Genomic DNA, 71,351 nt, shown 5'->3' on the forward strand with positions numbered 1-71,351 from the left:
TGAGCAGACACAAAGATGAGATCCCTGCATTCAAAAACGGCTAGAGTCCGTTGGGTTTTCTCAAAGGAAAACTATGAAAATGTTTGGATCTTGGTTTTCCAAGTGTCCAGAACAGGGTTTGTGTGTACAATGCGTTGATTAATGTAGGAGCACGCTTTTTTTTGGGAACCATGATACCATGTATGATAAGATGGAGCCGGGTGGTGGTGGCAGCACACGCCTTTAATCCCAGCACTCGGGAGGCAGAGGCAGGTGGATCGCTGTGAGTTCGAGGCCAGCCTGGTCTACAGAGTGGGTTCCTGGACAGCCAGGGCTACACAGAGAGACCCTGTCTCGGAAAACAATAAAGAAACAAGTAAATAAAAGAGTGAAGGATTGAGCTGGGACTGGAGAGGTGAGGATAGAGAGTGCTGGAGGGGAGAGACTGAGAGGGGGAAACTGCAGCTGAGATACAGTATATGAACGAAGAATAAATAAAAACAAAACAAACAAGCAACCACAAAAAGAGGGTACTGTTTTTTGCATAGAACCAGAGTTGGTTCCCAATACCCACGTGGGGCATCTCCATGGCCTTTCACTCCAGTTCCAGGGCATCTAATGTTCTGTCTAGCCTTGGTAGGCACTGCACTCTTGTCCACGTATTCCTCCACCCCTGCAACAGACATAAATAAAAATAAAATAAACATGAGAGATAGAACTATGAGAGGAGAGGAGAGAGAGGGAAAGAGAAACAGAGAGGTATAATTGTATATTCAGCCAGAATAAGATTCTAGAAAAGGAACAGAAAAAAAAAAAAAAAAAAAAAAGAAAGAAAGAAAAAGAAAAAGAAAAAAAAAGTTGAATAGGGTAGAATAAACCAAGGGAGATGCAAAGACTGGGTAAGTCTGAGGTCAAGAGAGAGGAAGCTGAGGAAGGGATGGGAATATGGTGGCAGGAGGCCAGCAGACATCTGAAAGAAAGGACCGCAACAGAGAAATACTAGGCGAGATAAGACAGAGACCCAGAGATAAGAGAGGAGAGCAATTCGAGTGTTGTGGAGAGGGAGGAGACCTCCTGAGGGTTAGGTTGAGAGATGCTTACAGAGTTACAAAGACACAGGAGACAAGAGGCAGGAGCAGCAGGTGCCTCTGCTGACCAGAGTTCCATTCCCAGGTTCCATACCATGGAAGGAAAGACTTGACTCTTAAAAAAGTGTCCTCTGGCCCCTATACCTCTCAACAGACATGTCAACAACAACAACAACAACAACAACAACAAAATAAGTAATGTAAAAAGAAGAAAGAGAAAGCAAAGGAAAGATGGAGATAGTGATAGAACACAGAGAAACTATCCTAGCCTTCATGTCAGGGCGACTTCCACCTCATATCTAGAAAAGCCGGATGGGGACCCATGGGGAAACGGGGCGAAGAGCAATCCACTGAAGCATCATTACTGATGGCCAATAATGGGTCCTTGTGGGAGCCAAGAGTGGTCCCAGTGTCCTGACCCGGAGAGAGCTCAAAGTGGGGAGTCTTGTAATTGCTCCCCGAGTCCCTCTGTGTCAGAGCTCTCTACGGATCTGGCTAGACGGCTTTAACTCATCCCACACAGAACAAAGTCTGGATGATTTGCTGTCTCCCCCCTGTTTCTCATCTCAGGAGCCGCATGCATACTGTGTGCCCTCAGTCGTGGGAAGGATCCGCCCACTCTATGATGGGGACGTGTAGCCATGGAGTTGCTATGTGGTAAAGGAGGAGGTGAGTCTCTCTTTCTCTGAGGTGAGTCTGTTGAGGTTTCAGATTCTTGAGAGGGACCCACAGGGAGTCAATGAGATGTTCTGTGACTCAGAATACCTTGCTGTACAAAGCCATTTGTGTGTGTGTGTGTGTGTGTGTGTGTGTGTGTGTGTGTGTAGGGCAGAAATGTTTATGGGTGGTCCCGTCTCTCCCCATCTCTTTTCTATCACAGTCCTGACTCAGTATTCACAAGATTTGTCTGCAGGCAGCTCTCACAACTGGCTTCCATGTACCTGTGGGTTTTAATGGTTTTGTATTATATTGAGACCCAAGACTCAGATATTTGTGAATCTTGGGTCTTGCCATGGCCTTTCTTGTAAGTCTTGGGATCATCTCCCCAAGTGCTTCTTAAATCCCACAACGGCCTAATAAATGTAATACTCAGGATGAGTATGGTGTTGCATGCCTCTATTCCTTGTGCTTGGCAGGCTGGTGCCGTAGGAAAACAAATTTGAGTCTAGCCTGAGATAAATAGCAAGTTCCAGGCTAGCCTCCCTCAACTATAGAGCAAGACCCAGTCTCCAAAAGTCAAAGAGAAGAAACAGGAATGTGTGGCAGAAACTGAATTCCCTTCTGTAAAGTGAATGTGAGTTTGTGGTCAGCTCAGGAATAGCTGATGGTTGCTTATCCAACTGTGCATATGGTACTTCCTTAGAACCAAGGTCCACACTCCTACTAAGAATAGAAACTAGAAGTCTTCTCAGATGTCCCAGCCAATCAGAACATGACACCAGGTGATTGACACATATAATGGCCTTCCCATCCCTCTTGGCAGGGCCTTGGGTAGAAGTACATGTTCATGTTTTCTTTCACTTGTCACACCACAACCGTTGGCTTCCTTAGCCCAGTTATGCCCGCTCAGCCTGTATGACCCAGAATCTTACTTCTTTTGGGTGTCTTTGGGCTCCTGCCTCCAACACCATCTCCCTAGTCTCTCTAATGGCTCTACGTGTATCAACACACTCTTTAAAACAAGCTTGTGAATAATGTGCAGAGATTGCATCTTACAAATGAGAAAATAGACAAAAGAGATGGACACAGGCATGGTCAGTATAGATTGCCCAACTTGGCTGCTCTTCTCCCATCCTTTCAACAAATGGCCTTCGGCTACGTCATCATGAGACACTGAGATCAGCCTTGGTTGCTTCTGTGAAGGAGGTTTGGAGGGTGGGAGACAGTTAAGGGTTAAGGTGGTCCTCTCTGGAGGGAAACACGCTAGATTTTCCCATGAGCACTTTGCTCTCTTATTGTTTGTTTAATCTGGACCGTGTGCGTGTGTGTGTGTGTGTGTGTGTGTGTGTGTGTGTGTGTGTGTGTGTGTATGTGAGAAAGAGAGAGAGAGAGAAAGAGAGAGAGGAAGAGAGAGAGAGAGAGAAGAGAGAAAGAGAGAGAGAGAGAGAGCGAGAGAGAGAGAGAGAGAGAGAGAGAGAGAGGGCTGACCCAGACGTTTTATGAGCAGCTGTCTCTTACAGTGAATTGACCCTGCATGCTGGTACTGAAGAGACAGAATGAGGATTAAGAAAAGCAGAGAGAGGGAATGGAGGATGGTGAAAGATGAAGGGGAGAGGAGGGCAGGAAGAAGAGGGGAGGAGTGGAGGACCAGATGAGGGGAGACAGAAGAAGAGACTTTGGTGGGGGCAGTGAGACACTGAGACCTGTAAGTAGGTGTAAGAGTAGAAGAGAGAGAAGGACAGAGTAAGAACACACACACACACACACACACACACACACACACACACACACACACACACAAACACACACACACACACACACAGAGAGAGAGAGAGAGAGAGAGAGAGAGAGAGAGAGAGAGAGAGAGAACAGAGGGCACAAAAGGTGGCTAGATAGAGAGATAAGAAAAAGGCAGAGAGAGACAGAGAAAATTAGAAAATGGAGGAAAATTAAAGGGAGAAGGAGGGAAGGAGGGAGGGAGGAAGGGAGGAAGGAGGGAGGGACATGAACGATAGGAATTGGGGATGGGCAGTGTATAGACAGAGAGGAATGAAGATGTGAGGGAGAGAAGTAAACACTGTGAGAAGCCAGGAGGAAACGTTGGTGGGAGGAGGGAAGAGGGGAGGGATGGGGAGGAGGCAAGCCTCTGACTTGCCTGTGTTATTGGAATCTTTGTAGCAAATAGTCTTTTTTTTTTTTTTTTTTTTTTTTTTTTTTTTTAAATTCAAAACAGAGAAAGGCCTTTTGTTACTGGAAACCTTGGAGGATTTAATCTTGGAAGCCAAGTGCAGCCTTAGAAGGAGAGGTGGAGGTGGGCGATTTCAGAAGCAGGCCAAAGGAAAAAGGGAGAGGGGCAGCAGAAAATGGTGTCAAAAGGCTTGGTGTGTGGTTCACTCTGGGGTTATGCGTAGGTGTGGGTGTCACTTGTCTCCAGAGCTGGCTGAGTCTTACAGCCCCAAACGCAACCAACCACCCCACACCTGCCAGGTGGCACTCCCTACTATGTAAGTCTGATATACAATTTATTTATTTATTTATTTTATCTTCTGTTCATTGGTGTTTTGCCTGCATGTGCCTGTGTGAGGGAGTCAGATCCCCTAGAACCGTAGTTCCTGACAGGTGTGAGCTGCCACGTGGGTGCTGGGAATCGAACCCAGGTCCTCTAGAAGAGCAGCCAGTGCTCTTGACCCCTGAGCCATCATCACTCCAGCCCCAAGTTCAATATATTTTGAGCTGAAGGACTGGATGGCAAATGGTGAGGAGTTAGGGTTAGGGTTGGGTCGGAGTTAGATTAGGCTTAGAGTTGAGGTCCCCGGGGTCTTATAAGGACTTAGACAGAGCCAACCTGCATGACCCTGGATGTGGATCTTGGTGTCAAATGCTGATGTAGTGCTTACGGGGGGGGGGGAATGGAAGGGAATGGGCGGGGAAATAGAAAGGGAGACAGTGGGGAGAGGAGAGGAAGGGGGAGGATGAAGAAGATGAAGCAAGAGGAGAGAAGAGAGGAGGATAAAGAAGGAGAAATGGAGGGCGGGGATTGGAAGGAGTGGGAGGTAGGAGAGAGGGGAGGATGAAGGGTGGAGTGAGGGAAGGGGGGAGAGAGAGAGGGGTGAGGAAGAGCGAGAAGGAAGAGAGAGGTAGGCAGAGGAGAGGGGAGGGGTGTGAAAGAAGGGAGGAAGAGGAGGGAGGGGGAGAGACAGAAGAGGAAGGAGAAAAGGAGCCGAGAAAGACTCTTTTACAAAATGATATGGAAACATTTATTTTAATCAATTAATTTGTCGTTGTCATCATTATCTTCAGAGAGAGAGAGAGAGAGAGAGAGAGAGAGGTATCATTATCATCTTCAGTGTGTGTGTGTGTGTGTGTGTCTGTGTGTGTGTGTGTGTGTGTGTGTGTGCGTGTGTGTGTGCGTAATGTGGAGGTAGGGGTTGGTTCTCATCTTCCATCTTGTTTGTTTCAAGAATTATATTCAGGTCCTTAAGCTTTTGCCTAAAACCCTTATTTTAAGAGAAAAAAAACCCCTCAGATTAAAAAAACTGCCTTCACCAGCTGAGGACAATACAGGCCGTAAACTTCAAATCCCTACCCAGATCTAGCCAATGGACAGGACATTTTCCACAGTTGAGTGGAGAGTGGGGTCTGACTTTCACAGGTAATCTGGTGCCTCATATTTGACCATGTCCCCTGAATGGGGAGACCTGGTGGCACTCAGAGGAAGGATAGCAGACTACCAAGAAGGGACTTGATACCCTATGAGCATATACAGGGGGAGGAAGTCCCGCCCCAGTCACAGTCATAGGGGAAGGGAGTAAGGGGAAAATGGAAGGGAGGGAGGAATGGGAGGATACAAGGGAGGGGATAACCATTGAGATGTAATATGAATAAATTAATAAAATAAAATAAAAAAAAAACCAAGACATTTTTTCAGTTTATGTAGTATTAGAATGTGGCTAACATTTTCAACATATTTTTAATAAAAGAAAACGTCTGAGGAAAAAAAACTGCCTTCAATATAATAGAGTCTGTGAGTGGCAGATATAGAAACAGTAAGCAAGTGATTGTAAACAGAAAGGAGTGGTGGGGGGTAAGCAAGGCATAATTCAGAGTTGGGGAGGACAAAGGAGGAGTGAGGACGGAGAGTGCTGGGGAGAGAGACTAAGGAAGGGAGGAGCTGGGTCCTCCATCGCTTCACCCCAGCCCAGAGGGGCTGTAGAGACCCTGCCATTGTCTTTGTCTCCAGGATGGACCCCGGAACCCTCAATGATTCAAGAACCTCAGAGTTCCTGCTGCTGGGGCTGTGGGCCCCACCTTCCTTGCGTCCCCTGCTATGGGCCTCACTCCTCTTGGCCTACCTAGCCACGGTGTTGGGCAATGGTGCCCTAGTAGGACTGATAACCCTGGACAGACGACTGCATCGGCCCATGTACCGTCTGCTTACCCACCTGGCCCTGTTGGACACAGCCTATGTGAGCACCACGCTGCCGCAGGCACTGGTACACATGGCTGTACGCCGTGCTCGCCTCTCCCTGGCGCGCTGTGGCGCGCAGCTGTACGTGGGCATCTCCCTGGGCAGCTGCGAGGCCATCCTCTTGGCTGCGATGGCTCTGGACCGCTGCCTGGCTGTGTGCAGACCCCTGCATTATGCGACCCTGGTGACTGCACCCCGCTGTGCAGCGCTGGCTGGAGCATCCTGGACACTGGGCTTTGTGTTGTCTGTGCCTAACGCGGTGGCTGCACTGCGGCTTCCCTTCTGTCCCGGGAGGCCAGCGGTGGACCACTTCTTCTGCGAGCTGCCTGCGGTGCTGAGGACAGCGTGTGCGGATACCACAGCCAACTTCCGGCTGATCTATGGCCTGGGCGTGCCCATCCTCCTGGTACCCTTGGTCCTTATCCTAGCCTCCTACGCTTGGATTCTGGCTACGGTGCGCAAGTTGCCTTCGGCTGGGAGTCGTAGCAAGGCCCTGTCTACCTGCAGCTCACACTTGGCGGTGGTGGGGCTCTTCTATGGCACAGTGAGTGCCATGTACCTCCGGCCCCAAGCCTCTCGTGCTCTCCCCTCTAGACACCATAAACTGGTGGCGGTTTTCTACCTGGTGGTCACACCTGTTCTCAATCCACTCATCTATAGCCTTCGAAACCGCGAGGTCCACATGGCAGCCCGCTATGCTCTGGCCCGGCTGCGGGGGACGCGCACTGTGTTGCGCTAAGCCACTTGTGAGGGGGCACAGAACTTTCTGTCAGTTCTGGTCCATTCAAAATATGTGGGGGCATCTTTTTACTTAATTTAGTTTTTGAGTGAGAGTCTCAGTAGGTAGCCCTAGCTAACTTGGAACTCATTATATAGACTAGTCTGGACTCGAACTCACAGAGATCCATTTGCCTCTGTCTCCCGAGTGCTGGAATTAAATGGGTATGCCACTATGCAGGGATTTCTTTGAAAAAAAAATTTTTTTTTTATTAATTTATTCTTGTTACATCTCAATGTTTATCCCATCCCTTGTATCCTCCCATTCCCCCCCCCCATTTTCCCATTATCCCCCTCCCCTATGACTGTTCCTGAGGGGGATTACCTCCCCCTATATATTCTCATAGGGTATCAAGTCTCTTCTTGGCTACCTGCTGTCCTTCCTCTGAGTGCCACCAGGTCTCCCCCTCCAGGGGACATGGTCAAATGTGAGGCACCAGAGTACATGAGAAAGTCATATCACACTCTCCACTCAACTGTGGAGAATATTCTGACCATTGGCTAGATCTGGGAAGGGGTTTAAAGTTTACCTCCTGTGTTGTCCTTGGCTGGTGCCTTAGTTTGAGTGGGACCCCTGGGCCCAAATCTGCCTATCATATTGTTCTACTTGTAGATTTCTAGGACCCTCTGTATCCTTTTATTTTGCTATTCTCCCATGCGTCTCTCATTTAGAGTCCCAATAGGATGCCTTCCCCTCTGTCCCAGTTTCCTGGTAAGTGAAGGCTTTCATGGGACATGCCCCTTGGGCTAGTATGCAGATATAAGTGAGTATATACCATTTGATTCTTTCTGCTTCTGGGTTAACTCACTCATTATGATCATTTCTAGCTCAATCCATTTATCCACAAATTTTGGGAATTCCTTGTTTTTAATAGCTGAGTAGTATTCCATAGTGTATATGTACCACAGTTTCTTTATCCATTCTTCTACTGAGGGACACTTAGGCTGTTTCCATGTTCTGGCTATTATGAATAAGGCTGCTATGAACATGGTTGAGCAAAGTTTCTTGTTGTGTGCTGGAGCATCTTCTGGGTATATTCCAAGGAGTGGAATAGCTGGGTCTTGAGGAAGTCCTATTCCCATTTTTCTGAGATAGCACCAGATAGATTTCCAAACCGAATAACCCAATTGAGAAATGGGGCTTGGAACTAAACAGAGAATTCTCAACAGAGGAGTATCAAATGGCTGAGAAACACTTAAAGAAATGCTCAACCTCCTTAGTCATCAGGGAAATGCAAATCAAAACAACACTGAGATTCCATCTTACACCCATCAGAATGGCTAAGATCAAAAACTCAAGTGACACCACATGCTGGCGAGGATGTGGGGAGAGAGGAACACTCCTTCATTGCTGGTGGGAATGCAAACTAGTACAGCCACTTTGGAAATCTATCTGGTGCTATCTCAGAAAAAAATTTTTTTTAATTGACCTTTTGATAATGATCACATTCCATGCCCCACTTTTCCCAGATGCACCCCAACCACTCTTTAACTTAAAAAACCAAAACCAAAACCAAACACCTCTTGGAGTTTAGTTTGTGTTTCCCAGATACTCATGGGTATGGGCCCGTTTAACAGAGCATGGTTTACCTACCAGTGCATGCCAGGCAAGCACTCTACCGGCTGAGCCACATTCTCAGTTCCCGCCGGAACTTTTAAATAAAGAATTAGATGATAAATACTTTCAGGGTTGCCATGGCAACTTTAGTTCTGTCACTGTGGAGAGAGAGGGAGAGAGAGAGAGAGAGAGAGAGAGAGAGAGAGAGAGAGAGAGAGAGAGAGGGGAGAAGCTTGATGCTGCACCCAGAAAACTATTTAGTGGACACTGGTATCTGGGTATTACATAACATCTGAGTATCACAACGTCTGTAGGGAGGATACTCAGAGGGGCAGGAGGGAGGAAAGGGAAGAGGGCAAGCAATGTAAGCAATGTAATTCTATTTTAAGTAAAAATGTACGAAAATTGAAAAATAAAGGTATTTATTTTATACATGTGTGTGTGTGTGTGTGTGTGTGTGTGTGTGCGTGTGCCCGAATGCATGGATGTGTACCATGTGCATGCAGTGTCCATGGAAGCCCAGATGATTGTGAGCACCACGTGGGTGATAGGGATTCCAACCTGGGTCCCTCTGCAAGAACAGTCAGTGCCCTTAACTACTGAGCCATCTCAGAGTCCAGCAGGAGGCATATCTCCTGGAACTGGAGGTGCAGACTGCTGTGAGCTGCTAGACGTGGGTGCTGAGAACTGGGCTCGGTGTATGCTCAATTTTCTCAACCAATATATTTTATTAACAACTTAGTGACTGAGCACACGCCACTTATAACCCGACTAACCAAAACAATAGGAAATGAGGATTAATGGACACAATAACAAAGCTGTAAGGATATCAGTTCCAAGGAACGATTCTCCTGGCACAATCAGCAAAATTTCTTCTGCTGGAACCTGGGGTAACCAGAACCCAGAACCTCAGCAGGAGCCGGAGCCCCAAAGCCTTCCCTCGAGCGGTTCTCTCTAAGAGTGTCTCAAAGTGCAGCAATGAACAGCCAAAACTATCCCAAGTCTCCAAAAGCCCCGCCTCCAGTTCTGGACTCATTTATATATCTCCTCCCAGAGTTTGCTCATGGGATCTTTTCAGCTGGCAACAATTAAGTTCCCATAGTGGTTGGTCTTCTAGTGGATTAACCTCACCTGTTCTCTCACAAGACCGGTCCAATCTCGCACTTGGGGTCCCAAAAAAACAGGTTTATCTCTCCTTCAACTCAGATCCTCTGGAAGAGCACCACACTTAACCTGCTATTAACTGCTGAGCCACTTCTCCAGATACCACTTTGACTTTTGTAAAAGAAAAACAAATATACTTCTTGTGCCTGTTACGGCCTCAGTTTTTGATCTTGTGCTCCACTTTCTCCAGATCTAAAGTCCACACCACTGTTGCAAAAACCATTTACTGGTGTAAGCCAGTAGAAATGGATTAACTCAAAGGGGTCAATAAACTTTGGTATGTATTCTCTGTTTTCATCAACTTTCCACTGCTACGACAAATACGTAAGACAATCCAATTATAACGAGAAAAGGCTGTTTTGTTTTGGCTCAACGCTTTAGAGGCTCCATTACTTTGGGTGAGGAAGCAAATGACGGGATGCAGAAATATATCCGGCATTCTACGGGTACACTGGGAGTGCTCGCCGGTACACTGGGAGTGCTCGCGAGTACATTGGGAGTGCTCGCAAAATGAGGCGTAGTAGGTCCTGGGACTCATCTCTTTCAATAGGAAGTACTAGGGGGTGTTTTTTTTAGGTGATGTATAGAGAACTAGGGATGTGCTAATCACTTACAAGCGTGGCTTATTTTGTTCATCACACACAGGACACAGAAGTAGGGAATATTTTTTTTTTTGTGCTCAGTTTAGAGAGGAAAGCATGTGTTGGGTAGTTTTGAGGGTTTGATTTGAATCTCTTTTTTTAAAACAACATGTATATATGTGTGTCTGTAAGTGTATGTGCATATGCATTCAGGTAGCTGAGGAGGCTGAAAGAGGGCGTCAGATCTCCTGGAGCTGGAGTTGCAGGCATTTGTGGGATGCCAGATGCTGGTGTGGGGAACTGAGTCAGGTCTTCTGCAAGAATAACATTCTCTCTTAACTACTGAGCCATCTTTTTGACCCATTATTCTTTTAAAGATGTTTGCATTAGATATTGATTCGTAATTAGCTAAGTAATTAACAAACCAACATTAATTAGCTAATTAACAAACCAATATTAATTAGCTAATTAATTAATTATTCTGTGTGGAGTTCAGAGAGCATCTTGCGGGAGTGGTTTTTCTCCTTCTACCTCATGAAGATTATACTGTGTCATCAGGCGTGGCTGCTGGTGTCTTTACTCAAGGGACATGTCACGGGTTCCCTATATTCTTCATGCAAACAAGCATCTGTGGATATTTAAAAATGACTCTATTTTAGAATTTTAGTTTGAGTGTTATATCTGAAAATGGTAGGCCAGTTCTCTCTCTCTCTCTCTCTCTCTCTCTCTCTCTCTCTCTCTCTCTGTGTGTATGTGTGTGCAGTTTTTGGGTTCTTTCACCAAAAAGATATGAAAGCTTTGAGAGGATGAAATGGTTGAAAAGAGAGTGACATGATGGCAGCCAAGCACATAGGTCTTAGAACCCTGTCTGTAGTGCGTGTAGCTTTCTATTTTTTCATCTTTCATTAAACAGGGATGTAAGAACACAAGGAATAACACATGAGACAGATACGACATTACATTTACATATATAACTTGTCACAGTACCATTCTACAAGTATTTAAAGTTTATTCTTTGATAATTTCATGCGTGTATATAAAATACCTTGATCATACTCACCTTCGACTCCCCACTTCCTCTAGATATGTCCCAACACATCCATCTCCCACCTGCATGTGTTCTCCTTTGAAGTTTTTTTTTTTTTTTTTTTTTTTTTGTAATCCATGGAGTCTGGTTAGTGCTGCTTGATGGAACGTCAGGTGGTCTTCTGCGTGTGACCACAGTTGCAATGAGTTCATGAGTGCAATGGCCATGCCACGTCCAGAAGAGAGTGTTTCACTACATTGCTCCAAGGCCTCAACATCTGCCTCTTAAATTCTTTCAGGCTTTTCTTTTCTGTTTCTTTTTTACTTTGCTTTATTTTTATTTATTTACTTATTTTTTTGAGACAGGGTTTCTCTGTGTAGCCCTGGCTATCCTGGACTCCCTTTGTAGACCAGGCTGGCCTTGAACTCAGGTCGATCCACCTGCCTCTGCCTCCTGAGTGCTGGGATTAAAGGAGTGTGCCATCACACCCGGCACATTGCTTTATTTTTAACCATAATACAAAGTGGCAGGTTACCTTATTGCATTCTCATATATACTTAGATTGGTTTGTAGTGGATGTAAACATGTGTTTTGTTTTGATCCCAAGTGTGAGCTGTGAAACAGACTTGTGTGAGGGTGTAAGATGTTTGTCCACTAGCAGGGGAGCTGCCTCATCCCGGAGCATGGTCTTTGCCAACTGACAAGCATCCTTTATGGACTATGGGAGAGTATAAGTGGTCCAAATAACAAACATCAATCAATTTTGCATTGCTTCCCTGTTGAAGGCTCCACTTTCAGATGCTCCTATAGAGAAACACTCCAGAAAAACACTTTGAGGTTCCAGCTGCTGTGGTTGCAGCAACTTTGGTTTCTGGTTTGTTGTTTAACAGGTCTTCTGGAATCCTAACGACCAAGAGTGGAATCAGCCCAAGGAACTGAGTCTAAAAAGTGCTGCTTCCATTGTCCTTTCTCTCTCTAGGGTAGGTGCATTGGAAGGGAGGTAAATGCATTAAAGAACCCAGAGTAAAGTAAGTTTTAAAAAGATCAAAGCCTACGTTGGTTGCTTGCTTCGTACTTCTGTTCTCTGTCTCCGTGTGCCCACTTGTACCTTCTTAACCTCCCCCCCTTCCACTTTCATGTCACATGTGTTCTATTACCCTCCCTACCCTATGCCTTCAAACTGCCTTCTTCTTCTTCTTCTTCTTCTTCTTCTTCTTCTTCTTCTTCTTCTTCTTCTTCTTCTTCTTCTTCTTCTTCTTCTTTTGCCTTTTTCTTCTAATGGGCTCATTTCTAGTTTCTTCTTTCCCTGGCTGTCCTGGAACTCATTCTCTAGGTCAGGCTGGCCTCAAACTCACAGATATCTGCCTCCCAAGTGCTGGCATGAAAGGTATGTATCACCACTGCCCAGGCATTTCTAGTTTCTTGGTCCTGGACTTCTATGTGGTGCTGCGTAGGCCAGGTTTCATCGTCCCAGACAAGGAGCACAGGACAGGCTGCATTGGGGCCAAGCACAGGATCAGCAAAGAGGAGACCATGCGCTGGGTACCAGCAGAAGTACGATGGGCTCATCATTCCTGGCAAATAAATTTTATCCAAATGGCCAATTAAATTTCTCAGAAATGAAAAAAAGAAAGAAAGAAAGAAAGAAAGAAAGAAACAAAAGAACCAGGGGTCCCGCTCAAACTAAGGCACCAGCCAAGGACAATACAGGAGGTAAACTTTAAACCCCTACCCAGATCTAGCCAATGGTCAGAGTATTCTCCACAGTTGGGTGGAGAGTGTGATATGACTTTCTCACATACTCTGGTGCCTCACATTTGACCATGTTCCCTGGAGGGGGAGACCTGGTGGCACTCAGAGGAAGGACAGCAGGTTGCCAAGAAGAGACTTGATACCATATGAGAATATACAGGGGGAGGTAATCCCCCTCAGGAACAGTCATAGGGGAGGGGAATAATGGGAAAATGGGGGGGGGAGGGAGGAATGGGAGGATACAAGGGATGGGATAAACATTGAGATGTAACAAGAATAAATTAATAAAAAGAAAAAAAAAAAGAAAGAAAGAAAAGAAAAGAGAAACTGGGATCAACATGTCATTTTAATGTATGCATGATTTCATGTATGTGCACACATGTACATGAACATGAAGGCGTGAATGCCTTGCCTGCACATGCAGAGGACAGAGCGAGACATCAAGTCGCTTCCTCTATTCTCTTCTGCCCTATAGTCTTGAGACAGGGGCCTCTCATTGAGTAGCAACGTTGCTTTTTTGGTTAGACTTCCCAGGTGGTCAACAAGGTCAAGAAGAAATCTACTTATTTCCAAACTCCCAGTGCCAACACACTGCCACGCCTTGTCCTCAAAATGCCAAGGTTACCGGCATTAAGAACCAACCATGCTTCACTCTTTGCATGGGTGCTGGGGATTCTAAATCAAATCCCTATGCTTGCTGAGCAATGACTCTTACCCACTGAGCCAGCTCAGTCCCTTGGTTCATAGTAAACTAAAATAAATTTTGTTTCTTAACAAGCTAAAGAATAAGGTTTATAAAAACGAAAGGAAAACAAATGTCAAATGAACCTGCCTGTGACATTCATACACACTGTAGCTGATGGCCAATGTTCTTGCTTCCTACAATTAGGCCCTCTGAGTGTGTATTTTTACCAGATACAAGTATGACATGTGCACACAAGCAAGCACATGACTCAAACATAGAGTGTAATAAATTAGCACACAGCGTACACAGACATGAATAGTTGAACTGAGCTAAGGGGCACATGAGGAAACCCCATCAGATATTTCAATGTGTCCTTCCACATAACTTACCATCTTTCCGAAGCCAAGGGCTTTCCTTATATGACTGTGAGTAGTTCTGACTTTTTCAAAGCCTATTTTAAACCATTTATTTATTTATTTGTTTGTTTGTTGTGTGGGCATGGCATGTGGTGTGTGTGTGTGTGTGTGTGTGTGTGTGACAGAGAGAGAGAGAGAGAGAGAGAGAGAGAGAGAGAGAGAGAGAGAGAGGAGCAGGAGAGAGAGAGGAGCGAGAGAGAGAGAGAGAGAGAGAGGAGAGCGGAGGAGAGAGAGAGAGAGAGGGAGGAGAGGAGGGAGAGAGAGAGAGAGAGAGAGAGAGAGAGAGAGAGAGAGAGAGAAGATACAGTGTGGAGGTCAGAATACAACCTGAAGGAATCTGTTCTCTCTTTCCACCATGTGGATCTTTGAGATTGAACTCAGGTTGCCATCCTGTAACAGGACCCCAGACCTTAGCACAACTGACTCCATGATGGAGATGCCATGTAGGCTGTGAAACTCAATGCATAGACAGCACCATATGCCAAAATGGAAACAAAGGTTTAATCCATCAAAGTCCATATAGTTCTGGGAAAGTCTCAACATGTACTAACCTTGCTTTTTAGCTTCTGTAGCTCTGCTTCTGGCTAACTGTTCTTGTTATCTGAAGTATGTCCACCCAGAATATTTTTTTTGTGTGCTTAAAACCTCACCCTGAAAAAGGCTCAGTGCTACACTGGGATCCAAAACTTCCAGTGTAGTCAAAGGCTGGCTAATGAAGACTTTCTATTGGCTTAAACCCACATCTCTGGTGAACACCACACAACAATTCTTGGGCATCCGTACCTTTACTCAGTGAGCTATTTCTCCAGCCTGAGTTTTGAGCTTCATAATAAGAGAAGAATAAATAAAATTAATAGGCAGTATCCAAGGCATGGTGGTAAGTGCCGTAATCTCAGTACCCAGGAAACTGAGGCAGGAGGATCACGAGTTCCTAGGTTACACAATGAGTTAGTTCAAGGCCAGTCTGGTACAGAATAGTGAGACTTTGCCTCAGGTAACTAATGATTACTTATCACTGAAAGGCAATATTAGAAGAGTGAGAAAGACAGTGGATACTGAATGGGTGAGGATACTGGGACAAGGCAGAAGGACCAAAATGCTAGTCAGTAAGATGTGTACAACTACACCCAAAAGGTAAAGGCAATGAAAATCCAGTAACTGTTTGGCAAGAGACTCTACCAGGCATTTATTTATTTTTTATTTTTTTCCATTTTATTATTTTATTCATATTACATCTCGATTGTTAGCCCTTCCCCTGTTTCCTCCCATTCTTCCCTCCCTCCCACTTCCCCCCTTCTCCCCTCCCCTCTGTCTGTGACTGAGGGAGACCTCCTCCCCCTATATATGCTCTTAGAATATCGAGTCTCTTCTTGGTAACTTGCTATCCTTTCTCTGAGTGCTGCCAGGCCTCCCCATCCAGGGGACATGGTCAGAAAAGGGGCACCAGAGTTCGTGTGAGAGTCAGATCTCACTCTCCACTCAACGGTGGAGAATATCATGTTCGTTGGCGAGGTCTTGGTAGGGGTTCGAAGTTTACTGCCTATATTCTCCTTGGCTGGTGCCTTAGTTTGAGGAGGACCCCAGGACCCAGATCTGCCTGTCATAAAGTTCTTCTTGTAGGTTTCCAGGACCCTGTGGATCCTACTATTTCCTTATTCTTCCATGTTACTCTCGCCTAAAGTCTCAATAGGATGTCCTCTCCTCTGACCCACTTTCTTGGTAAGTAAAGTTTTTCATGGGACATATCCCTTGGATATCAAAACACTACCAGGCATTTATTAAGTATTTATCGATCAATGGTTCTGTCGAAGCTGGGATACGTCAGGAAACAAGGCAAGCTCAGTTCCATTCAGCTCATCTTTCCAGTGAGCCAATAGCTAGTGAACAGTAAGTAGTTTTACTGGAGGTTGTTAACATCATTGGTAGACAAGTACTCCAAGAATTACAGTGATCTATATACCTTACACCTATTGTTTGAAGAGTAAGCAAATACATGATAAGAATAACAGCTCGATGGCTTCTTACAATGTCAAGCACAGAGGTGTCATACAATCCAGTTTCTACCCTTAGTAGCCACCCAAGACAAGCAAGGGCATGAGCCTACACAAAAACCTGTGCATGCTATCTATGTCAGTGTTACAATACCCCAGCCACGTGGGAACCACTCAGAAGTCTGTCTTCCAGGGCTGTGGTCATAACTCACTGGATAGAGTGCCTGCCTAGAATCCACCAGGGAAAGGGCTGAGGAGTGTAGCTCAAGTGGCGCAGGGCTTGCCACTCCACTGAGGGTCTGGAGGACACGCATCAGTGTTAGAGTACTTGCCTAATACCCACTAATTAGTTGTTGTGAGTATTGGTTAATATTAGGAGTTTTTACTCAGAAGTCACCCGTGAGAATCTTGGGGGCATGACTTATTGGAATAGTGGCTGTCTGTAATCCACCAGTGAGGAGCTGAAGGTATAGTTCAGTGATAGGAAATCCATCTAGAACCTCCATTTGAGGTGCTGAGGCATACTTCACCATTAGGAATGTTTGCTTAGTATGCTTGGCTTAGCATGCACAATAGTGTGGGTTCAATCTCTGCCACCAACTAAAGAACAGATAAAGTACACACACACATACACACACACACACACACACACACACACATGATGGAATGCTATGATCAATATTAAAATTAAAAAAAAAAGAAAGGTTGGCATGTGATACAACACTGATGAACCATAAAAATATTTCGCTAAGGGGCAAAGGGGGATGTAGTATGTGAGCCAATTTACATGAAATATTCCTAAATGGTGTATCCACAGAGACTGAAAACAGATTAGTTACTTACTAGAGGTCTGTGGGGAGGGGAAGGGAGGTGGGGAAACTACTCAGTGAAACCTGCCCCTATTAAGCTCTGTGCTTTGAGCCCACAGGTAAGTCTTTCATAGAATGAAGAGCTGCTTTTGATTTCCCACTGGGGTCTGTGGAAACCTTCCTAATTTATCTTCTTCATTCACTCACCAGCTGAGGGTAGAAATGTGTACCATGAGCTTCCAGACCAAAACCTTAACCCCCTCTCAGTTTCCCTGGCATAGCTAGGAGCCATTGGGATGTAGAGAGGTGTGTCACAAGATGGTAAGACATGGAGACGGACGGGTGGGCAGGGGAAATCTTCAGAGGCATTACAGGCCAGTAAGGGGAGTGCGGATTTCTGTGTGCAGGGAGAGAGAGACAAACACAGTCCAGTAGGTCAGAAGGGAAAACCAGGAGGAGGGAATTACGGTGAGAATTACAGTCTCTGGGGGCAAGCAGGGGCTCCAGGCTCTCTGCCTCCCTCTGTCTTCACATGGGGGCACAGAACACATAACAAGCACAGTTCTCAGAGGGGAGAGTCTTCAGGGCTCTCACTTCCTGTCCAGAGCCAAAGACTGAAACCTTTGGTTTCTGAATTTCTAGTCAGCCCCAGGAGCTCCTGGATCAAGGGATTAGCTTTGCTACAGCCCAGTTCCAGATAGGCAGAGAAGCAGAAGGTGAGACGGTTCTCCACAAAGGGCAAGGGGTCAGGCTGAAGGGAAAGAACAAACACGGCGCTGTGTTTGACTGAGATAGGCTGTAATGATCAGCGAGAGAAGACCATCACTGGGTTTTTAAATTCCATTCTTTGGTGGCGATGGAGGTGGGTGATCATGATGATGAAGACGTACGCTGATGCAGCTGCTGATGCTGATGCTGATGGCGGTGGTGGTGATGGTTGGATTATTGTGCTGAAGAAGAAGAAGAAGAAGAAGATGATGATGATGATGAAGATAAAGATTATGGTAGCATGGTGGTGGTGGGGATTAAGATTATACTGGTATGGTGGTGATGTCGGAGGTGATGACTAAGATTATAACGATGTGTTTGGTGATGATGATGATGAGATAATGATGGTGGTGATAAAAATGATACTGATGGCCATGTCGACAATGGCAGTGGTTATGCTGGTGATCCTGAGGTCTCCATGGTGCCGATAGAGATGACAGCGATGGTCGTGATGATGGAGAGAGTGATGGAGCACTACGTTGATGACACTGGTGATAACGAAGGTGGTGACTGCATATTGCTGGGAAAGGTTTTGAATACTAAGACCCGGTTAGAGTCCCCACTGGCATTTTAGAAGCAGGCGCCACTGTTCTCATACATTTTCAGACGAGGGACGGAGAAGTTAAGCTATTCTCGCAGCTGGTAAATGGCTGAGGGTGGAGTCAAGCTTCTATCCTACTCTCTGGGACACCTGGGGGCACTCACTCAGTGATGAACTTTTCTTTTCCCTCTTGTCCTGAACCCCAGGTACGTTATGACCTCCCATTCATGTGTGGGGTAAGAACACCCATCAAGGTAAAAGTCAAATATCTCAGCCCTTTGTTTTGGGTTGTATATTCCTCAATATTTGATTGCACCCCCCAGCTCTAGTTCCAGTTTCCTGTAGGAGGCTCTAAGTATTTGCTTAGAGGAATCGGTTGTCAGGGCACAGCCTTTTATCATCTAGATATGAGTATCCAGGGACCTTAAAGTTCTGGTGATGCAGGGACGTAATCTTGGACCTTGGCAACCTGAGTCAGGGGATCTCTGTTAGTTGGAGGCCAGTCTGAGCTACATTGTGATGTCCAAACTAGCTTTAGCTACATAGCGACACCCAGAATTAAGGAAAAAAAAAAGATCTTGTATTCTTGGCTTTCACATGGCAACATAGGGTGGAGTGGAGTTCAAAGGGATGCTGGAAACAGTTCTAATCCTTTATGCCTTGGTCATATCTTTTTTTTTTTTTTTGAGCTTGCCTCAGGTTTATTTGTAAAAACAGCATAGGACCCTGGTCATCTGTAAATAGTGTGTAGGTGGGTGTGTCACACCAGTCCACCTGTCTTCATGTAGGCAGAAGCCTTTTCTACGGGACCTTCACAGGGGCCTGGGCAGCTTCGGGAGCCTGAGCTGGGGCTGCAGCCTGGGCCTTAGCTACGGCTTTTGCCTTGGTTTGAACATTGTGCTGTGGTTGGTAGAGCCTACCACCCTTGCTCATGTAGCTTCGAATCTTCTTCCCAAGCTTGGGATGAGCGATGAAAGCGAGCCAGCTGAGTTTGCGGCTGGGGCCCTTTGGCATCTTGGGCTTACCGGCCTTAGGATTCACAAGAGCCTTAATAGCCTCTGCATGGGCACTCATTGCCTTTGCGTTGTTTGCCTGCGTCTTCTTCAGGCCTTCCTTGTTGTGCTTCTTGGCAAAGCGCATGTTCCTCAGGAACTTGGGATCAACCCCCTTAAGAGACTCGTATCTTTGTGATCGGGGTTTCTTGATGCCATTTCTGTGCCGTTTGCGGGACTGGTTGTTTGTGGTGTGGTTCTTGGACTTGGCCATGTCTGCACGGTAACCGGCGGCTCCTGCAGCGCCTGGGACCGGAAGAGAAAGAGGCCATGATCATATCTTAAAATGCTCTACTTCATTAAAAGAATGCTGGTCAGGACTCGCTAAATGTCTTTTCTGACTCAGTAATGGACCAGAAACGTAACCCCAGAAGATACTGCTTTGAGATAAAGGAATATTCTCTTTGGGCAATGGAGAATTTAAGGGAGATCATAAGCTTTGATTCCAGTTGAAGATTTCATCTGACAAAAGGCAAAACAAAATTAAAACACCACGCAATGATTAAAATCCATTCCTTACCTACATCTTCAGACTATGACGGCCCACGATTTAAGCTCTCCAAGAACCTATTCCCAGATTGGAAGGCAAATTCCATAGAGTGTGAATGGAATTAAATAAAATAAAAAGATGTTGTATTCTTGGCTTGCAGGTTATTAACATAGGGTGAAATGGAGCTCAGAAGGATGCTAGAAACAGTTCTAATACTTGGTACTTTTTGTCTTTACAGTAACTCTTTTTCCCTCTTTTTCTTTTATTGAAAACACATTTTTTTTTTTTTTTACACACAGTTTCCCTTTCACAACTCTTCCCAGGCTCCCTCCAATCCTAATCTATATCCTTTCTGTCTCTTCTTAGAAAACAAACAGGAATCTAAAGAACAATCATAAAATAAAGTAACAAAGAAACAAATAAGAATAGAACAAAACAGACAGAGGAAGAGCCAAAAGACATGGACACACACACACACACACACACACACACACACACACACACACACCAACCACACACACTCATGCACACACACATACACATATACCCACTCACGCACACACACACTTACACACACACACACACACACACACAAGAATTCAATAAAACCACAAAGCCGGAAGCCATAATACATGCACAAAAGACCTGGTAAAAATAAACAAACCCCAACAAAACATTATGTGACAAAGAATTTCCAAAGATGCCACTGAGTTTGTTTTGTGTTGGCCATCAACTGCTGGGCCTGCCCCTTAAGAGTGATTTATTTACAGTAATTCTTTTAATGAAACTTGGATTTTAAAATTACATTTATTTATGTGTGTATGTGTTTGAGGTGTGTGTGTGTGTGTGTGTGTGTGTGTGTGTGTGTGTGTGTGTGTCTTGGTCAGGGGCTCAACTTTTAGCTTTTCCCTTTTTACCGTGTGGATTCCAGAGAGCAAACTCAAATTTTCAGGCTTGGTGGCAAGCACCTTTACCCACTGAGCCATCCTGCCAGTCTGCAACTTAAAAAGACAAATTAAAAATTCCGTAACTATTACTTACAACCAGTGATCCTCATCTTTGAGCGACTCTCTGTCATTGTCTTAGGGTGTATGTATCCTTCTCTACGTTGATGGCACATTTCTCCCTGTACATGTGGCCCCAGAAGAAACACAAGATCATTCTGTGGCGTGTTCTGCCTTGCTGAGTAGTTTCATGTCAACTTGACACAAGCTAAAGTCATCTGAGAGGAGAGAACCTCACTTAAAGAAATACCCCCATAAGTCCACTTTGTAGGCGAGCCTGGAAGGCATTTTTAAAATTAACAATTGATGGGGGAGGGCCCAAGCCACTGTGGGTGGTGTCATCCCTGGGCCAGTGGTTCCGGGTTCTATAAGAAAGCAGGCTGAGCAAGCCAATAAGCAATACTTTCCCATGGCCTCTGTGTCAGCTCCCGCCTCCAGGTTCCCTCCTGGCTTGAGTTCCTGTCCTGACTTCCTTTAGTGATGAGCTACAATACAGAACCATAAGTCAAATAAACCCTTTCCTCCCCAAGGTGCTTTAGTCACGAGGCTTCATCAGAGCAATAGTAACCCAAACTTCTTATTCCACAGATTGTGTTTTGGGGCACACTATTTCCTTAACATTGTCCATGTCCATTCTCCACAGTTATTGTGGAGGCTGGGGACTGACTCTGACATGAACACTGGTGCCTCATATTTGACCACTCCCCCTTGGTGGGGAGGCCTGGTGGCACTCAGAGAAAGGATAAGCAAGCTACCAAGATGAGACTTGATTGCCTATGACCATATAGTCAGGGAGGAGGGAGGTCCCCCTGGATCATAGATCTAGGGGAGGGGAATAGTTTGAAAGCAGGAGGGAGGGAGGAATGGGAGGATACAAGTGATGGGATAACAATTGAAATGTAATCTGAATAAAGTAATTTTAAAAAAAAAAGAAAAAAAAAAAAAAGAAAAATAATATTGTCCATGTCATTGTACTCTCCTCTTTTCCTCCCTATCCTTTCTCACCCAAGCACATCCCATTCCATCTTGTCCCATCCCACGTTTTATATTTTGAGACACAGGCTGGCCTTGAACTCATTATGTAGTTGAAGATGGCCTTGGATTCCTGATATTCCTGCCTCCGTCTCCCAAGTGCTAGGACACCAGATTGTACTACCGTGGCCAATAGGCTGCATCTCTCGACTCTCTGTCTCTCTGTCTTTCTCTGATTGTGTGTGTGTGTGTGAGTGTGAGTGTGAGTGTGAGTGTGTGTGTGTGTGTAGTGTACATTGGTGCATGTGGAGGCCAAAGGTCATTTTCAGGTGTCTTCCAGTATGATTTTCCTTACTTTTCAGCCAAGGGTCTTTCACTGAACTTGGACCTCACCATTTCTGCTAGACTAGCAATGGTCAATGATCCTCCTGTCTCCACCCTCCTTTCCAGTGCTGAGGTTATGAGCAGTCACTGTCATGTCTGTCTGGGATGGGACTCAAGGCTTCATACTTGTGCAGCAAGTATTTTACCCGGAGTTATTTCCTCAGCCTTCTTATCTCCTTTAAAGATCACCGTGGCTGATCTTTGGAGTTTTAAACATGGTGCTACCTGAATAAGTAGTGCTGTTCTCTGCAGTCCTCCAGGTGAGGGAAATCCTGTTATCACAACTTCACAGGTGAGAAAGGTGAATTAGGGGAGGCTACTTCGCCATATATGTGGCAGGGAGGGATTTTTCCATCACTCCAGGACACTTATTATTATTATTATTATTATTATTATTATTATTATTATTATTATTATTATTATTATTATTATTATTATTATAAAGATTGATTCATTTATTATGTATGTATACAATATTCTGCCCAAATGTACACCTGCACACCAGGAGAGGGCACCAGATTTCATTACAGATGGTTGTGAGCCACCATGTGGTTTGCTGGGAATTGAACTCAGCACCTTTGGAAAAACAGACAGTGTTCTTAACCTCTGAGCCATCTCTCCAGCCCTCCGACACCCCATTATTAACCGAGTTTCCTCTGCCCTGCAGCACTTCTTTCTTGTGTTTTTAATTTGCTGGGCGAGCCTTTCCTGCCTGATGGTGTTTTTCTTCTCAAGCTGCAGCTCATACTCTCTTAGTAGGCCTTAGGATCAGCTGGCTTCAGAGTTTTACAGCCTCTGTGCTGCTGACGACTGACTAGGCTCAATCTGCCCTGGTGAAGGGAGGTGTCACCCTGCACGCTTCCAGGGATTTAAGAAATGTCCCTTTCTTTATTCACTGGGTGTGTCATTCTTGCTTATTTTTGGTCTGCTGTTGTCTTAGAAATCTTAATGCATTCTGTTTTAAATTCACTTTACAACCTGATCGAAGCCCCCGCCCCCTCCCTCCTCTCCTCTCAGTAACACCCTCATGTCCCCTCCTCCCATTCTCCTAAGGGGAGGTCCCTCATGGGTACCAACCTCTCGTGGAAATATATCAAGTTGCAGCACATTGTCCAGCAGCTGACGGAGGTCTTAACTCTTTAAGAAAAGGAATGCCTTTCTCTTTTGGTGAGTCCTTCTTTTTTTCAAATTTAATTTGTTCTTTGGCAATTTCACATATATTTGACATATGTCATATAAATTTTATTACATGTCACATATCAATATAAATATATATAATTTTGATTATGTAGCACATATACCAATACAAATATCTATCTATCATCTGTCTATCTACTATCATCTATCAATCAATTATCTATCTATCTATCTTATATCTATCAATTATGTATCTATCTATCATCTATCAATTATCTATCTATCAATCATCTATCTATCTATCATTATATCTATCAATTATCTATCTATCTATCATTTTGATTACTCTCCCTTTACCCTCTCTTCTTTCCATGCCCCATTCTCTCACAAATCCATTTCCTGCATTTACATCTTTCCATTCTGTCATGGTTTTGCAACACACTAAGTTTAACCAAGGCTGCTGTCTGTGTGGCAAAGGTTGTGAAGTGAGAAGGAAGTATCAGGGACCACAGATGAAAGGTTCTGGAAACCAGGGCAAGTGAGCTAGAAGTGCGGAGGGATGAGGATGGAGAGCTAGCCAAGAACCACCTCAAAGGCATGGTGACACATGGCTTTAACCCCAGAACTTAGGAGGCAGAGGCAGGAGGACAGCCTGCTTTTCATAGTGAGTTCAGGAGAGACAGGGGTACTGAAGATGAAACGATCTCAAAAAAATCTCACAAAGGCCTTTATAAAACCCAAAAACTGTGGTACAACCAACCAGGAAAAGAGGAGTTGGAAGAGAGAACCTCAAGAGCAAAGACAGCCTAGGTCAGCAGATGAGGTAATTTTCCTTCATTCCACACCCACTGGGAATTTTAAAAAGGCTTCTTTGGCCATAGTGAGGAACTAGACTTGATTTACCTTTGGATAAGCTTCCCCCTTGGAGACGTGAAGGGTGGGATTCACAGGCTACAATTCTCACTTCATCTTCTTCTCCCTCTGGTTACAGGGTTACTCCCTCGTCCTGAGGGCTGTCCAGGTTCACCCTGGGCCCATGCTACCCTCTTGGGCCACGCTGCCATGGGCCAGTCAGAGCCGTGCACATGAGCTGGAGTTTGTGCTGCTGGGTTTCGCACACGCGCCCTCGCTGCGCCCAATGCTCTCAGCACTCTTCCTGGCCGCCTTCCTGCTCACATTGCTAGGCAACGCGCTCATCGTTATCCTCACCAGCCTGGACCCAGGTCTGCGCGCACCCATGTACTTCTTCCTGCGCCAGCTGGCACTGGTGGAGATCTGCTTCTCTCTGGACGTAGCACCCCGTCTGCTGGTGACGCTGCTGTGGCCAGGATGTGGGGTGTCCCCCACAAGCTGCGCCCTGCAGCTCCTTCTTGTGCTGTCCTGTGTCACATCTGAATGCTTCCTCCTCACAGTCATGGCCTGGGACCGCTTCTTGGCCATTTGTAGACCACTGCGCTATGGCGCCATCATGAGCCCGCGGCTGTGCTACCTGTTGTCCACCACCTGCTGGCTGGCGGGAATCCCCGTGGCACTGATCTTCACCATCTGGCTCTTTAACTTCCCCTTCTGTGGGCCGCGTGGCATCCGACACTTCTTCTGTGACATAGCGCCTCTGCTGAGCCTGGTGTGTGCAGACACCAGAGTCTTCGAGGCCAAAGTGTTCGTGGCCACTGTCCTTGTCATCATGGTTCCCTTCTGTCTCATAGCCGCATCTTATATCATGATTCTGGCTGCTGTCCTTCGGATGTCGTCAGCCTCTGGGCGCCACAAGGCCCTGTCCACCTGTGCCTCCCACCTCATCGTGGTAATTCTGTTTTATGGCACCACGGGGGTCATCCACTTGTGCCCCAAGGCCAGCTATTCTCCTGAAAGCAAGCAAGTGGTGTCCCTGTCATACACCATGGTGACCCCCATGCTCAACCCCCTCATCTACAGCCTGTGGAACAAGGAGGTCAAGGCTGCCCTAGATCGTGTCTTTATTCAGAGACGAGCTACTTTCACCCCCCTGACCTCTGTATGATGTCAGTTACCCAACACTCTGGCGATCATCTGTACTCTAGTAGTCTTGAGGACCCCAGTGCACAAGTAAGTTAAACCTTTTCTAAGAGATTCTGTTGCCAGGATGGTCCTGCGAGGATGTGTGGATGACGTCATAACTCTCTACTGGATCCTTGAATACCACGAAAATTTTGACTTGCTCAGTGTATTGAGTATGTAGCATTCCGTTTCTTCACTGACACAGCAACTGGATTGGCGTTCAAATGCAGTGGGTTAGCATCTTTTTGGTGCAAGTGGAATTGCCCGGTATAGCAAAGAAAAAGAAATTTTAGCAAAGGGGGGGGGGGAGAGTCAAATTTTAATCTCCTATAAATTAGGGTATGTGGTGATTTGAGTATGGAATTTTCCCCACATGCTCATGCGTTTAAACACTTGGTCCCTGGATGGCTGTGCTGTCTTAGAAGGAAATGGAACCTTTAGGAAGTGGAGCCTGCCTGGAGGAAGTGGGCTGCTTCCTGTTTGTTCTGTGACTGCTGACGTAATGCTTCACACTCCTGATGCCGTGCTTATCTGGCCATGAGGAACTGAGCCCTCAACTGGCGAGCCAACCAGCCATTAAAAGCACTTGTTACTCTTGCAGAGGACCGGGGTTCAATTCTTAGCACCCACCTCTGGGGGCTCACTGCCTGTAACTCCAGCTCTGTGGGACCTGTCACCCTCTCCCGGCCTTCACAGGTACTGCATACACACATGGTAGGCATAAATGCTCTCAGGCCCGCAGACATACACATAAAATAAAAAGGATAAATATCAAACAACAGCAAAACTGGGAGCCATAGTAAGCTCTTCCTCTTCAAGCTGCTTTTTGTTAGATATTATTCATGGCAACAAGACAGTAATTAACACGTGGCCATGAGGATATCCTGTCTGAAGTAAAAAAAAAAAAATCCAAACACAAATATTATATTTAGAATTTTATTTTCCAACAAAAATGAGATAAAAATTATAATTCAAAAGATTAAAATGAGCTATAGTTATGCGTTTGACATTAAGTCATCTCCCATTAGGGGGCCATGTGTATCGGGCGTGGTGGTGCACGCCTTTACAAAGCAAGTCCGGGACAGCCAAGGCTACAGAGAGAACAAACAGACAGAGTACAGGTATAGTGGTACAGGTCTTTAATCCCAGCACACAAAAAAGAGAGATAATTATTGCATCTCTCTCTCTCTCTCTCTGTGTTTATGTGTTGAGTATGTGTGTGTGAATGCGAGTGGTGTATGTGTGTTTGTGTGTGTGTGTGTGTACATAACGCACATGAGAGAGTCAGTTCTTTCCTTCCATCATGTGGGAACTTAGGTTTCAAACTGAGGTCATCAGGCTCGACAGCAAGCACCTTTCTCCACCAAGCCATCTCATCTTCTCACAAATTTCTTTTTAAATTAGCATGCATCAGTGAAAAAAATATGTTATGATGACCCATAACATATATATGCATATATATTCTGTATAAAATACACATATAAATATATATAATTATATTCACACCCCATCATGCTCTCTTGTGTCCCCTTCATTTGTCATTGGTCCTCTTCCTCCTTCACAAATAGTTCCCTTTTTCTACTCCAACATATTTTTAAAAATCTCCATTTTACAAATGAGAGAAAACACATGATATTTGTCACTCTGATTCTGACTTATTTTTAACACAATGATCTTTAGTTCTACCCATTTTCCTGAAAATGACATAATTTTTTTTTTTTGAGACAGTGTTTCTTTGTGTATCCTTGTCCATCCTGGACTCTCTTTGTAGATCAGACTGGCCTCACACTCACAGAGATCCACCTGCCTCTGCCTCCCCAGTGCTGGGATTACAGACATAGGCCACCGCGCCCGACTCGTAATTTTGTTTTTTAAAAAAAATATTTATTTTTATCATTTTTAATTATATGTAGGTGTGTCCGCATGTTAGTATGTGCACACACATGTCAGGAGCATTGGATCCCCTGGAGCTGGAGTTGTAGATGGTTGTGAGCTACCTGGCGGAGGTACTGGGAACCGAACTCAGGTCCCGTGGAAGAGCTACAGCCGTCATTTTTGTTAAACATCTTTCTTAATATTCATGTTTACGTCTGTAAACCTGTCACAGAGCCTTGGCTAACGGAGCTTCTCATTGTCATGCTTAGTGGCTAGTGAAGGTACTCATTCTTGCTTGAAAGGCTCAGCTGCGGGTGCTGGAGGATGGGGAGGAGAGCCGTGAGATGCTGTCTTCTACACATGGCGCACCTGCTGCTACACGTGGACTCACAGCAGCTGTGATTACCCACACAAGATCAAGTCAGCTAAGCATGCTAGCACGAGGAGGGAGGGGCTCAGGGATCCCCCAGCTGAGAAGCTATTGGTACTTGATGGCTCCTGGAGTAGGAATAACCCGTTTTTCTTTAGTGTGGCACTGTAAGGCTGTCCGTGCCCATGAGCTTACAGGAAGCACTAATTAGATTCAGCGGATTATAAATAAATATTATAGGAGAACATGAGGTTGGAAAAGAGATGTTATTGGGACCCTGTGGGGGGGCTGAAGGTGGGGAGAGAGAAGTGGATGTGATTCAGATACGTAGTATACATGTATGGACATCTCAAAGAACAAATAAAAATTTAAAAGGTAAGTCCCATTTACACTTGAACATGTACAGATTTGCTTTCCTTATAATTTTGCAAACAAGACGCCATCAGGAATACTATGTAGCTTTTACATTGTCCTGGATCTACAACTGACTGGGAGACTATACCTAGGCTATCTGCTAACAGTGACCTGGCCGGCAGCAGATTTCTAGAAGGTTGTGGAACCTTTAGGAGGCAGAGCCTTGCTGGAGGAAGTGGGTTACTGGGAGCGGGCCCTGAGGTGTGAAAGTCCACCTCCACTTCCTGTCTTCTGTTTCCTGACTGTGTATGCAATGTGATCAGCCACATCATGCTCCTGGTGCCACGCTTCCGTGATGGACAGTGCCTCTTCTTAAGGCGTCACTTGATTTGTCAACTATTTACTTACGAGAAGATGAACTAATCCACCCCATGAGAGCTCCGTTCCCTCACATCTTGCAGGTAAGCCGTTCCAATCTTCTTCGAGTAAGATGGGTCTCAAACTTTCACGGCATTGTGTCCTCTTCTCATCACTCAAAAGCCCACAAAGACCTTTTGTTTCATTTTTAGAGTAAAGCCACGCTACATAGCCCCATGCTGGCCTCAAACTCCCCATCCTCCTTCTTCAGCCTCCCAAATACTGGGATTAGGCCTCACACGAGGCCACAGCTGTAATTTCAACTGCTCTGAGTGATGATTTTGTTTTTGTTTTTGTCTTGTGCCTTAAAAATCTTTGAGTTGACATTGCATACTCTGCTTCAATCCTAGCATCCCGTACCGTGCCTGGTATTTATTAGTCATTTAATAAATGCTTACCAGGATGAGAAGTGATGAATGAATGTCTGTTTTGTTCTAGAATGAGTGTCCGTTGATGTGATAAAAAACAAAACAAAACAAAAACAAAACAACAACAACAACAACAACAACAAAAAAACCAAAAACACCGACCAAAAGCAATGTAGGAAAGAAAATGGTTTATTTGGCAGGTCACAATCTATCACTGAAGAAAATCGGGGCAGGAACGCTAGGCAGGAACCTAGAGGCAGAACTTCTCAACAGCTCCTGATCCTATCTTTCTTATACAGCTCAGACATACCTGCCTAGGGATGGTGCCACCCACAGTGGGATGGGCCATCATCGATTCTACACAGCCATAACCGTAGGCCTGATACAGACAATTCCTTAACATGTTCCCTCTTCCCAGGTGATCCTAGAGTGTGTCAATGGACAATAAAAAAGTAACCAGCATGTTCACTGTTGAGAACTTTAAAAAATTTCTGTAGTTCTGAGGTCTTCTTCCAGATTGTCAAGAAGGAAGTCAGCATTGGTGCAGTGATCTAGGACAGTTAGGGGTTGAAGTTACATGGGGGTTTCACAACAAACCCTTTTGTGCTGTTTTGAACCATGGATACGTCTGTCTCCTACGATGCTTTCCATCCTGTGAAGTGGAAACCCTAAACCCGCAGAAGTGTCACTCCTCAGTCCACCTCTCCCGTGCTTTGGGTAGCCCGTACAAGAGGAATCACCCAGCATCTGTCTTTTGTGACTGCTCATTTTGCTCACCAGGACACCAAAGCCCAGCCTTGTAAATAACATGTACAAGAATCTCTTTCCTTTTAGTGGCTAAATAATAATCAAAGACATGGCTTTACCACAATTTTTTCATCCAACATCTGTCCATAGATTCCATGTCAAACTGGAATGGGTGCACAACTGTCTTTTGGGGTCCCTGATTTGAATTATTTTGTGGCTTAGCATTCTCTTTGATCGATGTTGTGTGGTACCCACTGATTTTAGATGTGTTCAAATTGCAAGTCTGTAGGGCTGGGCCTAAACCTAGTCGAACCCAATAGATAAAAGACTATCTCCATTTCTCAATTGGGCTATTTGGTTTGGGGGTGTCTAATTTTTTTGAGTTCTTTATATATTCTTGATATTAGACCTTTGTCAGATGTAGGGTTGGTAAAAGTCTTTTCCCAGTCTGTCACTTTGTTTTGTTGACAGTGTCTCCTGCCTTACAGAAGCTTCTCAGCCTCCTGAGGTTCCATTTATTAATTGTTGACCTTAAGGCCTGGGCTGTTGGTGTTCTGTTCAGGAAGTTGTCTCCTGTGCCAATGTGATCCAGGCTCTTCCCCACTTTTTCTTCTAAGCAATTTAGTGTCCCTGGTTTTATGTTGAGGCCTTTAATCCACTTGGACTTGAATTTTGTGCATGGTGACAAATATGGGTCTAATTGCATCTTTCTACATGTAGACATCCAGTTGGACCATGTAGACATCCAGTTGGACCAGCACCATTTGTTGAAGATGCCATCCTTTTTTTGTTGAATAGATTTGGCTTCTTTGTCAAAAATCAAGTGACTATATATGTGTGGATTCATTTCTGTGTCTTCGATTTGATTCCACTGATCAACCAGCCTGTTGCTGTGCCAGTACCATGCTGTTTTGATTACTATTGCTCTATAGTACAGCTTGAGATCAGGTATGGAGATTCCTCCTGAGGATCATTCTCCACAGTTGAGTGGAGAGTGGGGACTGACTTTCACATGAACTCTGGTTCCCATATTTGACCACGTCCCCTTGATGGGGAGGCCTGTTGGCACTCAGGGGAAGGATAGCAGGCTACCAAGAAGAGACTTGATACCCTATGAGCATATACAGGGGGAGGAGGTCTCCCTCAGTCACAGTCATAGGGGAGGGGAGTAAGGGGAACATGGGAGGGAGGAATGGGAGGATACAAGGGATGGGATAACTATTGGGATGTAATATGAATGAATTAATAAAAAAATACAAAAAAAAGTACCTAATGGTCTCTAGTGAGAGGAATTATGATTTTTATCTAAAAAAAAAACAAAAAAACAACCCACCCTCATTTACCAAAGATCAAAGAAATACCTCATTGTAAGACAAACTTCAGATAAATGAACTAACTACAGAGTGAGGGGTTTGAGAGTGACTTGGGAGGTGAAGGCAGGAGGGTCAGGAGTTTCAAGGTCATTCTCAGCCACACGTAAATTTCAAAGCCAACCTGGGCTACATGAGACCCTGTCTCGAAGACAACAAATTATCCTGCTTACATCAATAGTAGCTTCTGAAAAAATACTTCTCCTATGTGTTCTTTGTATTAAAAATAATTGAAATCCTTCTGTTTTACTAGTTGTCTTAGCTGCTGTTGTTCTATTGCTGTGAGGAGACACTATGACCACGGCAACTCTTATAAAAGAAGGCCTTTGACTGGAGCCTGATGTACAATTTCAAAGGCTCAGTCCATCATCATCATGGTAACATGATGGCACTCATAGCATTGGAGCAGTAGCTGAGAGCCACATCCTGATCTGCAGGTCAAGAGAAGAAATTAAGGAGCTTAGGCCTGTCATGGGCTTTTGAAATCTTAAAGCTCTCCCACCCCCACCACCAATGACACACCACATTTTCTCCAATAAGGTCACACCTCCAAATCCTTCCGATCCTTTCAAATAGTGCCATTTCCTGATGACTAAGCATTCAAATATCTGAGCCTCTGGTAGACACTCTTATTCAAACCACCACACTAGTTGAGGGTTTGTTGTGGTTTTTCTAGCCATCTTAAAAAAAAAATGCTATTGGCAGGATGTGATGTCAGATGCTTCTAATCCTCACACACAGAAAGCAGAGGCAGGAGGATGTCTGTGAGTTTGAAAGTTTATCCTGAGTCATACAGTGAGACCCTGTCTTAAAAATAAATAAGCTATCAAATTTGTTGGTGGAAGATTTAACTCATTTATTTGTTTACTTTTCCAGATAGGGTTTCTCCACATAGCCCAGGCTATCCTGGAACTCACAAGGTAGTCCGAGACATCCTTCAACTCACATCTCTCCGGCTTCTGCTTCTTGAATGCTAGGACTACAGTTGTGTACTACCACCTCTGGCTGGCCAGAGGACAACATCAGGTGTCCTCCTCTGTCACTTTCCACCACTGTATTATTTGTTACCGTTACAGAACCTGGAGCTCACGGTCTGATGCTTTTGGACCATGAACAATATACCATGTACCTGTTGGCAGGTACTGTGAAATTTTTACCTAGGATTTTTTTTCTGATGCATTCTCTTAAGAACGATGAATGAGATATGAAAACACTCTTAATAAATCTTACTTTGCAGACTGAATACGGGTGTCTTTTCCAATTCTGTGTATTGAGTCTCTAATTCTAAATAGGAGGCTATTTGGAAGTGAGCCATTGGGAGGTTATTAACATTATATTAAACCATAAGGTTGGGGCCCTTAAGATGGCATTAGTGCCCTTATAAAGGGTGTGGGGACTGAAAAGAGCATTATATCACCCAAGAGCACATCAGAAAACTAGGAGCCAAGCTTTCGCAAGGCAATGAGTCTGCCATTACCTTGATCTTCAACTTTCAGCCTCCAGAAAAAGAGAACAGATGTTTAGACCACCAACCCTGTGACATTGGTTCTGTGCTTTGCACAAACCAAAGCAACCCATTAGAGAGGATAACGTAAGGTATTATGAGCTCCTAGGAAATTGTGCTATTATGCATCCTTGGGCTTGGAACTAAGCACTGGACCTACTACAAAAGTATAGTAGTGGATGAAGAAGAGAGAAACAAAAGAAAGAAGAGAAGACAGAAGGGAGGGAGGGGAGAACTGATCTCTGTAAGTTGTTTTCTGGCCTCCATGTGTGTACTATGGTATGCACACAAACACCCAAATAAAATAAATGTAATAAAAGCCATAAAATGTAAATTTAATATTTTTCACACTTAAGACAGTCAGATGAGGAGTGTTTTATGGCTTGGCACAGCACTTTTCTAGAATGTTTGCTGCCCTGCATTTGACCTCCAGGACCACACCCCAAATGAATCATTAATTAAAGCACACAGAAATAAAAACAAGGTAGGTATTGCAGATGATAAAGATTACTGATAGTCTCTGTGAGTGATTCAGGGGTCAGGAATGACTTGTAATTTTCAGGAGGAGAGTCTGTGAGATGATGCTCCAGGCAGAACCATCAGAACAAGATATGATAGCAAAGTGAGTAAGGACACCAGGATATTCACCCTGTGCAGGGCATCTGAAGATATTCAGAATCATAGCCAAAGAGGCAGAAAGTATTTCTTGGGTTCATTTACTGTGGGACCTGAAGTGTCAGGAAGAGAAATACCAATTATACACTGAAGTCAATGAGGGGATGGAGGGATGGATGGATGGATGGAGGGAGGGAGGGAGGGAGAATGAGAGAGGTGGGGGAGAATGAATTATGTGTGTATGCATACATGCATGGGTACGTGGGTGCACACGTGCGTGTGTGCATGCCTCTGTGTGTGTGTGTGTGTGTGTGTGTGTGTATGTGTGTGTGTGTATGTGTGTGTGTATGTGTGTGTGTGTATGTGTGTGTGTATGTGTATGTGTGTGTGTATGTGTGTGTGTATGTGTGTGTGTATGTGTGTGTGTGTATGTGTGTGTGTATGTGTGTGTGTATGTGTGTGTGTGTGTGACTATTTCTGGTGAGATGTAAGCAAATAATGTCTACCTATTTCAGATAACGAATCAAAGACAGACCAAAGTAAGGACGCTACCAAAGTCCAGCTTGGTGAACCAGTGAGTTTTACTGGGTTTCCTTACAGGAGTAGAAGTGAATAAATGGCAGCTGCATCCCCCAAAAAGACCACCCCAGCATGGGTGATGGCGCATGAAATCTGGTTTTTTGTTTTGTTTTTGTTTTTTCGAGACAAGGTCTCTCTGTGTAGCCTTGGCTGTCCTAGACTCGCTTTGTAGACCAGGCTGGCCTCGAACTCACAGTCATCCGCCTGCCTCTGCCTCCCAAGTGCTGGGTTTAAAGGCGTGCGCCACCAGGCCCGGCTGAAGTCTGGAATTCTGGAACTCACCCCACGACTTGCAGACAATTTGACGGGTGAGAATGTCTCTTAGGCGGTTCAGCTGGTATGAGCATCTAGGCAGATCAGCTCGTCAGAGTGTCTCTAAGCAGTTTTTACTGCTTACATATGTTCAGGCAGGGAGAAGCCTAGTGTATTTGGTCAATTTCATGACCTTCCTGAAGCCTTTGAGTTGTTTACTTCCTGGGCTTAAGGAATTTTCCCTGCAGGATGAACTGTTCCACTTCCCCCTTCGAATGGCGGTTCTCAACCTTTCTGATGCTGCAACACTTTAATACAGTTCCTCACGTTGTGATGACCTCAATCATAACATTATTATTTATTGTTTGTTTGTTTGTTTTTTGAGACAAGGTTTCTCTGTGTAGCCTTAGCTGTCCTAGACTCGCTTTGTAGACTAGGCTGGCCTGGAATGCACTGAGATCCACCTGCCTCTGCCTACTGAGTGCTGGGGTTAAAGGCGTGTGCCACCATGTCTGGCTCATAAAATTATTCTTGTTTCTACTTCATAACTGTAATTTTGCCACTCTTATGAGTTTTAATGTAAATATCTGTGAAAGGATCATTTGATTCCAAAGGGTCATGACCCACAGGTTAAGAACTGCTGTCCTAGAACATTCTGTGTCATAATGAGCTTCCCTCAAAGTTGGAAGGTTTTATCTTGGATGAAATTACTATACAACATTCTGTGTCACTGTCTGTTTCTCAGTCTCTGTGTCTCTCTGTCTGTGTCTTTCTCTGTCTCTGTCTCTCTCTTTCCTTTCTTCCTCCCTCCCTCTCTCTCTCCCCCTTTACCCCATGTGTGCATGCATGCATATATGCACTCACATGCTGGTACCTGCTGAGACCAGAAGACAGCATCTAGTCTCCCAGAGCTGCCTACTGTGGGGTGCTTGGAACTGAACTTGGAACATCTGTAAGAACAGCAAATATTTTTAACCTGAGTTGTCTCTCTAGGCCCTGTAAGCATTTATTTTACCTTTGTACCTATGATCCACTATGTGTCTGTACAAGGGAATGCTTCTTTTTTAAAAAAATTTTTTATTAATTTATTCATATTACATCTCGATTGTTAGCCCTTCCCCTGTTTCCTCCCATTCTTCTCTCCCTCTCACTTCCCCCCTTCTCCCCTCCCCTATGTCTGTGACTGAGGGAGACCTCCTCCCCCTATATATCCTCTTAGAATATCGAGTCTCTTCTTGGTAACTTGCTATCCTTCCTCTGAGTGCCCCCAGGCCTCCCCATCCAGGGGACGTGGTCAGAAAAGGGGCACCAGAGTTCGTGTGAGAGTCAGATCTCACTCTCCACTCAACGGTGGAGAATATCATGTTCGTCGGCTAGGTCTTGGTAGGGGTTTGAAGCTTACTGCCTATATTCTCCTTGGCTGGTGCCTTAGTTTGAGGAGGACCCCAGGAACCAGATCTGCCTGTCATAAAGTTCTTCTTGTAGGTTTCCAGGACCCTGTGGGTCCTACTATTTCCCCATTCTTCCATGTTACTCTCGCCTAAAGTCTCAATAGGATGTCCTCTTTTCTGACCCACTTTCTTGGTAAGTAAAGTTTTTCATGGTACGTATCCCTTGGACTAGTGTTTCGATATAAGTGAGTATATACCGTTTGTCTCTTTTTGCTTCTGGGTGAACTCACTCATTATGATAATTTCTAGGTCAATCAATTTGTCCACAATTTCGGGAATTCCTTGTTTTAATGCTGAGTATATTCCATAGTGTAAATGTACCACAGTTTCTTAGTCCATTCTTCTACTGAGGGACACTTAGGCTGTTTCCATGTTCTGGCTATTATGTATAAAGCAGCTATGAACATTGTTGAGCATATGTCCCTGTTGTGTGGTAGGGCATTTTCTGGGTATATTCCAAGGAGTGGGATAGCTGGGTCTTGAGAAAGCCCTATTCCCATTTTTCTGAGAAAGCAAAGGGAATGCTTCTTGACTTGTGCTGGATGAAGGCAGCCTTAGAAAGCTTCCTAGACATTTAATTTTGTCTCCAGTTTTCTCCAGTATAATATGATCATAGTGGACACTACCTTGGAAACTAATTGAGTGGGTTGGTGTAGGGCTAGGTAGGTCTGTAGTGATAGTAAAGGAATTATTATTTCTTAGTGAACACGGGGTGTGGGGGTCACTATCCCCATAAGTAGAGTTTCTTCTTGCCTCTGCCCACCCAGCTGTGAGTCAACTTGGGCGATGTCGGAGTATACAGGAAGTGGAAGGCTAGTTGACTCTAGGACTCCATGATGCAGCTCCCATGAGGTCATTGTCTATGATGGGGCAGAAGGCTTTATGGTGATATATATGTTTGGGGGGTCACCCACAGTCTTTTAAGTAGAGCTTTACCCAGTCTTTTAAGTAAACTGAATGAAGACATTAATTTTTCAGGTTGGACTTGAAGTCATTACATTGGCTGGTCACTGGTGTCCTGTCTGGGGTGAATAGATCCATCTCTCTGGGAAAAGATAATGTGACCTGTGTACCTCTCTGCCACCCTCAGTCTCTGGCTCCATTTTCATGTTGACCTTGGGAGCTGGGACAATATCAGACTTATTATGTTCCTGGCATGCACAGCACCTTCTGTCACACAGAGGGCAATTGAATGTTTTAGCAACCTGGTGGCAAACCACTCCAGACTGGCCACGAGTTTGCCTTCTTCCTCAAGCCTAATAGCAGTCTAGAAAAAAAAAGTCTCTTCCATCTGTTGTTTAATCCCACAGAGATTTGGAGGCAGTCTCAGAGATCCTCAGCCATGGCTTAAGCTTGCCTCTTGGAGTGCCTCCCGCCTGTTAGTACAGAAGCAATTTGGCATTGCCCAGACAGAAAACTCAGGTAGTGGGGTGGTGGGATGAGGAAAGTCTAGGACTCTTGGTTCAGGACAAATGACTTGTGAGCCTTAGGCTCTAGGAAATGCCCTGGCTCACTGAGTGATGAATCCTTTCTCTTCATTGCAGAGGAATCTCCTGAGTGGACAGTTGGATCATCTCATGCCTGAGCAGAGACCCCAGTAAAGGAACACTTTACTCAAGCTCCTCAGGTGAGCAAACTGCAAGCCTCATGGTGCAGGGACTGGAGAAGGAAAGGTGAGGATGAGAAAAGTGGTACTTTAGAGTCATATACTGTTTTTATCTGCATGAATAATTCTCCTCTCAGCCTTATGATGTAGTTATAAACATAGACCTGATTTTGCAGATGCAAAAACTGAGTACCAGGAAGCCCCTGTTGAAAAAAAAAATGATGGCTTTCGTACGTCTAAGTAGTTTAGGATTGTGAATTTGAGTCCTGGCTCACATAATTCTGGACCCCAAATTCTTCCCACCACAGCGAGATTTCTCCCACGGTTGAGTGGACTAGAATATGTGGATTGAGAGATGAAAACGGGGCTCGCATTTTTAACTGGCTAAGGCACTCTGGTCGAAGTGGGATCCCATCTTTTTTTGTCCTCCTTGTGCAGTTTCTTTCTGGTTTGCCCATACATTTACTGAGTTTTTATGGTTCCATTTACTTATTGATTAACTGGTTGTTTTGTACGTGCGCATAAACATGCCACAGAATGTATGCAGAAGTCAGAGGACAGCTTGTGGGAGGCCAGCTCTCTCCTTACACCATGTGGGTCCCAGGAATAAAACACATGTAGTTAGGTTTCATGGAAAGCGCCTCTCCCTGCTGAGCTTCTTCTTGCATGGCTGCCTCCTATACAGCCACAGAATCTAGTTCAGAGGCCAGGAGAAGGAGATTTGCGGTACCACTACACAGGTAGAGTAAAGCAACGCCAGGTAGATCCTAGCTTGGTGGCTGTATTTACAGCTTGCTTTCTGAGTGTCCTCCTTGGCCAAGATTTATCCTCCTTCTGGGCTTGATTTCTTCTGCAAAGTGCATGCAGTAACATCCAACTCACAAAACGCGTTGCAGCTGGGATTCATAAAACATGTACAATCCACAAATGTGATATTTGTATTTGGATGTATATGGCTTAATCATAGTAAGTAGTATTTCTTTTTCCTTAAAAAACATTTTTTTTTTTTTTACCATTTTTCAAACTATTTTGTTTGTTTGTTTTTTTGTTTTTTGAGATAGGGCTTCTCTGTGTAGCCCTGGCTGTCCTGGATTCACTTTCTAGATCAGGCTGGGCTTGAACTCACAGAGGCCCATCTGCTTCTGCCTCCTCAAGTACTGGGATTACAGGTGTGTGCCACTGCACCTGGCTATATGCGACTCTTATTAGACTAATTCTACAATAACCCATAATTTGTCTAGGAGGAGATGGAGGCCCTAGAAGGGCATGTAAGTTCTTAGATCACTGCTATTAATATAGAATATATTATTCCATTTCTAATAATGTTGAAGCCCAGGTCTATTTGACTCTTTACTTGATGGTGGAGGTAGATATTTTTATTGCAGATAATCATATTTTTCCCCAAAAGATACTGTCAGATGAATTTAGCCAACAAGAAACAAGGAAGCTCTTGTCTGGGGCCAAGTCTTGCTTATTTCTGTATTCCCTCTGTGCTTTCCTGGGCATCTCACACTGTAGATGCTGGAAGCATGTTTATAGGCTGAAACCACTCTCAAGTATTCAGATTATGGGCTACACAATTGCAAAGTGATGTTTTAAAAAGTGAGATGTGACTCTTGTATTATCAATGGGATAGTGACTGGGAAAATGTGCATCACAATGACCCATGGAAAATAAAATAAAATTATATGTAACCATCCAGTGCAGTTGTGAACAAGAGCATCTTCTCTAGAAAATTACCACACATGATTCTCTAACAGATGGTGTTAGATGGTACCATTGTTTTCAAAACAACAGGCAATCAAACTCAGAGTCGGGGAGATGAGAATTACACTGTATTACAATGTATCCAGGAAAATGACTGACATCCACCGTAGCACTAATGGCCACTTGAAAGTGGCTTGGTAAAATGTTACCTAAATCAATAATAATTTATTTATATAAGACTTTACTTTTCATTTTCTTGAACCAATTTTACCACAGCTCACGGAAGCCAATCTCTCTCTCTCTCTCTCTCTCTCTCTCTCTCTCTCTCTCTCTCCCTCTCCTCTCCCCTCTCCTCTCTCGATCTCTCTCTCTCTCTCTCTCTCTCTCTCTCTCTCTCTCTCTCTCTCTCTCTCTCTCTCTCTCTCACACACACACACACACATTACAGAGGAAAAACTGAAGCTTGAATAAATCCAGCACATTGATAATTATAATTGGCATACAAAGACGACTTTTTTAAACTAAAGGGCAGTTTCCAACTCTGCCACATTGTGTCTTTTCTAACTTAGTAACCAACAGAGCTGGGTGTGGTGGCTCAGATCTGTACTCCCAGCACCGGGGAGGGGGTCTCACTGTGAGTTAAATGTCATCCTGGTTTATACTGTGACATCCAGGAAAGACTGGAGCATAAATGAAACACTGTCTAAAATAAATTCCAAGACCTAGCCAAAATAAATCAGCAACCACTGCAAACTGAACCTTAGTCCCAATGATCTTGAATCCATTTATTGTGAGGCCTCTGGAGGGAGCAATGGTGATTAGAAAGCCAATCTTTTGATCTGCCATGCATGATGTAAATACGCCTCAACTATGTACAGCACACTATATGAGGGTCCTTAAATTGGGTATGGAGAACAGAGTCCTGACTAAGACTAATATAAATCGATAAAATATTGCCCTTAGAAAGCTTATAAATTAGCTAGAGAGAAAATGACCAATTGAAAAAAAAAAAAAAAAACAACACCAGTAATTTAATTTTATGCTTAGATTTCTTCATTTTATTTTATATGCCTGTTATGTATCCATGTGCACCAAGTGCAGGCCTGATACCAGTGAAATTCAGAAAAAAAAAAAAAAAAAAGAGCAATTGATAAGCCCAGAACTGGAGTTGTGTATGTTTGTGGGTCACTATGTGGGTACCAGGAGCCAAACCCAGGTCCTCTACAAGAGCAGCCAGTGGGCTTAAGCACTGAGCCATTTCTCCAGACACTCCCAGGAATTTAAACTAACAGCAATCACTTCACAGGGAGGAATTAAGGCACGGAAGAAGTAATAATAAAAGAGCATTTGATGAATGACTTCTGAGAGAGGCCTAACTGGGCACATGACTTTAAAGTGAAAAGCAAGAATGCAGATAAGTGTGTTCCAGGTTAAAGGAACAGTGTGTGACAATCTCCTAAGGCTAGCAGGAGCTTGGAGCCCTTGAGGACATGGGGGTAGGGGGAAGAAATCATGGGGTCTCAGTGGCTTTGCACTCAAATCAGTTGTGATCAGAGCATGGGAGGTTTATAACAACTGGGTGCGGTTCACATGCCAGTAATCGAAGAACTCAGGAGATAAAATTAGAACAATCAGGAGTTCGAGACTCATTAGCTACATTATGAATTCAAAGCCAGCCTGGGCTACCTGAGACATTGTCTTAAAAAATGGGATGTGTGTGCACTGTGGATGTGTATGCACTACTTAAAATGACAGTAAGAATGTATGGGCATTTTAAAGAGAGAGGAGTGACCTTATGATGGATATGTTTTGGCCAGACAGTACTAGATGATACACAAAGACTTACAGGTCAAATTTAGAAGTGGAATGATACAATCTGAAGTCATATCAGGACTAGGGAAGTGGCTCAGTGGGTAAAGATGCTCGTGGCCAACACTGAATTTGATCCCTAGAACCTGCATGGTGGAAAGATAACTGCCTTAGGTCCCCCACAATTGTACCCCAGACCATCAGTAGAATGCATAAATATAGTAAGACTGTTCTAAAAGAAGTGATTTATGACAGTGTGACAGTGGCTTTGGGTCTAGGGTGTGATATGGTAGGAGAGAGACGTAGAAAAAAACATTTTGTAGATGTATTTTTGTTTTTAGATGGAGAAGTCATTTGAGTCGGACAACATGACCAGAGTCCAGGAATTTGTCCTACTGGGCTTGTCCACAAGGCTGGGGATAAGGGATGCCTTGTTTGTCATCTTCCTGGCTCTCTACCTGCTGACGCTCCTGGAGAACACACTCATCATCTACCTCATCCGCAGCCACAGCGAGCTCCACAAACCCATGTACTTCTTCCTGGGCAACCTCAGCTGCCTGGAGATGTGCTACGTGTCGGTCACCATGCCCACCCTACTCGTGGGGCTGTGGACGGGACCCTGCCACGTTCCATTCACAAGCTGCATGACACAGCTCTTCTTCTTCATCTCTCTCATTTGCACAGAGTGCACCCTCCTCGCCTCCATGGCTTATGACCGCTATGTGGCCATCTGCCGCCCACTGCACTACCCGCTGCTCATGAGGCCTCAGGTCTGCCTGGCCTTAGCCTTGTCTTCATGGCTCGGTGGGCTGTTGGTCTCAGTGATCAAAACAGCATGCATCGCAAGCCTGTCCTACTGTGGCCCCAACGTACTCAACCATTTCTTCTGTGATGTCTCTCCTCTTCTTAACTTGTCCTGTACCCACGTGGCCCTCACGGAGCTGGTAGACTTCATCTCAGCCATTGTCATCCTCTGGGGCTCACTCTTTGTGGCCATAGCCTCCTATGTGGCCATCAGCAGGACAGTTCTGGCCATGCCATCAGCTGCTGCCCGCCGCAAAGCTTTCTCTACCTGCGCCTCCCACTTGGTAGTGGTGGGCATCTTCTACTCAGCCACCATCTTCATCTATGCCCGCCCTAGCCGCATAGAGGCCATGGACCTCAATAAGGTGCTGTCAGTCATCTACACGGTGGTCACCCCCATGTGCAACCCCATAATTTACTGTCTGAGGAACAAAGAGGTACAATCGGCTTTCCGTAGAACCATACGCTGGTCTTCAAATGCTTAAGTCCAAGAGGTGAGACATCAATTTACTTACACCCTACTTTTGTGTTAAGATATAATCCACACACCATTACCTTTTAAATACATACATTTAGGGTTTGCATATTTCCACAAAATTGTACAACCGTCATTGCTGTGTGTCCAGACCCGCCGGACAATCAACTGGGACCCTCGGACCCCTGAGGAGAGAATGGGGGACAAGAGACGCAAAGAACGGACAGCAAGTCAAGGAGTCTGGGCAAGCTGACCAAATTTTATTTTTCTCAGGCAATTATATACCACTGAAGCAGGAGGCTGAGTGGGGCGATCCGGGTGGGCGGTTTTCGCAAGATATCAGTAAGTCAGGAAGTTTGGCAGGGCGAGGGTCCCTGTGGTTCTGGGGCTGGGTGGAATTGTTAGGTATCTGGAACCACAAGGTGTTGTCTATAGACTTTGTTTCGCTCGTCCTCTGGAGGCCTCTGTAATTCCGGGAATACTGAGAACAGCTGGAGAGTACCTTGAGGGAGGGGAAGAGGTCGCAAGGCAGCCTTCTGGAATGTGCCCTGAGGCAAGGAGGGGAAGAGGTCACAAGGCAGCCTGCCCCAGGTCTACTCAATGTATATGCCAAGGTCCAAGATGCTTGCCAGCTATGGTCTTGGCTCCCCACAGCTGTGTAATTTCACCACTCCTGGAAAAATACCTGTACAAATTGGAAGTCATTTTCTGTGATATCTCTACTCCTTCAAAAAAGAAAAAGAAAAACCAAAAAGAAAAAAACCCACAAAATCACCTAATCTATTTTCTATCTGCATATATTTCTCTGTTTTTGACATTTTTTTGTAGACACAGAATTAAGTAACGTCATTTTTTATGTCAGACTCTTGTCACAATTCATAATGCATTGAGTTCATGAATACTGCAGCATGTATCAGTGATTCGTTTGTTTCCACGGTCTAATCATTACATTGCATGGACAGATTATATTGGCTTGTCCATTCGATTGTTTCTGCTATTGGGATACTGTGAACCAATTAATCTGTGAACACTTACTCATAACTTTAAAACACTTTATTTTTATTTATTAGCGTGCGTGTGTGAGTGAATATGCGCACATGCGGGCAAGGGTCTATGTACATGTATGTATGTCCTTGCTGAGGTCAGAAGCAGGCTTTCGATCTCCCGGGACCCACAGTTACAGGTGGTTGTGAGTCATAATGTGGGCGCTAGAAGTTGAGCCTCAGTTCCCTGCAAGATCAGCAAGTGCTTCTAACCACTGAGCGGCCTGTCCAGCCTCACAATCTATAGCTTTTGAGCAGAAGTGTGTTTCTTTGTTCTCTTGTAGGCAGGTGTAGAGTTGCTGAGCTAGCCAAATGGGTGTTGGAAAACAAACTCAGGTACCATGCAAGAACAGTCCATGCTCTTAACTGCTGAGCGATTTCCCCAGTTCCATTGGTAAACTTAAATTATAGAGGTCCAATTCTATATCAACTATCACATTTACACAATGATAAATGTAGAGATGAAGTACACAGCTATAAGTATTCATAAGTGTACTGTAATGTATGATAATTACATACCGTGACGTTGAAGAGTTAGGTTACAATACCATGTCTTGAGCTAGAGAGATGGCTCAGCAGTTAGGAGCACAGGCTGCTCTTGCAGAGGACCCAGGTTCAGTTCCCCAGCACCCACGTGGCGGCTCACAACCACCTATTAACCCCTGTTACAAGAGATCCAACACCTCTTCTGGCCTTTGCAGTCACTCAACACATATGGGGGCGTACATACATACATGCAGGCATAACACTCATACACATAAGTAAAAATAAATAAATCCAAAAAGAAAAACCCAGCTTCATACAGTATATTTAAGTTTCAGCTTTTAAAAATGTATCTGAAGGGTGCAGATGTAACTTAGTTTGTTGAGTGCCTGCCCAGCATGTACCAAGCCCGGGTCTGAACCCCAACCCTATATAAATAGAGTGTGGGGGTGCATGCTTGTAATCCCAGATCTTGATAGGTAGAGGCAGAAAGATCTGGAGTTCAATATCATCTTCAACTACACAGTGATTGCAGAGGGTAGCCTAGGCTACATGAGACCCTGTTTAAAAATTTTTTTAATGCAATTTGTATAAAAGAACATAGAATAGGTTTTAGAAATCGGTGCCTTAAAATTTCAATAATAATGTCTCAGTGTGGAAGATGATGGAAAGCCATTGCTTTCAGAGTGCTGTCTTCTGCTAACTTTCTGTGCTAAGCATGATTTCTTTCGTAATACAATTTTTAAGTCATATTTCACAACACTTTAAGCTAGTGATTAAATTAGCTAGAGGCCAAGTTCATATATACATTTTGCAAAAATTTCCAAATATCCAGATTCTCCCACTCTGCACCTTGAATGTTACTTTTCACTTATTACAAGATTTTATGAATATCTTTTGTAGGACCAGGGCCCTTCAATATCTTGGGAGCAACTTGAGAGCATTGACTAGATTTCACACGCCTCTTAGATGCCAATGTCTGACATAAGCTCTTGGCCCTGTTAGAAGTTGTGAGCTTCCTGAGAACTGATTTTAAACAAATGCTGTCCTTGGGCTCACCCTCACAAACCCTTATAAAAAGTTTTGCTTTTATTTTGACTCCAAACCCACAGAGACCAAGGCAGCCCTCTAATGCCCAGATCTTGGGTTTAAGTTGGCTCTATCTGCTTCCAGCTGGCCAGAGGAACAGAACTCTCTTGGAAACATAAAAGTAGAGAGATGTAGGGAGCCTAGTTGAGAGCTCATTGCCGAGAACTAAAGCTAGCTCTCTGAAACACTTGGCTTGGAATTCACTGTCCAACCACTTAAGTAGCTTCCACCTTCACTTATGCTCAAGCAAGAAACTGGAGAGTCTTAAAGAAGAAGAAGAAGAAGAAGAAAAAAAAAAAAAAAGAAGAAAAAAGAGAAGGACCTACTTTGTCTTAACACAGAGGTAAGAAGGTATAACCCTGTGATTTTTTTTTAACCATGTGATTCTATAGAGGACAAAAAGGTTTTTCTTCTATAGTGTGTCTATACATGCTAGAAACAGCCAAGATGACACACAGACTCCATTGGGATGAATCTCCAGTGAATCTCCATGACAAGCATAAAAATTCAAGTCCATCTACGAAACCAGATAGGACATGGAAGAATAGATCAACTGGATTGAGGATGAGAGACTAGCGGGAAGAAATGGACACAGGTGAATATATTTAAACTACACTGTATATTCAAAAGCAATTGCCTATATCTGTCTTAACACCGTGCAATGACTATACGCCAGTAAGATATTTTTGAAAGAAAAAGAAAACGGGATAACATCTTCATGCTGGAGATGAATATATTGGCTTTATAAATCCATAATCTATGAAGAGATGGTGTAGTGTCTTTACATAATAGATAATTCAAAAGATAATTAGATCTGTGTGTGGTGGCACATGTCTGTAATTCCAGAATTTGGGAAGCAGAGGTTATATTTCACTATGTAATGAGTTTGAATCCAGAAATTGACTATATTAGCTGACGTCTCATTCCTCCAACCTATGCTTCAAAACATCTTTGACTCATCCCAGATCACCCAGTATCTTTAAAAATATTGTCATCATTCTTGAAGAAAAAAAGATCAGTTAGAGTCATAGGACATCTTATTTTTTATCAGATAGGCAACGTAATAAAAAAAAAAAAAAGACTTCAGGCAAAGTTATAACAGATGCAGTGTGTGTATAAGGGAAAGCATGAAAGACAAATGACCAAAGGATAAGTAGACCAGAGAAGGGAATCAGTCCAACCGAGGAGGAAAAGCATGTGGTCAAAGAAAGCCAGGAACTAGTTTCAGAACCACGGACTGCTCAGAGAAATCCAGCGATGCCCTGTAGGGCGCAATCCCAAGACTCTTGACATGACTCCAGGACCATAGACAGCTCCAGCGAGACACTCACTTCCAGGTTCAGGTACAGGTATCTCAGCTGTGACCCTGGTTGGTTAGGCATTAGGGGGTCTATCCTGACTGGTGGCCTCAAAAGCACTTTTAGCACCGTATTTGAGTCTCACTAGGAGTGTCTGGAAGAAGTACTGTGCTTTTGTATCTATTAACAATATTTTAAAATTAAGATTTTATTTTGTGCTTGCGGGCGCGCGCGCGTGCGCGCGCGCGTGTGTGTGTGTGTGTATGGACAGCAGAGGACCAGTTGTGAGTCGGTTCTCTTTTTCCACCATGTGGGTGTTAAGAGATCAAACTTGGGTCATTAGCCTCGGTGGCAAACGTCTTTACTCACTGAGCTTGTTAGCTTAACGATACTTTTAAAAATTAATTATTATTAATTATGTGTTTTGTGTGTAAAGGGGGAGGGATGTAGGCCCACACACATGTCACAGCATGCATGTGGATAGTAAAAAACATCTTTCAGGAATCTGTTTCTTCCTTGTACCAAGGATTCCGGGAAGTCTTCTGTCAGGAACTCAGACTGTCAGGCTTTGCACACCACTCTCTTTTACCCACTGAGCCATCTTTCCCATATCTAAACCATATGCAAAGTTTTCTTTCATATAAATGTTGGTATCAGTTGCATACTTATGCATTTTTTTTTTTGGTTTTTCGAGATAGGGTTTCCCTGTGTAGCCTTGACTGTCCTAGAGTCGCTTTTTAGACCAGGCTGGCCTCTAACTCACAGCAATCCTCCTGCCTCTGCCTCCTGAGTGCTGGAATTAAAGGTATGCGCCACCATGCCCAGCTAACATATTTTTATTCCCACTCAGGATTATGTTTCTGAGATTGGCCACGGAAGATGCTGGACTCACTTTTGTTTTTTGTTTTTGTTTTTTTGTTTTACAAAGTAGCACTCTATTATACAAACAAGGATTGTTTTATATATCAGTTCTACTATTGGGCATTTGTAATGTTCAGACATTTTTCTTGGCACCAAAAAAAAAAAAAAAAAAAAAGTGCTTCTGTTACTGTGACTTTTCATGCAGCAATATACCCTAAAATTTGTTAGAGGATGGCTACTTTATTTCCCAAGAGCCAGTTCTCATCTAGGTCCCCACCACAGTGTGTGAAAACACACAAAGTGAAACTTCATGTGTCCAGATGCTCAAATACATGACTGCTCCATGGCTATAAAAACCTGGTATCTCATTTCACCTTCAGTTTCCATTTCTTTGCTTCCTAATAAGATGAGATCTCCTAGCTTTAAGTTTTTATTGTTGGTCAAAATATGCCTCTAGGACGGTGGTTCTTAACCTGTGTGCCAAGACCTTCTTGCAGGGGTGGGGGGAGGCGGTCACATTCAGATATCATGCATATTAGATATTTCCATTACTAGTCATAACAGTAACAAAATTACAGTTGTGAAGGTTATGGTTGGGGTCACTACAACATGAGTTGTATTAAAAGGTAGCAGTGACAGGAAGGCTGAGAACTACTGTTCTAGGGCTTTCTCTCTCCCCCCCCCTCTCTCCTCTTCTCTCTCTCTCTCTTCTCCTCTTCTCTTCTCTTCTCTCTCTCTCCTCTCTCTCTTTTCTTTTCTTCTTCTTCTTCTTCTTCTTCTTCTTCTTTTCTCTCTCTCTCTCTCTCTCTCTCTCTCTCTCTCTCTCTCTCTCTCAAAAGAATCCCACACCAATCAACCAATGTCTTTATATATCTTATGGGGAAATCCCTTATCAGTAACATGTAGTAGGGATGTATACTTGGTGATTAGAATTTCTTTGTGTCATGCAAATTTTTTAATTTTACAAGGCAGATGTTTTATTTCTTTTCAATGTTTCCCCCCTTTTTACTGAAAATAGGTTCCTTTCTCAAAAAATATATCCTGATTACAGTATTACTTTCCATTTCCTCCTCCCGGGTTATCCTCACCTCGTCTCTCACTTAGATCCACTCCCTTTAAGAGATAATATTAAAATATAAAAATATAATAAGATAAAACAAAAACTATTATACTGAAGTTGGTCAGGACAATCCAACAGAAATAAAAGAGACCCAGAAAAGACACAAGAATCTGAGACCCACTCATTTCCACCCTCAGGAATCCCATAAAAACACTAAGCTGGAAGCCATAATGTATGCACAGAGGATTTAGTGCAGACCCGGGCAGGCCCTGTGCGTGCTCCTTTAGTGTCTGTGGGTTCACAAGATCATTGACGAGGCAGATTTTTAAATGCTTTTCCATTATTAGTGCTGTTTTATGTACACCAAAGTCCATAAAGACATACTTCTGCACTGTTTTCTAAAATTTTATGGATTCTTTTGTTTTGGATAAACATATTAAATTTTGGCAGTTTCATACATGTATACAATGCTATGAACAGGTTCACCCCCAGTTGCCTTCGGTTGTCCCCATCCCAGAATGCCCATTTCTTCCTTACTAGACCTTTTCCTACTATTTGGGTCATACTTTCAGTGCAGTTCTATCTTGTGCAGGTAGCCATAGCTGCACCATGCTCAGGATTGCATTATTCTGCTACAGACAGTGTTTTGCAGGACTCCTCCCCACCCTCCAGCCCTGACATTCTTTCTCCCCATTTTTGGGGGTGATGTTATGAGTGACTTCTTTAGCCAGAGAAGCTTCTTGTTTTGCAGTTGGTGGCAGTCAATACAGAAGTCCATAACTCCTCAAATGCTGAGGATAAATGATTATTGAGTTCTCAGCCCTGATTGAGCTCTTGGGGTGGTGTGTGTGTGTGTGTGTGTGTGTGTGTGTGTGAGAGAGAGAGAGAGAGAGAGAGAGGAGAGAGAGAGAGAGAGGAGAGAGGAGAGAGAGAGAGAGGAGAGAGAGAGAGAGATGGAGGAGAGGAGAGAGAGTGAGAGGAGAGAGAGAGAGAAGACAGATAGAGGACGAGACAGATAGAGGAGAGACAGGGAGGGAGGGAGAGGGAGAGAGAGAGGAAAGACAGAGAGAGAGAGAGAGGGGGAGAGAGAGAGGAAAGACAAAGAGAGGAAAGAGAGAGGGAGAGAGAGAGGTAGAGAGAGGGGGAAGAGATAGAGACAGAGACAGAGAGACAGAGTGGAAAGAGAGGAAGAGAGAAAGAGAGAGAGAGAGGAAGAGAGGAAGAGAAAGAGCAAACTTTTTCTTTATTTTGTTGTTGTTGGGATAACTAATTATCCAGACACAGACTTTTCTGATCCATGTGGAGTGCATTACCAACATTTCAAAATTCACCTGTGTTTTTTTCTCTTTCTTTACTGTAATTCAAGAATAAATTAAAACATTACTTTCCTGCCTAATGAATTGTTCTCCAATTCTTAAATAGCCTCCTCCAAGCCTAGACAACTATCTACATCCTTGGCCTCCACTATTGCTTTAGCATTAACATCCACCCTCTGAAATCCTCTCAGTGCCTGTGTGTGTGTGTGTGTGTGTGTGTGTGTGTGTGTGTGTGTGTGTGTGTGTGTATTTGCATGCATGTGGATTTAATATTGGGTGACTTCCTAAGTCTGTCTGCACTGTAGTTTTGGAGACAGGGTCTTTTTCTGGCCTGTTGGATACCAGTTTGGCTAAGCTATCTGGCCAGCGAACTCCATGGATCCACCTATTTCCTCCCCAATGGCCAGTGCTACAGTTACAGCTGTGTGCCAGCAATTCAAACTCAGATCCTCATGCCTGTGAGACAGAAATGTCAATTACAGACATTTCCCTAATACCTACCCTCTTCATTTTTACATTAAACCTTCTATTTGAGTCATTTTTATCTCTTACTACCTTGAATATAAAAATGTCAAAAGGGTTGTAAACATTCATTTTTCCCCACTGTTTTACTTCAGGCACTCATTTCAGAATATACTCTAGATGTTTGCCAGTGAACGGCACAAACACTGTACTCTCCATGCTTGGCACTGAATCCTGTGGTTTTAGTAGCACAGGGTAGGATCTGTCACTACTCCTTTGAATGCATTACCAACTGTTCATGAGCTCCAGGGCAGTCACATCATGATTGGATCAATGCCTATACATCTAAAGTAGTAAAACAGACCTGATGCTTATGTTTAGAAATCTCTGTAGACCTTAAATTATGTTCGGTATGCCTCATTTCTTTCCTTTCCAAAGGCTGCTGCTGGGCATGGAGGAGATAGCTCCCTGGTTACGAGTGCTTGCTAAGCAAGTATGAGGACCCAAGTTTGGATATGTAACACCCACATAAAAAGCTGGGTGTGGCTGCAGGTGCCTGTAATTCTAGCACGGAAAAGCAGAGACAGGTAGATCCTCAGAGATCACTGGCCAGCCTAACTGCAGCTGTGAGTTTACAGTTCAGAGAGAAGCCCTGTCTCAAGGCAAGACGGTGGAGAGTGGAAAAAAACAATATTGGTGTTCTACGTTGGCTTCCTCATGTATACTCACATGTGCATATGCACACATATGTGCATTTGAAACACGCATGCACATGTACACACATCTGTGTGTATAGACACATAGACATACTCGCCTGTGTATGTACATGCACACAGATGCACATATGTGATGCACATGAGAGATATAAACACACTCTTTCTCCCATTGCCCCATCCCCCATGGCTAATCTGAAAGGATTTCCTTTATCCAAGCTTTATGAGTCTCAGTTATTGTGTGGTTTTAATAAAGGCAAAGGGCTGGAGAGATGGCTTAGTGCTTAAGAGCTCTTGTTGCTTTTGCACTGAACCCAGACTGGACTTTCAGCACCTGCATGGTAATGCGGAACCACCCCGAGATCCAGTTTCAGGTTATCCAATGTATTACACTGAGCTCTGTGGGCACCCGGCATGTAAATGATACACATACATGTGTGCAGGCCAAATACTAATACACATAAATAAATCTAAATGCTTCTTCTGCCCTGTCCTGCGCCCACATGGCCCTCACAGAGTGGGTATTATACTGATATCTTTAAATAATATGTGCCCAGTCCTACTTGATATGCCAGGGCGGGTTGATACTCATGGGAGGCCTACCCTTCTCTGGGAAAAAAGGAAAGGGAGGGGTGAGAGAAGGTGAGGGGAAGGGAGAGGGAGGGACTAGTAAGAGAAGATGGAGGGGACATTCCTACTGGGATGTAATACACACACACACACACACACACACACACACACACACACACACATACACACACATGACAAATCTCTCTTAGAAATGATTCCAGTTGGATACCCTTGATCTCCCTTCCCAGATCTAGCCAATGGTCAGAATATTCTCCACAGTTGAGTGGAGAGTGTGATACGACTTTCTCACGTACTCTGGTGCCTCACATTTGACCATGTCCCCTGGAGGGGGAGACCTGGTGGCACTCAGAGGAAGGACAGCAAGTAGCCAAGAAGAGACTTGATACCCTATGAGAATATACAGGGGGACGTAATCCCCCTCAGGAACAGTCATAGGGGAGGGGAATAATGGGAAAATGGGGGGGGGAGGAATGGGAGGATACAAGGGATGGGATAAACATTGAGATGTAACAAGAATAAATTAATAATAATAAAAAAAAGAAATGATTCCAGTTAAGAGAGCTATACTTAGGAAAGATTGTCATAACTCTTATTTAAAATAGAGCACACAGGCTGGGCGGTGGTGGCACACGCCTTTAATCCCAGCACTCGGGAGGCAGAAGCAGGCTGATCACTGTGAGTTTGAGGCCAGCCTGGTCTACAAAGTGAGTCCAGGACAGTCAAGGCTACACAGAGAAACCCTGTCTCAAAAAACCAAAAAAAAAAAAAAAAAAAAAAAAAAAAAAAAAAAATTAAAAAAAATAAAATAGAGCACACAACTTCTGAGACATTGGGAGTGTTTTGCAGACAAAAATATGACCCAGAAACGATAATTTATGGTTATTAAAAGCAATAAAATATTCATTGCTTTATAAAACACAACCTCATCTATTACTCTATTTAAATATCATGAAGGGGCTGAGACATGGCTCAGTAGTACAACCTTTATCTAAAATGAGCAAAGCCCTGGGTTCAATTCTCAGCAGTGCAAAAAAAAAATCCAAAAAGCAAAAAACAAAAAACCAACCCCCCAAAAAAATCTCAAACCAAACAACCCCCCCCCACAGAAAACAACAAACAAAACAAAACAAAACAAAAACCTAAACATTCATTCACATGGCCTAAGGGCTTTGTGAGGATAGATTTCATTCTGTTTAATTCCCTTTAGATTTATTTATTTTATATTATGTGTATATTGCCTGCATGTGCATGCCTGGTGCCCTGAGAGGTCAGAAGAAGGTATTGGGTCACCTGGAACTGGAGGTACAGAAGGCTGTGAGCTGCCATGTAGTTGCCTGGAGTCAGACCCAGGTCTTCTGCAAGAGCAGTTGGTGCTCTTAACTGTTGAGTAATCTTCCAGGCCCTCAGCTCTGTTTTACCAAATAACATAACTGAGGCTCACAAACGTTAAGCTATCTTTCTTAACAATTTAGACTCAGTAAGTTCCCATGTGTGTCAATTTTCCATTTCCGGTTTTGCAGTTTTCCCTCTCTTCGTTGCTTTGCCTGACATAGGTCAACCCCCTGCTAAGTTGATTTATTTCCACGAAGGTTTAGCTATAGATGCCTTTATATTTTGGAACAGACCAGGGTCTTTTAAAAAATTTATTTATTTATTAATTCATTCATATCACATCTCAATTGTTATCCCATCCTTCTACCCTCCCATTCTTCCTTCCCTCCCACTTTCACCCTATCCCCCTCCCCTATGACTGTGACTGAGGGGGACCTCCTTCCCCTGTATATGCTCATAGGGTATCAAGTCTCTTCATGGTAGCCTGCTATCCTTCCCCTGAGTGCCTCCCCATCAAGGGGACATGGTCAAATATGGGGCACCAGAGTTCGTGTGAAAGTCAGACCCCACTCTCCACTCAACTGTGGAGAATGACCTATCCCTTGGCTAGATTTGGGTAGGCATTCAATGTTTACTGCACGTATTGTCCTTGGTTGGTGCCATAGTGTTTGCAAACACCCTTGGGCCCAGATCTGCCCGTTATAATGTTCTATTTGTAGGTTTCTAGGACCCTCTGGATCCTTCTATTTCCCACATTCTCCCATACTTCTCTCACCTAGAGTCCCAATAGGATGTCCTCACATCTATCCCACTTTTCTGGTAGGTGAAGACTTTCATGGGACATGTCCCTTGGGCTAGTCAGACCAGGGTCTTTATAAACCTATTTCTTTCTTTACTTAGATGGAGAGATTTCTGCAACTGGCCAACGGGTCCAATGACCAGGATTTTATCCTGTTGGGTTTGTCTGCCAGGGAAGACATGAAGGACAGTCTGTTTGTTATCTTTCTGATCCTCTACCTGCTGATACTCTTAGAGAACATGCTAGTTATCTACGTCATCGGCAACCACCATGAGTTGCTCCACAAACCCATGTACTTCTTCCTGGGCAACCTCAGCTGCCTGGAGATGTGCTATGTGTCAGTCACCATGCCCAGCCTGCTTATGGGCTTGAGGTCCAGCCCTTGCCGTGTGTCTTTCTCATCCTGCATGGCTCAATTGTTTTTATTCATCTCTCTCATTGGTACTAAGTGCACCCTCCTGGCCTCCATGGCCTACGACCGCTATTTGGCCATCTGCCATCCACTGCATTACCCACTGCTCATGAGGCCACAGATCTGCTGGGGATTGGCCTTGTCCTCCTGGGTGGGTGGACTGCTGGTCTCTGTGGTCAAGACCACATGCATAGCAAGCCTGTCCTACTGTGGCCCCAATGTCCTCAACCACTTCTTCTGTGATGTCTCTCCACTGCTCAACCTGTCCTGCACCCATGTGGCCCTCACAGAACTGATTGACTTTATCCTAGCCATTGTCATCTTCTGTGGGTCATTGCTCATTGCTATTGCCTCTTATATGGCCATCGGTAGGGTGCTGATCCGAATGCCTTCAGCTGCTGCGAGCCACAAAGCTCTCTCCACATGTGCCTCCCACCTTCTTGTAATGGGAATTTTCTATTCTGTGGTCCTCTTTATGTATTCCAGGCCCGGCCATATCAAACCCACAGACCTCAACAAGGTGCTGTCAGTCATCTACACAGTAGCCACGCCCATGTGCAGCCCAATCATCTACTGCTTGAGGAATAGGGAGGTCCATACAGTCCTGAAGAAGACACTCCACCTATAGTGAGATGCTTGAGAGGCTGGTGTCCTTTCTTTACTGGTTTAAAAAACAATTTACAGCCAAGTACATGTAAAGAAATTTCAAAGGCAGAGAGACAGGCATGGTAGAAGTTTCCAGAATATTGTACAAAGAGACATTTTATAATCAATATGAAAAAATAGGAACATTACAAGGGCTGAGAAGATGGCTCTATGGGTAAAGACAATTGCTCTCTCAAGCCTGATGAACTGAGTCTCTCAGAACTCACATTATAAAAGGAGTGGACTGACACCCACTGGTTGGCCTCTGATCTTCACATGTCTATAAGACAGACAGACAGAAAGTGCCTTAGGGCTACTATTGCTATGATTAGGCACCATGGCCAAAGCAACTTGGTGGGGGAAAGAAAGGGTTTATTTGTCTTATACATCCTCATTACTGTTGGCCATGGAAAGAAATAAGGACAGAAACTCAAATAGGGCAAGAATATGGAGTCAAAAGCTGATGCAAAGGCCTCAAGGAAAGCTGCTTATTGGCCTGCTCCTTATGGCTTATAGAACTCAGGGCCACCAGCCCAGGGTGACACCACCCACAAAGGGCTGGGACCTCCCACATAAATCACCAAGAAACAGCTCCACAGGTTTCCAGATCTTGTGTAAGCATTTCTTCCAGCAGGGTTCCTTCCTTTCAGATGACTATAGTTTGTGTGGAGTTGATATAAAACTATCCAGCACAGAAAAGAAAGAAAGAAGGAAAGAAGGAAAGAAGAATGGAAGGAAGAAGAGAGGAAAGAAAGGAATATCCTCAAACAAAATCAAAATAAAAATAGTTGTGAACAGGAATAACTTCCCAGTAACAGAAAGAGCAACAAACACAAACTTGAGAGACAGTTATCACTTATTCTTCATATCCAAATACACATGTGTACATACAAGAATGGTTATTGAAAATTGTGACATTTAGAATAGATACTATGTAGATAAATACTTGAAATGATTGGAAATAACTCAAAGATCCACTCAAAGATTATTTACATTTATAATACACATTTTGTGAAAAGATACTTATCAATCAAAGATTAAACATGGTTACTCTAATTCCAGCGCTCGGGAAGGAAGAGGCAGGCAAATCTCTGTGAGTTCAAGACCATGCCGGTCTACAAAGTGAGTCCAGGACAGCCAAGGCTACACAAAGAACCCCTGTCTCAACAACAACAACAGCAACAGCAACAGCAAAAACGAAAACATGGCTACTGACATGGCAGAGATTATCTCGGTAGGTGGTTGAGTTGAAAATGAGAGACAATTACAGGATTGTGTCATTCTTCTAAGACAGAAAATGATTGTGTCATTCTTATAAAACAACAATGACAATGATAGTAGTAATTATTTAGACTAATATTTATCTAGAAATGATTTTGAAGGGATATGTAGTATGGTTAATAGTTGCTAGAAGAGTTTTGTTAAAAAAATGGGACCATGGGAAACTCACCTTCTCTGTTTTACATGCTTACTATTTTTGCATTAAGTTTGTATTAGTTTTATAATTGAATTAATAAGCAAATTAATAAAAAGAGAAAGTAAACTAGATCTTGTGGCTCACGACTTTGATCTCAGCACCCTGGAGGCAGTTTTCTGTGCATTCAAGACCAAGCTGGTTTACATAGCAAGTTCTGGGCTAGCCGGGACTACATAGTGAGATGTTGTCTGGAGAAAAAAGAAAAGGGGAAATATAAATAAAAGAATGACCTTTATGGTCTTAATGGCTTGCTCATCATAATGGTAGATTTTGTAAATTTCTGTTTTAAATAGTAGTTTATGTTGACAGTCACTCAAGAGAAACAGGTGTGTTACAATTACGATCATGAGACTATTAATTGATGTTATAGAGGAAATAATGAAATAAAGCCCTTAGCCTCCCTGGCTCTTAAGTTGACTTAAGACTCACCAATTTTTAAGGCCTCATATCTGGGTAACACATTGGTACCATCCCATTGTATTTCTCATAGCTAATAGAATTCAGGTTCTTTTGCTTGCAGGGCAAGTACTGTATCAATGGAACCGTCTCCCCAGCTCCATGACTGACTTTTTTTTTTTCAGGAAACATAAATAGCTATTTTTAAGGGAAGCATAGTATTTCATTATATGGGTATTCTGTACACAGTTGAACTTGCTGTTTGTTTCTTGGTGTTTTTGAGACAGCATCTGATGTAGCCCAGGCTAGCCTCAAACTCACCATGCAGCTCAGGATGACCTTGAGCTCCTAACTCTTCTGCCTTCACCTCTGAACTTAATATTTGGAATAGAAATGTTTTCAAATAGTTTTCATTAAAAGCATGGACTCAGGATTTTTTTTCTTTCATTGCTAAGTGGATTCATACATTTTATATTTTTTACTAGATGAAAGTTGCTTATTAACGGCGTCACCATAGAACTCGTAAAGTCCCTAATTTTTCACGCACATGATGAAATGTTCATCAGAAGCTATCCTGACAATTTGGTTAATACCTTTCATCGATATTAAAATCTGTTTTGAAAATATTCTCTTTCGTCTTTAGAGTCTGAGGATGTGGATCCTCAAAATGGCCTCTGCCAACATTGGCAGACATCCACGGGGCACATCTTAAAAAATGTAAAACTAGTGACTGAGTGAACACTGTTTGTTGTTTTAAGTAAAATCAATTTTTTTTCTCTGAGTTCTTTCAAAGCAAAAAAAAAAAAATTTCACTTAAAATGCTACTCTAAAGGCTGGAACGACGCTCAACAGTTAAGAAGAGCACACACTGCTCTTGCAGAGGATTCAATTTCAGTTCCCAGCCACCCACATCAGGTGCCTCGCAACCACCTATAACTCCATCTCTAGAGGTCCAGCACCCTCTTCTTGTCTTTGAAGGCACACGCCCATGCACCACACACGCGCACATGTGCGCACACATGCATACACATGCACGCATGCATACGCACGCACACACACAATAAAAACAAACAAATAAAACAAACCCATCTGAAATAAACCTTTGTATATTTCAATACAAAACAACAACATCCTTTTCTACCATAAGAGATAGAAAGCATGCTACATAGCCAAGGGATGGTGAGGAGTGCCGGAAAATGATGCCTGCTGGATGTGGTAAGGCTGCCGTCCTCAGGAATTCACAGATGCTATGGTGATCCTCACAAGATCAAGCCAGTAAATAATTACAGCTTGGATGGTTCAGGGCTCGTGAAGCTCCTTCTGTGGCTGTGAAGCTATTGGTAACTGGTGCCTGATAGGAGAGTAAGCCATTTTTCTTTAGGGATGTGGACTCCGGCAGGCTGTTTGTACTCATTCAAGCAGCACTAGTTGGGCTCATGGGATTATAAAAGAGCAAATGAAGTGTTTAGGGAGTACATGGGAGTGAGAGGGGTGGGGTTGACATGACCAAGATACACTGCATACATGCATGCAATTGTCAAAGAATAAGTAGAAGGCTTTTTAAAAATTTTAAATGGTATTCGCAGAGGCTGAGAGATGGATCAGCTATTAAGATCAATGACTGCCCCTCCGGAAGACCCTTATTTTATTTCCGGCACCTGCATGGTGGCTCTCTTATCTCTGGAACTTCAGTTTCAGGGGATTCCTTATTACCTTCTGTCCTCACTGGGTACCAGTCACATACACCTGTATAGACATACGTGTATAAAAGTACCCACACACAAATAATAGCAATAATAACTTTTAAAGAAATATAAAATGTTCACAGATCCATTAGGCCAAAGATTTCTCCCAAAGCAGAACCAACCCATATGTCTATTAACTGGTAAACGAGCACATAGAATAGGGAACATCAATACAATGTAATATTATTTGTGTACAAAGAAAAATAAAGTACTAACTCATGCATCAATGCATATAGCTTTCAAATGATGTCAGTCACAATAGTCACGTATGGCATAGGCCCATTATCATAAAATTTCTAGAACTGACAAATCTACAGAAACCGAATATATCTGCTGGTTTCATGGGGCTTGGAGTAGTGAGTGGTGGACATTAGGAATGATTTCTAATATGCTTAGGTTTATCTTGAAGGCAAAAAATATGTTCTAGATTTGACAGTGGTTATGGCTGCATAGTTGCAAGCAAGGTAAAAAGAAGACACTGCTTTGTGTTTAAAAAGTGAAACTTATGGCATAGGAATTGCATTTTAATAAAAAATATATTTTGGTGATTTAAAGTCCCTCCTTCAGGACTCAGTCATCTGGTCAACCTCAGGACCAGTGCATAGTTTTGTGGAAGGCTACTTGGACCTCCTTGTTCCGCAGACAGTAGATGACTGGGTTGCACATAGGGGTGACTACTGTATAGATGACAGACAGCACCTTGTTGAGATCCATGGCTTTCATGCGCTTGGGGCGGGCATAGATGAAGATAGTGACTGAGTAGAAAATACCTACTACTACCAAGTGGGAGGCACATGTAGAGATGGCCTTGTAGCGGGCAGTAGTAGATGGCATGTGCAGAACTGCCCGACCAATAGCCACATAGGAGGCCATAGTCATGAGGAAGCAACCCCAAAGGATGACAATGGCTGAGATGAAGTCTACCAGTTCTGTGAGGGCAACATGGGTACATGACAGGTTGAGCAGTGGGGAGACATCACAGAAGAAATGGTTGAGGACATTGGGGCCACAGTAGGACAGGGTGGCAATGCATGTAGTCTTGACCATAGAGACCAGTAGCCCACCCAGCCAAGAAGTCATGGCCAACCCTAGACAGACCTGGGGCCTCATGAGTAGCGGGTAGTGTAGTGGGCGGCAGATGGCCACATAGCGGTCATAAGCCATGGAAGACAGAAGGATACACTCTGTTCCTACAAGGACAATGAAGAAGAAGAGTTGGGTCATACAGGCTATGAAGGAAATATGATAGGGACCCGTCCACAGCCCCACGAGTAGGGTGGGCATGGTGACCGACACGTAGCACATCTCCAGGCAGCTGAGGTTGCCCAGGAAGAAGTACATGGGCTTGTGGAGCTCGCTGTGACTACAGATGAGGTAGATGATGAGTGTGTTCTCCAGGAGCGTCAGCAGGTAGAGAGCCAGGAAGACAGCAAACAGCGCATCCCTTATGGTCAGCTTCATGGACAAGCCCAGCAAGATGAACTGCTGAACCCTGGTCATGTTGGCCAACCCCAGGGACCTCTCCATCTGCAGAGACACAGAAAATTGTTGGCATTCTATCCTTGGTGATACACAGTGATAAAAAAAAAAGTAGTTTGAGAAGACGTTCAGAGTACTGGGAGATCTCCAACATGTTTGTCAGTCTAACATGTCAGTCTAACATGTGCTAGAGTTGTTATACAGATAGACACAGAAGACTCGTGGGATACTACATGAACATGGTATCTTACTCTTACAGAGGCCCTAAGAGTTGGGAGAATTATACTTGGTGTCTCTGAGGACATATACCAACCAAGCAGGTGAATCAATACTTTAATATATTTAATATTTAATTCAATAATGGGCCTTGCCCGGTGTGTGGTTGTTTAATCCTATCACTTGGAAGGCAGGAGAAAGCAGAACTCTGTGAGTTAGATGCTTGCCTCTTCTACATAGTGAGTCCCAGGCCGATGAGAGATTCATATGCTTGGAACCTGGCCCGATGGGTAAAGTGATTGCTGACCAAACATTAAAATATGGTTTTGAATCCCAGGAACCCCATGAAGCTAGATACTTTAGCATATGTTTGTAGTTCCAGCACTCCGATGGCTAGCTGGGAGGCAGAAAAAGAATTCCCAGAATCCCTAGGGCCAGATAGCCTGACTTATCCAGTGACAGACAAGAAATACTGATTTAACCATGGTTGACAATAAGGATTGGCACTCAAGGTTGTCCCGTGTGTGTGTGTGTGTGTGTGTGTGTGTGTGTGTGTGTGTGTGTGTGTGTGTGTGCAGAGAATGTGTATGTGTATGAGTGTGTAGACACTTGAGGTTGTGGTGCTCTCTGTCTCTCTCTGTCTCTCTCTCTCTGTCTCTCTCTCTGTCTGTCTCTCTCTCTGTCTCTCTCTCTTTATTCCTCTTTCCCGCCTTTTCCTTTTCTTCAGCTTCTTCTGATCTTCACTTCCTCCTCTCATCTTTCCCTACTCTCTTTCTTCATCTTTCTCACCTCTCTCTTCTCCTTTTTTTGATTCATCCCAGAACATTATAGAAATGCTATCTTAACCCTTATTTTACAAGAAAAACAACTGTCAACCATAGAGCTAAACTGGGGTCAGAGAGACCACTCAGTGGGTAATGCTGTTGCCATCAACCCTGGCAACCTGAGTTTGAACTTTGGGACTCTCACGTGGTGGAAAGAGAGAACAGACTTCTGCAAGCCGTCTTTTGGCTTCCACACACATGTTATGATGCAAGTACACATGTGTGGCAGACACACACGCAACTATCTGGTAGACACGCACATTGTGCATTTCCATTAAAGATTAAAACCCAATTAAAATGACTTGCTTTAAGTCATATGACCAACAAGGGAAATGGGATCAAATCCCTGGATAATTTAAGTGCCCAGTCCAGCCACTCTTTCTAATTGTTATTCCCTGGTCAGCGTCATTCTAAATGACAGCAGCCCAGACATCAAATGATTAAACACCATAGCACTAATAATAGTCACTATATCCTAAGCCTTCCTTTGGCCAAAGTTTTTGTCTTTGCTTCTCAAATTTTAGCCCTTTAAAGCTTCGTGAACCTTCATGAAGAGGTCTTACCCTTGTATCAGCACAAGGGAGGTCAGGATTGAGAAGTAACATACTCAACACACAGGGGTCGGGGAGGTGGGTGAGTGGAGCTGACTTACAAGCTGGATTTTCACAAGATCAAAGTTCTGCATCCTGACATTCTTAGGCACCTGAGAGTGAGGGAATAAATGCAGGAAATATGCTGTATACACACAGTAGGGTTTTCTTCAGTCATAAAGGAAAAGAAATAATGCTTGCAGAGGAAAAAAAAAGGCTAGAACTGGAGATTGTCATGTTAAGTGAAATAGATATTAAATATTTCCTCTCACATATTAAATTAAGGGATGAAATAGAAAGACAGATACGGTAGGAGAGAAGTAGGAAGGAAAATCAATGAAAAGCAAGTTTTGCTTTAAAAATGCCATAATGAAACTGAATACTAAAGATGTATGAAAAAAACCATAGAAGCCAATTGTTTTGAAAGTCCATTAGGCGATCATTGCTATTTTGCCCATGTTCTAGCAGAGGATTCCATGTCCACATGCACATGAGTAGCTCTAATTGGACTTAATGGGTTATTTTTTTTTTTTTTAAAGAGAACATGAAATTGAGAGGAAGGTTTATTGTAAGGGATTTGGGTGGATTACAGGGAGAGGGTGAAAGTGGATGCGCTCAAAGGATTATATTCATGTATTAAATGAAAAATAGAAAACAAAACTAGCAACAAAGTTTTAATGGAGGCATGTATAAATAATTCTCTTTGAAGCTCAAGACTAAAAGTAAAATCGCAACACAAAAGAGGAATATTATGAATATGGGACAGGAAAAGAAGGCATGGGAGGGTGGTAAAAGGTGGTTGTAGAAAGGAGAAATACTATCAAAACATATTATCTGCACATATGGAAATGAAATCCCAAGCCCAGTACTTTATATATTAGCTTTTGATAAAAGTCAATCAAAATTTAAAACTCTGTCATTACATAATGCATGTCAGAAATTTGGTTTGGCCAAATTTCCACTTTATAGGTTTAAATATCGACTTGGACAAACTAATAAGAACTTGATGCATTTTTTTGCTAAATTTTCATAAGAAAAATAATATACTCTTTCTCAGAACCTTCATGGTAGAAGGTGTGTGTGTGTGTGTGTGTGTGTGTGTGTGTGTGTGTGTAGAGCTGGGAACTGAACCAGCGAGGTTGGTCCTCTACCACTAAGCAATATCTCCAGTTCTTGAAGACTTATCAGAAAAGTTTTCACTGGCCTAACAATCAGTGGGGGTACACCTACGCTTTGTCTTGAACAGGACGCTTCAATTTCTGAACAGCAGCATGGGGCTGAATCTGTCTGTATCGCTGTACGCGAGCTTCTCACTAGCGAGGGTTTTTGTCTAGGGGGTAGCTCTCTGCAAACTTACAAAAGCTCTCTCAAGAGTTAGGTTTGGGCTTTCTGCAGTTGGGGTTCCACTTGCTGTTGAAAGGGGAGTCTTCATCATGCAGGCTCCAGACTGACGTAAAAATTCTGAAGAGTCCAGCAGTGACTTCACTGCGGAGCACTCCCTTTCTTGTAATCTCCCTCCTATTGTTTTCCCCCCTCTTTCCTGGTTCTGCCCCTGAGTTTCATTCTCTCCCCCATCACATCCATCCCTCTCACTGCTCAACTCTTCCATGAGTGTTTTTCTGGATAACCCTGTCTGACTAACAGATTGAAATGCAGCAAAGCGCTCCGTCAAAATCACACAAAGTGTCTCACCACATCGGGAGAACCAGAAGACACACCCAATTCCATCTCCGTTTTGTAATCTATGAACCAATCACTCAGCAGCACATATATTATGTTCAAAATGATGTGTTGTACAGCTTGATTCTGACTGTTCTCTAATCTGTGCCTTGGGCAGCCTACTAAGTCTCTTCAAGTGTCAACGGTATGTTTTTCAAAACGAGAGACAGTCTCATCTTCTACTCTGGTGAATGTCATTTCTCTGTCCCACAAAGGAGGGAGAAAAATCACATTAAATACAAGCCTTTACTATAAGGCTTGAGCTCGTAAGCTAAACGGGCACGTGCTGAAAACCTATAGTCTAAACTAAAAACCAGAGCTTTTCCTCAACAAGACTACTGGCTAGAAGAAGTCTTTAATAGTCTTAATTCTACTCCACCCCACAAATACTTATGAAGGAAGGCTGTGAGCATGAGAACCGTGACGACATTGCCGCTAGGCAAGTTGAGACTTTAGCAACAAACTGAAAACCTTAAAGCTGTGCATCTCTAGGAATCACTTAATATACTTTGACCCACTTTGTCTTCTCTGTAATGTAGGGCCATTTATTTTGTTTGAAATTAGTAGATTCCATAATAGCGTGTTATTGCCTGCCCAGTGTCTCATCTTTTGGTTGATAACTGAACCTGTGCTGAAAACAAGAGCTGGAATTCACCCCAACATATTATCTCTCCCTTGTAAGTACATGCTCTCTAAGAAACCACCTGATACTTCCGTGCTGTTGATCTCACTATCTCTACCCATATATGCATATATAGTTATATGCAGTTACTAAGAGTATTATGTTAATATCTCTCAAGTGTTTGAGGATGGTACCTACAAACAATTGTGTGTTCTATACAAGTTTTTTTTCCTACAGCCAAGCATACATACCTGTTATTACATACATGTAATTCCAGCATTCCAAGACTTATGGAGTTGGGAAGACCACAAGTTTGAGGCCAGCATGATCTTGACTAAAGAAACAGCATAATCTTTCTGTTGTCCCTTGTATTGGCTTTTAGAGTTTATCTCATACATCCCAGGCTGGCTTGTTTGACCTTGTTATCTAGTGAAGGATAACCTGAGGCTTATGATCTTCCTACCTCTATTTCCTGAGTATTGATATGACAAGTGTGTGCCATCACTCCTTATTTTTATATAGTGCCTGGGTTCAAACCCAGGGCTTCTGGCATCTTAGGCAAACACTTGCCCACCTGAGATATATCCTCAGCCCTGTTGCTCCTTGTTTTCCCTCCCTCAAAGAATTTCCCTTGGTCTTCTCACCTTTCTGGTTGAAAGTTAACAAGTCCAAATCCTTTCTTGCTGATGCTGAGTAGGTTCTGGTGGTGGCTAGATGGAATCAGCTGGCCGTAAGGAGGGGATGCCAAAGATTAGAGATTTTCAGTACATCTTGGGGAAAACTGATCTCAAACCAAAACACACACACACATACACACACACACACACACACACACACACCTGTGTTTCTGTTCTGGAATGTTCCAGGCATTGAATTGACTATTCTGTAAGAGAAGCCAAGGGCACAAACTTAAACTAGCTCTCTAGACCTGAGAGGATTCTCTGGTCCCTGTGGATTAGATGAAATGGGGGGGGGGGGGGAAGGAAAGCCTCAGAGAAGATGGAAGGTGAGGACTGACACCTGAAGTTTCCCTATGACCTCCACATACAAATTAAGGCATGTGCATGCAGATGCACACGCAAACATCATATGCACACAGAAAGAATTTCATATCACATTCCACTTGGCTTTTAAATACATGTGAGATAGTCATGCTTTCATTCTAAAACATGGAAAACATACAGGTTGTAGAAATGGCTCAGTGGTTAAAAGCATTCGCTGCTCTTGTAGAGGACTCAAGTTCAAGTTCCAGCACCCATATGGAATGGCTCTTAACTACAGGTGACTCTGGTGCAGGAGCATCGGATGGCTGTGACTTCTGTGGGCAGTTGCACTCACATGCACATACCCACACATAGCCATATGCGAAGATAGATAATTAAAATAATAAAAATAAATAATTAAAACAAAAATTTCTTATTTTTACTCTTGTATTTTAATCTTATAATTAAACTCTTATTATATATAAATATTATTGCTAGACATGTAAATTGATTCTCTTTTCCTGTTGCAAACAATGATTCAGTAAACTTGTAATTTTTTGCACACTTTCTGTCTATCCTTATAGACTCCTACAGACTCAACTGATATATGTATATATATTAATTAGCAATAAAAATTACAGGGCTATTAAATATGCATGTGAGAGTGAAATTAAGCATATATACATGTGGGATAGCAGATATGTATTGCTCTTGAGCTTTCATGAACTATTCATTAACTCTGATAATTTTTTCTCTTAATGATCTTTTTCTTAATTATTTTCCAGAGCTGAACTCCTAGGAAAATATTTTCTCCAGAAAAATTATTAAAATACACGCTGCTATTTTAGTTAGCATTTAAAAGTTACTCGTGGTGGTTGGGCCAGGAAAGATTTGAACCAGGTATGAGAGGTTTATGCATGGAAGATGGTGATCAAGGCCAATGGAGAGTCTTCCTCAGGACAGTGTGGACTTCCCTGTTCCTCAGACAGTAGATGATAGGGTTGCAGAGAGGTGTGACCACCGTGTAGATGACAGACAGCACCTTGTTGAGGTCCATGGACTTGATGCGGCTGGGACGGCAATAGATGAAGAGGGCCGCTGAGTAGAAGATGCCCACCACTACCAGGTGGGAGGCGCAGGTGGAGAAGGCCTTGCGCCGGGCAGCGGCTGACGGCATGCGCAGTACAGCCATCCCGATGGCTGAATAGGAGGCCAGGGACACCAGGAGTGTTCCACAGAAGATGACAATGGCCGAGATGAAGTCTACCAGCTCCGTGAGGGCCACGTGGGTACAGGACAAGTTGAGCAGTGGGGAGACGTCGCAGAAAAACTGGTTGAGGACATTGGGGCCGCAGTAAGACAGGCTGGCGATGCATTTTGTCTTTATTGCTGAGACCACCAGGCCACCGAGCCATGAAGACAAGGCTAAGGCCAGGCATACTTGAGGCCTCATGAGCAGCGGGTAGTGCAGTGGGCGGCAGATGGCCACATAGCGGTCATAAGCCATGGAGGCGAGGAGCGTGCACTCTGTGCAGATGAGAGAGACGAAGAAGAAGAGTTGGGTCATGCAAGTTACAAAAGAAATTTGGTAGGGCCCCATCCACAGCCCCACGAGTAGGGTGGGCATGGTGGCCGACACGTAGCACATCTCCAGGCAGCTGAGGTTGCCCAGGAAGAAGTACATGGGCTTGTGGAGCTCGCTGTGGCTGCAGATGAGGTAGATGATGAGTGTGTTCTCCAGGAGCGTCAGCAGGTAGAGAGCCAGGAAGATGACAAAGAGGACATCCCTTATCCCCAGCCTTGTGGGAAAGCCTAACAATACAAACTGTTGGACTCTGGTCATGTTGGTCAACTCAAGTGATGCCTCCATCTGTGGAGAGCAAAGAGCATTGTTCATGAGCATGCATCATGGCACAAACTTAAGAAGATATTCACGGTTCCTGGAGAAATTAGTGGTGCTGGCAACCATCCGGAAAGGTAGAACGCTTAACTGATTTTTTAAAAAGATACTCTAAGCGTGGCCCCTGTTTGTATTAGTGACTTTTCTTGGTGCTGTGGAGAGACATCCTAGTTAAGGACAGTTTGGAAAGAGCAAGCTTACTTTAGCTCATAGCTCCAAGGGGTTAGTAGTTCACTGGGATGGGCAGGCATGGCAGCAGGAGTGGGAAATAGAGAGGGCATTTCCTCAGTGGCAAGCTTGAAACAGACAGGACTGGAAGTAGACTGTGGTTATGAATTCTCAAAGTTCACTCCCAGTGATGTACTTTCTTTGCAAAGATGGCTCCTCCTAAATTCCCGAAGAGTTTAACCAACTGAGTTTGAGGTGGTCAAATACTTGAGTGTGTGACAGATGTTTTTCATTCAAGTCACCCTACAGGTTCCCTAAATCTGTGAACACACACACACACACACACACACACACACACACACACACACACACACACACACACAGAGAGAGAGAGAGAGAGAGAGAGAGAGAGAGAGAGAGAGAGAGAGAGAGAGAGAGAGAGAGGTAACTTTTCTCAAGACAGGGTTTCTCTGTGTAGCCTTGTCTGTCCTGGACTCGCTTTGTAGAAAAGGCTGGCCTGGAACTTATGGAGATCCACTTGCCTCTGCCTGTTTGAGTACTGGGATTACAAGCATGCACCACCATGCCCACCTATAAAATGTCATTTTTTGAAAGGTGTCTGCTATTTGATTACTGGATAATGTGCTTGCCACCAAGCCTGATAAAGTCAGCTCATTCTCCGAGACTCACACGATAGGAAGGAGCTTGTGTCTTTTGACCTTTAGGATGATGTCTCCAAATAAAACAAAAAAGAGCAACACTTACTTGTAATAAGTAAAGCACTGAATGGCAAGCTCTGTACCAAATAAGGAACCGCAATCTCTTTTTGTGTATGCTTTGCAATAGATGTAGTGTGTCTGGAAGGTTTTTAAGTTTCTTTCTCATCTCCACACAAAAATATATTCATATTTACAAGTCCAGAGTGAAACAAAACTATTAGTTTTAATCTTCCAAAAAATATCTCTTTTCTTAGTGCGATTCCATTTTCTATTGCTGTGTTATATTATGGGCCATCAACACAATGATTCTGTGTGTGTGTGTATATGTGGGTGCACATGTTTTTGGGTGCCAGAAGTCAACCTCACATATTGTTTAGAAGTTGCTATCCATTGAATTGAAAAACATATTTATTTTATGTGTATAAACGCCTTGCCTGCATATATGCATGGCTGGTAGTTGTGGAGCCATAAGAGCGAGTTTGGTCCTCAGAACTGGAGTCACATATGCCTGTGAGCCATCATGTGGGTATTGAAAATCAAACCCAGTTCCTTTGGTAGAGGACGAAGTGCTTTTAACCAGGGAGCTTTCTCTCCCACACACCTCCACGTGATCTTGTGACTGAGTGTTTCAGAAGCTTGGAGCTTGCCAAGTAGGCTGGTCTGACGGGTCAAAGAGCTGCCCCAGGGACCCTGTATCCATCTCCTTAGAGCTGAGATTACAAGTGTGCATGATCAACACCCAATTTCTTGGGATTGAACTCAGGTCATAATGCTTGCCAAGACCAGCATTTTATTGATTGAGACATCTCCCAGGCTCAAAGATCAATGTTGATGCTATTTGTGCTGCCTTTCTTTTTCTTCCAAGTAAGATCCTTTGCGGGCAACTAACATACTTGGGTATAGTATGTCTCAGAATTAGAGAGAGAGAGAGAGAGAGAGAGAGAGAGAGAGAGAGAGAGAGAGAGAGAGAGAGAGAGAGACAGAGACAGGCAGAGAGACAGAGAGAGAGACAGAGAGAGAGACAGAGAGAGGCAGAGAGACAGAGAGACAGAGAGAGAGACAGAGAACTATACCAATCCATATACTTTTTATTAGAAGATTATAATATATAGACATACATTATTGCCTCCCTGTACCACTTGAGAATATTATAGTTAATAGAAAATATTATTGATGCAAACAAAGGGTGTAGAACATAGTAATGAAATGTCCACAACCCCTAATTCCCTCTGAATGTCAGGACCACATTAAAAACCTAGTCTTATTCTGCTGCTCCATTGTCTTAGCAATACGCAAGGCTCAGCAAGACAAATCTTTTGTTCCAAGTCACACAGCCTGGGAGTGAAATGATCGGAAATCTAACCCAATATGACCTTGCTTCAGCTCTGGGTGAATTCCACTGTACCCCCATCATCATGCTCAAGATGGGGGCACCCAAGCACTCTTGAGCCTCAGAAACGTGGAGATTAGAGCTTAAAAATTCTCAGTGCAGAGACTCATGCATAATGTTAAGTGAGTGACATTTACTGGGGTTCTTTAAGGGTTCGTCGGTGCCTTGGGATGGTGGCTTTGTGTGAGAAGAAAACAGTGAAGAGGTAAGTGGGTAAAAACACGAACGATTTCATAAGAAGTAATCAGTGCTGGTCCTGGGAGAGCGAGATGAAGGCTACTGATGCCAAATGACTGAGGATGTTCTCCCTGAGCAGGGAGAACCAACTGACTATGGGAGCAGGTGAACTGAGGATATTTTAGTCAAGATGCTGGCAGTGCGGTGGGGATGGTTTTCATGGATGGGGAAACCTTCCCTTACTCCCCCCACAGGAATCCACTTCCTCCTTTCTCAGATTTTCCATCTATTGAGCTTCTAGAGCGTCGTCTTCTTCAAGTGACGCATTCCCATCTCGCTACGGTGCGCACTTCCTGCTTTGCACATTGACTGGCGTCATCAGTGCAGAAACAGGCAGACCCCTGGGGCCTTGCTGGCTGGTTGACCTAGCCTGACTGGCAAGCTAGACCAGTGAGAGATCATGTCTCCAAAGACAGGACGGACGGATCCCGAGGAATGACATCTGGGATTGTCCTCTGGCCTCGGCATGCACATGTACACGTGTTCACAGGGACCTGCGCATACATATACAAGCACCTGCACAAACGAGCACCTGCATACACGTACACGCACCCACGTTGAGGACAAAACCTTACATTAATTCTACTCTCTATGCCCAGTCACTTTCCCCAATATTTACGCTGACTCCTTTGCCTGCTCATGGGACCGATTTCCTCGTACTGAGTCGTCTCGCCCAGCGCTGATATGAGGGTATATGCCTAGTCTAATTGGTTCTTGTTATGCGGAATCCAGTTAATATTACTAGGAGGCCTGCTCTTTTCTGAACGGGAATGAAGGAGGAGAGGAAATGAGGGAGAGAGGACGGGGGAGAGCCTGCAGTTGGGGTACAAGAGAGAAGAATAAATAAAATAAAATAAAATAAAATAAAATAAAATAAAATAAAATAAAATAAATAATGACAGGTAATCCATGTGGGGCAGTAATAAGAACAGTGTACGTTAAGCTCTTTTTTTGAGAGCCAATTGTTTTTCTAGTTCTTCCCGTGTGCACCTCTGAATCTCCACAAACTTTGCGTGGAGAGGCGGCTCCCACCTCATATTCGCTGGTGAGCAATTAGCATCAGAGGACTAAGCAACTTCCTTAAAGCAAAGAGCCATGCTGCTAGAGCTGGGAATCACACTGCACTCAAAGGCACATCTCCCTCCCCACACCCTGGTGTTTGTTTGTTTGTTTGTTTTTCCTCTCCTTTCGGCTCTTGCAGAGTTTCCAGGCCTTTTTTTTTTTTTTTTTTTTTTTTTTTTTGAGTTTCCAGGTCTTATGTGCAAACATTGATTTGGATAAACTAGAGTGAACACAATTAAAAAAAAAACTCAGAAAGGGGGGGGGGGAAGTGGGAGGGAGGGAAGAATGGGAGGAAACAGGGGAAGGGCTAACAATCTAGATGTAATATGAATAAATTAATAAAATTAAAAAAAATCTGTTTCCCTGCCAGGCCCCTTTCAATACTACATTCGTGTAGTGAAACATAAATTCACTATTTAAATGTGACTTCTCTACCAAATATATCAACAACATCAAAATAATCTCAATAAAAATCTAACAGGATAAAAAAACTACATTTTCTTAAAATTGATATAGACTCTGCATTTTCTTTTTATTTCTTTTTATTTTTTTGAGGTACACTCTCATTTTATACTTTTTTTCATTTAATTAATTTATTCAGATTACAGTTCAATTGTTTCCTCTCACTTGTATCCTCCCATTCTTCCCTTCCTCCCACTTTCACCCTATTCCCCTCACCTAAGTCTGTGAACAAAGGGGACCTCCTCCCCCACTATATGGTCATAGGCTTTCAGGTCTCATCTTGGTAGCCTGCTCATCCTCTCTCTGAGTGCCACCAGGCCTCCTCACCAAGGGAAAGTGGTCAAATATGGGGCACCAGAGTTCATGTCAAAGACCCTGCATTTTAAATATTAGAGATTATTTTTATCTTCAGTTATGTGCATATGTATGTGTTTGTGTGAGGGTATGTAGCCTTGGGAGTGCAGGTGCCCAACAAGGCTGGAGACATCAGATCCCCCGGAGCTGGAGTTACAGGTGGTTATGAGCCACCCAGTGTGGATATGGGGACCCAAACTTGCATTCTCTGCAAAAACTGTAAGCTTTTGACTCCAGAGCCTTCTCCACAGCTCCATAATAACCTTTAAAATTACAATATTTTAGTTACTCTTTTGGCCCTGTGTGTTTATGTGCATGAGTGGAGGTCAGAGGCTAGCTCATAGGAGTCTGTCCTTTCTACCCCCATGTTGGATTCTGGGAGCTAAATGTAGATCATTGGTCTTAGTGGCAAATGACTTTACCCATAGAGCCATCTTGCTAGACAGACCCTAGTTGTAGTTATTCTTTGAGAGTTTCATACATTTATAAGATGTGTTTTGAAAAAAATAAAAGGGCTACGGGCAGTGGATGAGTCCAAAAAACTTGGCCTTCTGTATACAGCAGGGCACTTACACATGGGAACTTACAGTAGCCATGTCAGCGTGAATACAGCCCATGCAAGCTCACACCGGGCAAATTCAAAACAAGAAGATGAGAGTTGAGTGTGAAGTCTCACCCCTAGAATAGGAGCTACCGGAAACTGATGGCTTCTGAGGGGTGGTGGTGTCAGTTTTTGTTAAGAGCATAGGCTCTTGTAAGTTGACCATGCTCCAGTGGAAGGCCACACATACAAGAATGCATGAAAAAAAAAAAAAAAAAAGATTACATTTCATTGGTGTACAAAAAAGGGGGGGGCGAAATAAAAGGGACAGAAAAGTTGGGTGGGTACAGAAGTGGAGGTAGATCCAGGAGGAGTTGGGGGAGGGGCGAATATGATCAAAACACATTGGATGAAATTCTCAAAGAACTAATAAAAAATTTAAAAGGAAAAAAAATGGGCTTTACATTTGAACGAAGAGTTCTCGAAAGAAGAAACACAAATGGTCATGGAATACTTTTTAAAACATCCAACATCCTTGGTGATCAGGAAAATACAAAATGAAGTAATTTGATATTTCATCTTACCCTAGTCAGAATGGTTAAGACTTTTTTTTTTTTTTTTTTTTTTTTTTTTTTTTTTTTTAGAATTTTACAGTAAACGTTGTCATGGCTGTGAGGTAAGGAAAACACTTGTTTGCTATTGCTGTATGTGTAATCTTGC

The 71,351-nt window shown here is 43.7% G+C and overlaps 7 protein-coding genes across 7 annotated transcripts; 4 read left to right on the plus strand and 3 right to left on the minus strand.

Annotated features, from left to right (window-relative positions):
- The first annotated feature begins 5,968 nt into the window (after positions 1–5,968).
- LOC127203043 (olfactory receptor 2D2-like) lies at positions 5,969–6,934 on the plus strand. The gene has a single exon (XM_051161857.1). The coding sequence runs from the start codon at positions 5,969–5,971 to the stop codon at positions 6,932–6,934; it is 966 nt and encodes a 321-aa protein (XP_051017814.1).
- A 12,131-nt stretch (positions 6,935–19,065) lies between these two features.
- On the minus strand, positions 19,066–19,578 carry LOC127203528 (60S ribosomal protein L29-like). Its single transcript, XM_051162355.1, has one exon. It carries the CDS (start codon positions 19,528–19,530, stop codon positions 19,066–19,068), a length of 465 nt encoding a protein of 154 aa, XP_051018312.1. The 5' UTR covers positions 19,531–19,578.
- Positions 19,579–24,339: 4,761 nt separating this feature from the next.
- On the plus strand, positions 24,340–25,323 carry LOC127203044 (olfactory receptor 10A7-like). The gene has a single exon (XM_051161858.1). The coding sequence runs from the start codon at positions 24,340–24,342 to the stop codon at positions 25,321–25,323; it is 984 nt and encodes a 327-aa protein (XP_051017815.1).
- A 15,382-nt stretch (positions 25,324–40,705) lies between these two features.
- Positions 40,706–41,653, plus strand: LOC127203045 (olfactory receptor 5-like). Its single transcript, XM_051161859.1, has one exon. It carries the CDS (start codon positions 40,706–40,708, stop codon positions 41,651–41,653), a length of 948 nt encoding a protein of 315 aa, XP_051017816.1.
- Positions 41,654–52,791: 11,138 nt separating this feature from the next.
- On the plus strand, positions 52,792–53,730 carry LOC127203046 (olfactory receptor 5-like). The gene has a single exon (XM_051161860.1). The coding sequence runs from the start codon at positions 52,792–52,794 to the stop codon at positions 53,728–53,730; it is 939 nt and encodes a 312-aa protein (XP_051017817.1).
- A 4,223-nt stretch (positions 53,731–57,953) lies between these two features.
- LOC127203520 (olfactory receptor 5) lies at positions 57,954–58,892 on the minus strand. Its single transcript, XM_051162341.1, has one exon. The coding sequence runs from the start codon at positions 58,890–58,892 to the stop codon at positions 57,954–57,956; it is 939 nt and encodes a 312-aa protein (XP_051018298.1).
- A 5,837-nt stretch (positions 58,893–64,729) lies between these two features.
- LOC127203530 (olfactory receptor 5-like) lies at positions 64,730–65,674 on the minus strand. The gene has a single exon (XM_051162356.1). It carries the CDS (start codon positions 65,666–65,668, stop codon positions 64,730–64,732), a length of 939 nt encoding a protein of 312 aa, XP_051018313.1. The 5' UTR covers positions 65,669–65,674.
- Between the last annotated feature and the right edge of the window lie 5,677 nt (positions 65,675–71,351).

This window comes from Acomys russatus, chromosome 19 (genome assembly GCF_903995435.1).
Source record: "Acomys russatus chromosome 19, mAcoRus1.1, whole genome shotgun sequence".
In the NCBI taxonomy this organism is placed as follows: Eukaryota; Metazoa; Chordata; class Mammalia; order Rodentia; family Muridae; genus Acomys; species Acomys russatus.

Excerpts from the sequence above, each read along its gene's own strand:
- LOC127203530 (XM_051162356.1), bottom strand. The coding sequence starts at position 65,668 with ATGGAGGCATCACTTGAGTTGACCAACATGACCAGAGTCCAACAGTTT.
- LOC127203044 (XM_051161858.1), top strand. The coding sequence starts at position 24,340 with ATGCTACCCTCTTGGGCCACGCTGCCATGGGCCAGTCAGAGCCGTGCA.
- LOC127203046 (XM_051161860.1), top strand. The coding sequence starts at position 52,792 with ATGGAGAGATTTCTGCAACTGGCCAACGGGTCCAATGACCAGGATTTT.
- LOC127203528 (XM_051162355.1), bottom strand. The coding sequence starts at position 19,530 with ATGGCCAAGTCCAAGAACCACACCACAAACAACCAGTCCCGCAAACGG.
- LOC127203520 (XM_051162341.1), bottom strand. The coding sequence starts at position 58,892 with ATGGAGAGGTCCCTGGGGTTGGCCAACATGACCAGGGTTCAGCAGTTC.
- LOC127203043 (XM_051161857.1), top strand. The coding sequence starts at position 5,969 with ATGGACCCCGGAACCCTCAATGATTCAAGAACCTCAGAGTTCCTGCTG.
- LOC127203045 (XM_051161859.1), top strand. The coding sequence starts at position 40,706 with ATGGAGAAGTCATTTGAGTCGGACAACATGACCAGAGTCCAGGAATTT.